We start from the raw sequence: 72,089 nt of genomic DNA on the forward strand, positions 1-72,089 counted from the left end.
AAAAAAAAATTGTTATCAACCAAACAAGGGTTAAGCCAAATATTTCAACAATCTTCGCACTTGTAATAAATTGTGTGATGTCACAAAAACATAATAAAAAATATTAAAAAAATAAAGCATATTCGTAACTAAATATTAATTTCATACACTAAATATTTTTTTAAGTTTAAGATGTCATCTTTTGACTTTTTACTGAAAGACCGAACTACCCTACTATTCGTTGAGCACCTGTACAAAAAAAAAATAGTGACAGTAATTTGACAGCTTTTATAAATCCCATGCAAGCACTCTATTCATATCTCCATCCCCCTTTCTTCATCGGCGAGATTGAATCCTTCGACCAAAACAATGTCAAAAGCAGCTGCAGTTACCCCAATCAGGTATATATACCACAACCTTAATATATATTAATGCATGTTTATCAAATAACTCGATCTATGTCTACTAAGTCTCTGATCTTGATTATTCAGTTCTACTGGAAAGGCAGTGGTCAATTTTCCGGCGTCAGAAGAACTTTCCGGCACAGAATCGGCCAACATTAATCTGACCCTCTCTCTAGGCGGATTATACGGAGAGATTGAAAAAGAGAAACCGTCGACGGACAGGGCAATTGATCAGATGGGAGGCATGAAGTGCACCTCTCTCAAAAGGTTATCTCCATTTCCGCCGGAGGCCAAGAAGATGCTTGCCGGGAAATGGGCATGGCCGGATAATTGGGAGGAAGGCTCTTCTTCCAGGACCACCGCCGTCTGCCGTGCCGTGGACAAGCTCAAATCCAACAGCAGCCAAGGCAGTACTCTCTATTCCTCTCTCTTTATATTTACTTATATTTTGTTAAATTTAGGTCTTGAGATTTAATTTAAAATTTTAGTTTCAATTTATTAATTTCTGGTTTTAGATTTATGTTATAATTACTTTTAAACATAAGATTGATATTGATAGATAAGAGAGCAAAATAAGATGTAATATATTTATTTTTTAAAAAAATAACTCTTTAGTTTGAATATGTATTTACATGATGTATCATTTAGTGGGTGTGATAGGTATACATTTGTCGAAATAAATTGATAATTATTTACATATTCCCCAAATATATATATATATATATATATATATATATATATATATATATATATATATTTTTAAAAACATACAAAAGTGATAGATATCAATAAAATTAAGGTTTTGGGATTTATTTCTCATAAAACTATAAGGAAACAAATTGATTCTAAAATGTTGTTTAGTCTTTGGAAAAGACATGGACAAACAAAAAATTTCTTACATGAAAACCTAATCACAAAATAAATGTAGTCGGATATCGACAAAATTAAGTTTTTTAGGTTTCATAATATATATAGAAAACGACAAGGCTAAAAGAAAATGATTGTCAAATCTTTTTTCTTGTATCTTTTTAAGTAGCATTCACAAAGATAAATGATTGAAAATTTTGATATTTTACAACAGCAAAATATCTCTTATATTTATCTATTCATATTGAAGTTTCTTCTTCTAACTTGATAATAATTAATATATACAAAGTTTTTGTTTTTTATTGTTAAATTATGAATTAATATCTTCATTTTTATATGTTTCTCAGATTCATTACTATTGATTAAGAACAGAATAGAGGCTGAGACACAAACTATCATGGAGAACTCATCAAAGAAAATCGAGGTTGCGAACAATGTCAATACTACTGATGTTACGGCTATTAAGATGATGAGTTTTATGCCTACCGTGACAACCATAGGTGACAACCCCAATGGAAGAAAAATAGAAGGGTTCTTATCCATCTACAACCAGCAGAATATCCAAATAATATGTGTTTGCCATGGAAGGATGATGTCACCATTGGAGTTTGTCCGCCATGCCGGTGGGACAGAGCTCAAGAACCCCATGAGATACATAAATGTGCTGTCACCAACACTCTAAACAATAAAAACAGTGGATACTAAAGCTATAATATATATTATTACATGAAAAACCATAAACTTTGGTCACAAAAGCTTTTGTATCTACCTAATTTCTTTAAGGATATCTATTGGAGATTTGACTTCAATTTTTCTTTTTCAGTTGTAATGTAAACATGGAACCTTTTTTTATTCCTATTTCGTCGAAATTAATCATTTACATGTGTTGGTTTGTTTATTTGCTTGATATGCTATTATATGGAATATTATGTATCATTTGATTTGTTGTTATTCCTGTTAAATTTAGAGTGTATATTATTGATGAAGGAAGGATGCCAATTTTTATTATTCATCTCATAGATTGTGTCATGATCTCATTTTGTTGTTGCTTCTTTCCATCTATCTAAAAATCTAGCATCCACATTAGGAAGTTTGGATCCTTGGTTCAGGTGGTAGTCATCAATCCTTAGTTTTTGGGTACAACTTCTATATATATACTTAAGAATTTTATTAAATTTATGTATTGATATTTGATTAATGGAATAAGGTTTATTTTTTAAATAATATTGATGAATGTGAGAGAACAAAATAAGAAGTAACAGAAAAAAAACACTTTAATTTGAATATAAATTCACATGATTAAATTTACAGAAGGAATAACACCTATATGATTTGATTTCATTCCCCATATCTTTCTAAATTCTTCGGAATGAAAGAATAATGAAAGTTGTTTCAGTTCATCTAAAAATAATAATTTGATATATTTTCATTTGATATTGTTAGAAATAGTCTATGACTTTGATCCAATCAATTACATTAATGAAATTCTGAATTGTATAATTTTTCCTTTAAAAATAAAAATGTGTTGTTTGAGTCATTGTCTATATATAAATACTCTTATTTGAAAACATTTTTAAAAAATTGTGGTCAGCTATAAACAAAATTGAGTTTTTGGTCAACTTACTAATAAACGGAAAAAAAAATATCATGAAATGTAGTTTCTAGACAAGGATTTTATGTTAAAAAGTTGACAAATTAAACTTTTGGACGAACTACTTATGAAACGACAAATTAAATTAATCCTGAAATGTCGGGTTTTATATATATGGAAACATGGTAAAAACAAATTGTGTCGGATATCTGAACAAAAATAAATAATTTTTAGGTTTTGTGACTCAGGAAACGACAAAATTAAGAGAAATTGATTCATATATTTTTATAATAGGTTAAGTAGTTTTTTCATATATTTTTTATCTGAATTTATTTTTAAGAGATTAATGACTCAACTTAAATTAGAGTTATTTTTATTGATAACATTTTTCATTAAATGATTGATCAGATCACTCGCAAGGACATTCAAATTGAAGTATTTTACAATAACAAAGAATAGTGTATATATCTCAATATAATTATAATCCATTAAATATATTTCTAATGAAGTTTCTTTCTTTTTCTTACTTGTCTTTTTTGTCATAGATAATAACTCCATTCTTTCATTTTGTTGGTTTATGATTTTGTTGGGAATAAGATCGAAAATATCCTCAAGAGTGGCTTTCAAAATAGATATCAAGAAATCTTTCGACTCTATTAGATGAGAAGCCATTCGAGACTTTCTAGTTGTATCTGTTTTTCCTATGATTTTTATTGATTGGATTATGCAATGCGTTTTATCATCCTGCTTTGTTGTTAGCGTCAATGGAGTCCACTGAGGCTATTTCAATGGTGAAAACGGGGTAAGGAAAGGGGACCTCCTCTCTTCTTACCTTTTCGTAGCTATCATGGCAATCTTTGAGAGCATCTTCACGATGTTCCGAAAGAATCGTCCATACATCTTTCACCCATTCTGTGAGGTAGAGGAGGTAACTCATTTATGCTTTGCTGACGATTTGTTCATTCTAGCGCACGCATACATTGATTTCATTAAAACTATTAGGGCTGCACTAATGTTCTTTATTGAGGTTACATGTTTAACTATTAAGGAAAGCAAAAGTGTGGCATTTTATAGAGGCGTGACTGACGAAACGAAGCAGGACATCTTCAACATCATGGGCATCAAGGAAGGTAGTTTTCCCGTAAGGTACTTAGGAATTCTGTTAACCGCGAAGCTGATTGAGATCTCACACTACAAGTCATTGATTGAAAAGGTAAAAAACACGATATCTGGTTAGGCAGTGAAAAAACTTTTTTATGCAGGGAGGATCGAACTTATCAAAACCGTGGTCACGGGCATAGTTGGCTATTGGGCCCAGCAAATGGTGATTCCGAAAAAGGTAATGAAGGAGCTGATGGATAAAGTGGAAAGATTGAACAAGGAGCATTACAAGACAAGCATGGAGACTAGATTCAAAGACTTCATGGCTGCCAAAACTACCCTTGATCTTGATCACAAGGTGAAATCATTTTTTAAAATAAATTTTAATTTTCAAAATTAAATTTAATAATTAATTATTATTTTTATCAGGAGGAGAAGAAGGTAACTGACATGACTGGGAGATCACCTTCTTCATCCACCACCTCCCAAAATCCAACATCTTTGAAATCCCAGAACTCTGTTGTATTACTCCTGGCTGTTACAACGTTTACAAATAAATGGAAGATCTGCATTAATGAGGAAAACGGCAGATTTGCAATGATGAAGAAAACAAAATATTTGCAATAATGAGGAAAATATAATATTTTCAATAAATTTCATTAAATTAGAAAATTAAGAGTTTTTTTTATTTTAGTATAAATAAAGTGTATGTTACTCTTATTAGACGAAGAAAAATAAGAGAGAGATAACAACTCTTGTAATCGTTTTTTTAAGATTTTATAGAAATTTCTCAAAGTTTTGTGAGTGATTCTATTTCTGGGCCAACATTTGGTATTAGAGCATCAGGTGAATGCCCAAAATCATCCGGTGGGATCAAATGTCGAAGGGTGCAGGATCATCAGGAGCGCAGCAAAACAATGGCATATTCCACTATCCGCAGCTAACACACACGAACTACATCAGTTGGGTGATTCGTGTACAGGCTATGATGGAGGACCAAGGAGTATGGGAGGCAGTCGAGTCAGTAGAAGGCACAGAGATTGATGTCCGACTTGATAAGAAGGCGAGATCACATCTTCTACAAGCACTTTCGGAGGATATTCTAATGCAGGTGGCAAATAAGAAGACGGCGAAGGAAGTGTGGGATTGTCTCAAGACGAGGTTCGTCGGCGCAGACCGAGTGAAGAATGCACGATTGCAGACATTGAAGAGTGAGTTTGATAGGATGCATATGAACGACAGTGAGTCGCTCGATCAATATGCTGGTCGACTCACATCCATATCAGTCAGGTACTCAAGCCTTGGAGAAACACTAAATGATATTGCGATAGTAAAGAAGCTCTTCGACACCGTGCCAGAAAGGTTTATCAGTGTGGTAGCCGGCATCGAGCAGTTTTACAACCTCGAGACGTTAACATTTGAGGAAGCTGTTGGAAGGCTGGAGGTCTTCGAGGAGCGTACGCGCAAGAAAAACACAAACTTTGGAGGAAACGAAGGACAAGTGCTACTCACTCAGGAGGAGTGGAAGGCACGATTGAAAAAGGACGAGGAAGACTCATTGAACCAGTGGAAAAAAGATTCCACAGATAGTGGGACCCGTGGTCAAGGAGGTAGAACCCGAGGTAGAGGCCAAGGGAGAGGAGGCCGAGGAGCACCATCTCGGAAAGACAAAGAAGGTGGTTCAGGTGGTCGAGGAGCTCCTCGAGACAAGAGTCACATTCGTTGTTTTAATTGCAACGAGATGGGACATTACTCAACACAATGTCGAGCAAAGAAGAACGAGGTATCACACCTTACCCACGCAGACAACGTCGAACCAGCATTACTTATGGCAATCTCGGAGGAGATTCCTCCAATCAATGTTGTCATGCTGAATGAAATGAAGCTGACTCCAGAAATTCTAGAAGCTAAGAACGATGAGACATCAAGAGATGCTTGGTTCTTGGACAATGGCGCTAGCAATCACATGACTGGCGATAAAGAGAAGTTCTTTGAACTAGATGAGGTAGTCACTAGAAAGGTGAAGTTCGGAGATGGTTCCACGGTACAAATTTGTGGTAAAGGTTCTATCATGTTCGAATGCAAAAATGGCGACCAGTGGCTTCTCGAGGGCGTTTTTCATTCCTTCTTTAAAAAGTAATCTAGTGAGTCTCGGGCAACTTACCGAGACAGGTCACAGGGTGGTGATGGATGGAGAAGAGCTTGAAGTCTTCGCTAAGAACCCTTCATGCCTTATCATGAAAGTGAGACGAACGCATAATCGACTATATCAAATTTACTTGAAATTAGCAAACACGGTTTGTCTTTTAGCTAATCTTGAAGATCCAGCATGGTTATGGCACGCACGTCTCGATCATGTTAACTTCCAAGCACTAAAGTTCCTCATAAATAAGGGAATGGCTGCTGGTGTTCCAAAAATTTCTCCTCCAAAACAACTTTGTCGAACATGCCTAGTTGCAAAACAAACGAGACAGCCGTTTGCGTTAGAAGCCAAGTTTCGAGCGAAAAAGCCACTCGAATTGTTGCACATTGACTTATGTGGGCCAATCACGCCATCAACCCCAGGAGGAAATCGATACTTCATGCTGATTGTTGATGATAATTCCAGGTGGACGTGGCTCCATATGTTGAAAACAAAGGACGAAGCATGCTCTTCGTTTAAGAAGACGAAGCAATTGGTCGAGAATGTGACCGGACTTCGAATCAAAGTCCTTCGTTCAGATAGAGGAGGTGAATTCTTCTCGAGGGAATTTAGAGAGATGTGTGAAGAAGTAGGGATAGAGCGACAATTCACAGCACCATACTCTCCTCAACAAAATGGTGTGGTGGAGAGGCGTAACCGAACAGTGATGGCCATGGCTAGGTCGTTGCTCAAAAGCATGGCAGTCCCGAGCAAGTATTGGGGGGAGGCAGTTCGTCATGCAGTCTATCTTCTCAACCGGGTTCCAACCAAAGCTGTTCAAGACAAAACTCCATTTGAGATGTGGACTGGAATGAAGCCACACCTAGCGCACCTTCGTGTTTTTGGGTGTACTGCGCATGCCAAGGTGACCACTCTCCATCTAAAAAAGTTAGACGACAGAAGTCAGTCGTTTGTCTATTTAGGTGTCGAAGAAGGAAGTAAGGCACACAGGTTGCTCGAACCACAAAATGACAAGATCCATGTGAGTCGTGACGTTGTGTTCGAAGAAAGTGCAGCATGGGATTGACAAAATGAAAAGAGTGATCAACCCTTCAAAGTTTACGAAGAGGTTAATCACGAGCATGTTGGAATTCGAACGATCCCATTTGAGAGTGGATCGACAAAAGGACAGTATATTTCAGAAATGTTCCAAGAGGATGTCTCGAATCCTCCACAGCTCGAGCAAGTGACTTAACAAATAGACCAAGGCGATGGTTTACCCACTCCATGGTCAGGTGGACACATTGGGAGTGATGAAGGACCTGTTCGATACAAGAACATGACCGATATCTTGGAAGAAACACCTCGAGTGACACTTGATTTTGAAGACTTGATGTTAGCACAGTCGGAGGAACCTTCTTGCTACAATGAAGCAGTTGGACAACCACAATGGGAAGAAGCAATGACTAAAGAAATTGAAGCCATCGAGAAGAATGAGACGTGGTCTCTCGTCCCATTGCCAGTCGGACACAAGGTAATTGGACTCAAATGGGTATTTAAGCTCAAGAAAAACTCAGATAGTGAGGTGATCCAACACAAAGCTCGTTTAGTTGCAAAGGAATATGTGCAACGACAAGGCATTGACTTCGAAGAAACCTTCGCTCCAGTTGCTCGAATGGACACAATTCGAGTCATTCTTGCCTTGGCAGCCAATTGTGGTTGGAAAATTTATCATCTCGATGTAAAGTCAGCTTTTCTCAATGGAGAACTGGAAGAGGAAGTGTACGTAACTCAACCGGAAGGATTCAAGGCAACAGGGAAGGAGAATATGGTGCTTAAATTAAAAAAGGCATTGTGTGGCCTAAGGCAAGCTCCTCGTGCGTGGAATCTAAAGTTGGACAAAAGTTTGAAGAAAATGGGATTCGAAAAGTGTACACAGGAGCTAGCGGTGTACACAAGAGGCAACGGTAATACCCGAATTATTGTTGGTATTTACGTGGATGATCTTATTTTAACAGGTGGAGATCCAAAGGGTGTCAAACTTTTCAAAAAGCAGATAATTGGGGAGTTCGAGATGAGTGATCTCAGATTGCTTTCATACTACCTTGGAATCGAGGTAGATCAGTTCGAAGGAGGTGTATCGATCAAGCAGACAACATATGCCAAAAAGGTGCTGAACCAATTTGGAATGCTTGATTGTAACTCAACAAAGGCACCAATGGAGCATAGGGCTCAACTCTATAAGGATCCCGAAGGACAACCGATTGATGAACCGAATATCGAAGAGTCATTGATTGTCTGCGATATCTCCTTCATACAAGACCAGATCTTTCTTATGTTGTTGGTGTTGTCAGTAGATTCATGGAGAGGCCAACTGAGATACATCACAAGGCAGTGAAGTAGGTGCTTCGATACCTTCAAGGCACTATACACTTAGGTCTAGTGTTTCGAAAAGGAGGCGGTGACGAGGAAATAGTGGGTTACTCTGATAGTGATCTCGCAGGTGACCTAGATGACCGGAAAAGTACGGGGGGCATGGCGTTCTACATTAACGATAGTCTTGTTTCGTGGAACTCCCAGAAACAGAAAACAGTGGCATTATCCTCATGTGAAGCAGAGTTCATGGCTGCAGCAGCGGCAACGTGTCAAGCACTTTGGTTGAAATCATTGTTGTTTGAACTAAGTGGTTCGAAACCTAAGGCATTGAAGCTCTACGTTGACAACAAGTCTGCACTTGCACTCATGAAAAACCTAGTTTTTCATGGTCGTAGCAAACACATCGACACGAAATATCATTTCATTCGAGAGTGTGTTGAAGGAAGTCAAATCAAAGTAGAATTTGTTCGAACGGATGAACAGAAGGCCGACATACTTACGAAAGCTTTGCCAGCATCAAAACTGGTGATGATGCGACACCTGATTGGTGTTCGTGATCTCGAACCACGCCAGGACTAAGGGGGAGAATGTTGTATTACTCCTGGCTGTTACAACGTTTATAAATAAATGGAAGATCTGCATTAATGAGGAAAACGGCAGATTTGCAATGATGAAGAAAACAAAATATTTGCAATAATGAGGAAAATAGAATATTTTCAATAAATTTCATCAAATTAGAAAATTAAGAGTTTTTTTTATTTTAGTATAAATAAAGTGTATGTTACTCTTATTAGAGGAAGAAAAATAAGAGAGAGATAACAACTCTTGTAATCGTTTTTTTAAGATTTTATAGAAATTTTTCAAAGTTTTGTGAGTGATTCTATTTCTGGGCCAACAAACTCGAGGTTCAATACAGGGAAGTGATGAAGGAATTTGCAGAATACTTAGAGAAGCTCGCAGAGAATCTCTTAGACTTATTTTGTGAGAATTTGGAAATTGAGAAAGGTTATTTTAAAATAGCATTTTCTGGATCAGAAGGACCGAATTTCGGGACCAAGGTAGCTAACTACCCTCCGTGTCCCAAGCCGGAGATGTTCAATGGCCTCCGTGCCCACACCGACGCGGGAGGCATCATCTTGCTCTTCCAAGATGATAAAGTCAGCGGCCTTTCAGCTTCTCAAGGATGATAAGTGGATCGATGTCCCTCCAATGCGCCATTCCATTGTCATTAATCTCGGTGATCAGATTGAGGTAATTTCCGGGCTGTCCCAAGGATTGGGTTGCCTTAGCCCGTTTCTACTATGCTAGGGCAACTCAATCCTCAAGGTTAACCTTGCCCTTGTCTATATGGGCTTGCATGGTTTACCCTGGTTAGGTCTGTCAAGTAGATTCAAACTAACTAGATTACATTGATATTGATTATAGGTGATAACAAATGGAAAATACAAGAGTGTGATCCATCGTGTGGTGGCTCAAACCGAGGGAACAAGGATGTCGATCGCATCTTTCTACAACCCAGGTAATGATGCAGTGATCTTTCCAGCGTCAGCATTGGTGGAAAAAGAGGCGGAGGAGAGAAAGGAAGTGTATCCAAAATTTGTTTTTGATGACTACATGAAGCTTTATTCACCAGTGAAATTTGAAGCCAAGGAGACTAGATTTGAAGCCATGAATGTTGTTAAGGATAGTGTTGTTGTCAAGGGGGGTTTGATAAGTTAATTATTATATGAATAAAGTTATGTTTGTTTAAGTTATTATGTATGCTTAAAATAAAGATGGACTTTCACTTAGAAATATATCTTTTTTTTAAATATGATCAATAATAATTTTAATTATTTGAGTATGTATGTGCAATATTATTGTGAAATAATTTTAATGGGTTATATGTTATTAATGTAATGAAATTAAGTAAACAACAAACGCATCTCAATAAGAGTCCCGTATCTTAAATAGGAAAATTAAAATTCAAATAATTGGCCATTATTGATAATCATTAAAAGAATGTTAAATGATAGGTAATAAATTCATTAAGGTATATACTTGTTAGACTATAAACAAATAAAAGTTCATTTAAAGGTATATATTATTAAAAATTGTCTCATCTAACCTATATTAGTAAACATGGTTAATTATTATTTTAAATCTAATATTTATTAATTAAATATTTATTTTTTTTTCTCTCCTTCTTTTTTTTTTATTAATTAACTGATTAATTTATTTCTTTTTTTTTATTTCTTTTTTTTGTGTGTCTATTCTTATATTTGATTTTGAAAGCCTTGATTGAGATAATTGTACAAATAAATACATCTAAATGAATTATATATTTTTTTTTGTGTCTACTCTTATATTTGATTTTGAAAACCTTGAGTAAGATAATTGTACAAATAAATACGTCTAAATGAATTATTTTTCTAAATTTTGGGAGGTTATGACGGAGTACTACTATTTTTATTTTTTTATTAGCGAGAGGTAGAAGATATATGATTATAGCTTATAAAGAAGCGGCTATTTATTGTGAATATATATTCAATATGTGATTATAATTTTAAGAGTATTAAATTATAGAAAGGTAAGGGATAACTAGATTAGGTAAAGCTTTCTAATAAACTTAGAGGATAAAAGATGAAAAAAACTAAGTGGATTACTCTTTGTTTTTAATTGTACATGTCTTTAATATCCTAATAAGCGAAATAGGGAGGCACATACCATGAGCTTGTTACATAACCTGGTTTTTATTTAATTCAGTCGAACAAAGATTTTTTTTGGAAAAAAAAACAGATAAAACCCAAAAAACCATAAGATCAAACGAGCTCATAACATCTATGTCTCCAACTTAAGAAATCAAGTCAGTACAATGTAAAAAGGTTAACATGAAAAATCATCTCATAGGTGGACCAAGAAAGAAGAAACAACGTAAAAACTCATATGGCCATCATATCTCCAAAGCTACGCATCAAAATAATGGAACCCCCGAAAAGTCCAGCAGCTCGGAGTAATTTCTGCAATGAAAACAAATGCAGTTGATACTTGATCAAATGGCCAAACTGAGAGTGGAAAACAACTTTACCTTATTATCACAATTTATACTTCAGATCATGATCTAGAAAAATTTATACTTGTTATGTTTTCCAAGAATCACAAAGCTTTAAAAACTAATCTGGATTATGATCCAAAAAATAATCTTTATACTAAGTGAAGCAACAAATCACAAAATAATCTAAATAGATCAAAACCCAAAAAATTGTTTTTATACCAGAAAAACTGCAAGAAATTGTTAACATCAAGATGTTCTTAGTGGAAATAACACCAAGTCTAACTAAGACTCTTAAAACTTTAGCTACATTTAGAGGGGTCCTTTTGAATTTTATCAGATTGCTTTGTCTTCATTTGTAATTAACACCTAATTGAAGACATTCATCTAGATCACTTTTACTTTAATTTGTCACACTCCAAATTACATTTGAACTGTTGAAGGAATTGAATACTTCATGGGAAAAAGCAACATACTTATCTATTTAGTATAAAATACTCCATTACTCCACACCAATGTTATTTTGTCCCTTAGCATCAATATCTCAACAAACCGGAATTCAATTTCAAGCACATGTGGAGGAAATATGCCAAAGAAATAGCCAAAAATGTTATCTACATCTATATTCAGATCAGATAGACATAATATCGGAATAAGAATGTAAAAATTAGAAATTGATAGAAAAACAAATGGGCTCATCCAAGTCTTATCCCGTCTAATCGCCTAATGTTGGAGTACAAATTTGAAAACCCTGTCATCTTGCATACTACTTCACATAGTAGCCACATTTGAAAACACAAATAGTTTTTGATGTCGTATCCGGATGTAGATAAGAACAACAAATAGATTTTTCAATCAGTCTCTAACTATGTTTAGTTTTCGAATGTATCTGGATCCAGATGGAAATACAGAAACACAAATAAAAGTGTTTCCAAATGAAGTAACTCATTGAAAGGGATTTTCAGACTGCTTCTATATTCAATCAAGATGTTTAGGGATTCAAAGGTGACATTGTTTCCACATGGATGCACCACCAATACCAGATAAAACATGTTTTCTAGTCATGCCCACAGCATCATCATTACTGCCCAAAAAATTCACCATAACATTGAAATCGTATCTACACCCTAAAACATCAACAGATGATATAACTAGTTAATTGCAAATCCAAAGCACATTAGATGAACTGATGGTTCTCCCCCTCATACTACAAAGAATCATTATCATTATAAAATATCACTTGTGTGAGAAAAATCCAAACAACTATTGCAAACATCAATGTCATTACAAAAACAAATCTGGAAAAATTAACCCCTAAACTGACTTCACCTTATGGAATCATAGAAGATCCTTAAACCAATCAATCAAGTACTAATTTTTTTTTACTTTTCCTTCATAACAAAATCATCAAATACACCTAAATTGGTCAGTAGTTAGTTCATGTAGTTCGGGCGGATGTCTGATGAACACATTAAACCTTCACTCTTAAAGTTATTTCCCAGATAGTTCTTACAAGAAAGTTCATGTTCCAGGGCATACCGGCGAGAAGAAAAGCGACAGAGGAAAGCAAAATTCCTAAAACTAAACATTCCTAACCAATACATTTCCTAATCCTCAAACATTCAAAAACAAAAAGTTCAACAATTATTCGAATTCTATTAAGCAAAATGAAGAAAACAACAGTCTCAAACTAAGCATGCAGATAACGAAGAACAAGGATAGAGAAAACAAAATACCATGTTCACAGCCCACTTCTCTTCGTCGTGAACTTGGGAGTGCCAGAAAGATTTGATTTTCTCGACTGAGATAACTGTTTGCGCCATGATTTAGCTCAGAAAAGTGAGAGAACGCTAAGCTAGGGTTTACGAGACGATGAGAGAAGACAACAGGGGTATAAATTAAGGCCAAACAACTATTATTGTGACCCCTGAATTATCACTATAAATCTAAACCGGTACTCAAATTTGCTCAATATATTTGTTTTTATTTTTTTTACGTTGGAAACTATTATATTATACATACAAATATTAATTTTTTTTAAAATTATTATATATATATATATATAGATAGATAGAAATAAGGGAAAAAAAAGAAAATAATATATAATTTTTATTTTCATATATTTTGTTATATATATATATATAATTAAGGAGAATATATATAATATGCGAGAGTTACATATTTTTTTTGTTTAATTTTGGTGAAAATAACACAGTGATTTATAAAATAAAATATATTATTATATGATATATAATTTTTGTATGTATTATAAAAATAAGTGAAAAAATAAAAAGAGAAAATATATATACATAATCTTTTTATATAATATATGATATTATTTTTTTTATATAAATGAAGAGAAAAGATATAACTCTCTCATTATTTATATATATATATATATATATATATATATATATATATATATATATATATTTATATATATATATTTATGTATATATATATATATATTAATGAAAAAAAGAATTTATTTATTTTTAATTAGATAAAAAGTATAAAATAATTTATAAAGTTTTATAATTATATATAAAAAAGATATAAAAAAATTTGAAAAATTATATATAGAGAGACTTTTATAGTTATATAACTATAAATTGAGTGAATATTTATATATATAAATTTATATTATATAATTGAAGAGTAAATATATTTATATAAATAAATGTCAAATTATTAAATTGGGACTTCTTATCCGGTCAAAATGAGATTCTGGACCTCTTCTTACAAATCAAAGAATTTGAAACTCGTATAATAAAAATTATTATCTAGATTGAGTTTATAAATAAATCAAATTTAATGTCACTAATTTAATTATCGAATTAAAGATTTTGAATAATAATTTTTTAAATTTTGATAATAAAATTTTCAATTCGCTGAAATTTGGTAATTAAATTAGTGAAATAATTTTTTTTTATTTTTTAATAAATCTCACGTAAATATTAAATTAACGAATTTTAAATAATTAAAACAAACTTCGTTTTATATAACTTTAATCAGAATCATAAAATAATTATAAAGGCCAATTCATAATTTTCTGTATCGATTTTGACTGGTTCGTTTGGTGGTTTATATAATGAAAAACTGACATTTTAATCGACCAACCGTATATATAGGTGTTTTTTATATATTTATAAAATATGTCCTTCTAGCTTGAAGGATGAATATAAAAAAAAAAAATTGTTCAGAATTTGAATCATGTTACACATATTTATTATTTTTTTTATATATTTGATGTCTTTTTTCTTTCTTTAATTCAAAATTATTTAATTAATATTCTAATATATTTTTTTTTTTCTTTTATAAAACTCAACTAATTTTTTCATTCTTTAGTTTATTATATTATAAATATTATTTTTTCAACGATTAAACTATAAACCAACAAACTAATTTTATTATCGATCAAACTGAACCGACGGATGACAATTTTGAAAAACATCAACGATTGAGATAATTTTTTCGATAAAAAAACCGACCAAATCGAACTGTTTACCCTCCTAATATTTGGTATGAATAAGTGTAACTGAAAATTATTTTTTATTTTTTATTTTATAATATTTATTTTTTATTTATAAGTTTGGTTGACATGTATAAAGATTTTATATTTATTATATTATTTATATTTTAAAAATTATTTATTTAAAATTAATATATTTAATTATACATTTTTTAAAAATAATCTTTCCTTATATTTGAATTTTATAATACTAATTAATAATAGCTCAATATTCAAAATATTATTATCGTGTTTGTTCAATTGGTCTTCAAATTTTGGATATCAAATAATCTCAAAATACACTTACTTTCTCTCATATATATATATATATAATAATAATGCTTAATTTTCAAAATATCTAAATTGTCGGGTCGAGAGCGATGATTAGTTTGATTATATATGTGAGAGTAAATGGATACTTGAGTCGGATTGTAGGTTGTTCCGTCCATAAATATAAAACGGTTAAAAATAAAATTAAAAATAATATATATATATATATATATATATATATATATATATATATATATATATATATATATATATATATATATATATATATATATATATATTTCGAACTTGCAACCTAACAAAAACAAATACACCTTTTTAACCAACTAGGTCGGATTGTGGGTTGACCCGTTCATAAATTTAAAACAGTTAAAAATAAAATTAAAAATGTTATAGATATGTTTCGAACTTGTAACCTAACAAAAAAAATAAGTACACTTCTTTAACTAGACTAATAAAACTTTATATTTAAAATTCAACATCAAATTTGATCAACGTGAGACATTATTAACCATATAAGTTCAACTTTTTAACTAACTAATATATATATATATATAAATATAATGATGCTTAATTTTCAAAATGTCTAGATTGTCGGGTCGAGAGCGGTGATTAGTTTGAATATATATGTGAGAGCAAATGGATACTTGGGTGGGATTGTAGGTTGTCCCGTTCATAAATATAAAACGATTAAAAATAAAATTAAAAATGATATATATATATATATATATGTTTCGAACTTGCAACCTAACAAAACAAATACACATTTTTAACCAACTAGGTCGGATTGTGGGTTGACCCGTCCATAAATTTAAAATAGTTAAAAATAAAATTAATAATGTTATAGTATGTTTCGAACTTGCAACTTAACAAAAATAAGTACACTTTTTAACTAGACTAATAAAACTTTATATTTAAAATTAACAACAAATTTGATCAACGTGAGACATTATTAACCATATAAGTTCAACTTTTTAACTAATTAATATATTCATATATATATATATATATAATGATGCTTAATTTTCAAAATGTCTAGATTGTCGGGTCGAGAGCGGTGGTTAGTTTGAATATATATGCGAGAGTAAATGGATACTTTAGTCGGATTGTAGGTTGTCCCGTCCATAAATATAAAACGGTTAAAAATAAAATTTAAAATGATATATATATATATATTTCGAACTTGCAACCTAACAAAACAAATGCACATTTTTAACTAACTAGGTCGGATTGTGGGTTGACCCGTCCATAAATTTAAAACAGTTAAAAATAAAATTAAAAATGTTATAGGTATGTTTCGAACTTGCAACCTAACAAAAATAAGTACACTTCTTTAACTAAACTAATAAAACTTTATATTTAAAATTCAACACCAAATTTGATCAACTTAGACATTATTAACCATATAAGTTCAACTTTTTAAATAACTAATATATATATATATAATGCTTAATTTTTTCAAAGTGTCCAGATTGCCGAGTTAAGAGTTGCGGTTAATTTAGATATATATGAGAATAAATGAATATACTTGGATCGGATTGTTGGTTAACACGCAAAAAACTTAAAATTATTAAAAATAAAATAAAAAATGTTAACCGTAATTTTTTTCCCACTATTTCATATTATTACTCGTGCAAAGGGCTCCATGTTATTTACCATTAATATTTGTTACACATTATATTTATCGCATCGTAATAATAAAACTAAATAATTTGTGTAAGACCTTGTTTTGAGTTTTTAAAAAATCAAACCATAATTAAAAAAATTATTTAATCTATTTTATAATTAATCAAATCTCTTAATTTATTAATTAAAATATTCTTTATATTAATAATTAATTTTTTATAGAATACATTAATAACCTTTAATATTTTTTTATAAAACACCAAATTTTTAAAATTATTGTAAACTAATATTTTTTTAAACCACATTTAAACATACTATGATAATATTGGCGTTAAAAAATTAACATCAAGAGAACATACTTTCTAGATATTGAACAGGAGTCCTTAGTTGCTATCACTCCTTCAGTTGGCGTTTCTTTTCGAGTAATCCAATGAGTTTCTTTTCGAGTAATCCAATGAATAAACCGATACCGAATTGAGACCCAAAAATAAACTATTTCTAAATATGCTTTAAAATAAACTATTTCTAAATATGCTTTAGTATCTTCTCAGACCTTGACTTTTTCTAACCCGATTCTGTCCCGAACAACCGACTATTTTAGTGACCCAATTGAACAAACCCATTTTTTTATCCTTTTAAACACTAATTTAATATAATTTTTTATATTTAAAATAATTAAAATTTTCAAATTATATAACTTAAAAAATCACAATCAAAACAAATAACCAATTTTAAATATGATAAAATAAATATAAAAATTATTTTTCATTAAATCACCTGCTGAATTAAGAATTAAACATACTAAAAAGAGAGTAATATATACAAATTAGTTAAAGGTTTAAAATATGCCTTTCAAAACTTACATTTATACTTTAGCGTGACTAAATTGTGGATTAATCTATTTTAATTGTTAACCCCCAAAAAAAAATTACTTGGATCAAATTAGAAAATAAGACAAGAAAATTAATACTCAAATACATTTAGCAAATAATTATATAAATACAAAATAACCAAAATATATAAATTACTTAAAATCTTCATTCTTTCATTCTTCACTCACAAATAATTATATAAATTCAAAATACATTTTCTCCCCCCAAAAAAAAAAAAAAAAAAAATCAAATTCTTAAAATTTTATTTACTGTAAAGAGTAATTATAAAAAAACAAAATAAAAAAAACTTCTGACATTCTAAGTCAAAATCTATATTTACATCTATCAAGAATGTTTGGTTGAGAGGTTCACCTACAAATTATTAATAAATAATGAAAAAAATAATAACCCAATTATTTTTAAAAATATTAATAACAATATTGAATAACCAAGTTTTTGTACACATAATAGCCTCCACATTAAATCTATTCGGGTGAGGTCGTACTAAACGCAGACTCTGAAACAACTGTTAACACTGTAATTATCGACAAATCTTTTGCAACTGATTATAACATGAGATATTTAAAGTTACCATCCTAATAAGCGAGAATATAAATATTCATACTGGTTGGGAACAATTTTTTCTCCAAATACATATCATCTAACTCAAATTTCATTTGTGTGCTCATATATCTGTCACTCTCACAAAAATTGATAAAATTTGTAGAATAGATAATACTCATTAACTAGAGAATAATTGTGTTATTTGTGATCATTGGGGCATTGAAAATATCACTTGTATTCATTCAACAAATTTATAAAAATTTTGACTCACTTCATATAGTTTAATTTTCCATTCACTTGGATAAAAATGTGTAAAGTAATATTGAACCAACTTCAATTTATGAATTCAAAATACAAACAACAACCATAAAAAAATATGTATATCAAACCAATATTTCTCAAACTTTGACATCAATAGATTTGTCATATCTTGGATCTTTTCATTATAAGACTATCTAACTACCAAAAATCAAAAATCAGTTTAATCTAACATATTTTAGCAAAACATATATTAGACGTTGAATATTTTGTTTAAAAAAATAACTTAATCGAATTAAAAAATAGTTGTAGTGTTTCACATATTTCTTGGACACAATCTCACTCATTAACGTTTGGTTCGTGTTTGTAATGATTATCCTAGGAGAACATCGACAAAAATCAACTTATAAAACAGTTTTAACATGATTTTTTTTTAAAAGACAATTTATTACTTATGGGCAAATGTCTTTGCTTGATCTTCAATCCTTCTAAGCAAAATCATATAATACACAACACTATCACACACTTTTTAATTTTAATTGACGTTTTAATGACATTTAACCCGTCTTTCACAATCAAATTCAAAATAAGTTCAAAACATATTCACCGTTAGATAACAAATAACTTTTGTGCAGCATACGCACAACATCTTGAATCATTACATTATTTGTAAAACAATTGTCAACGGTGATGATTGACAATTTGAAGTCTAGATTACATTCTAATAATGTGTTCGTTAACAAATTAGCCAAAATTTTGCTTTTATGTGGACATGGTACGTAGATAAATCTCAACAAAAAAACTTTGCAACACTCATTTATCATCGATAAAATGTGTCGTCACAACCATATACATTTTATGTTAGTATGTGCAAGTACACATGTCGTGGTGATAGCGATTATTTATTAATTTTTTTCTAACAAAAGATTTACTCTAATTTTTTTAGACTCACAAATTTTTAACACATCTTTTTTATGGTGTTTCTCAAAAGAAATCGCATTGATTTTTGACGAACATATTCGAGTAAAACTCTAAATTTTATGTGTTCTACCATTGAAAGTGGATAGTCATGAAAAATGATCTTAATTACATGTTTTTGAAATTTCTCATCATTAAATTATGGTCATTTTTTTCATTTAATGATAAAAAATTTGATAATTTTTTAATAACTATCCACGGTAAAACACTTAAAATTTAAAGCTTTACTTGAAGTATCGTAAAAAAACCGATACGATTTCCTTCAAGAAACACCACAAAAAAAGAAGTGTTAAAAAATTATAAGGCTGAAAAAGATAGAGCTAAACTTTTGTTAGAAAAAAATGAATCGAGAATCGTTATCACAACCGATATTTGTACTTGTCAATACCAATGAAAATTGTATATGGTTGTGATGACACATTTTATCGACGATAAATTGGTGTTACAAATATTTTTGTTGAGATTTATCTACGTAAAATGTCAATATAAGAGCAAAACTTTGGTCAATGTGTTAACAAATACATTGTTAGAATGAAATATGGACTTCAAATTGTCAACCATTACCGTTGACAATTACTCTGCAAATAATGTAATGGTTAAAGATGTGGTGTTTAAGTTGCACAAAAATTATTTGTTATCTAACCGTGAATATGTTAATATGTAATATTATGCACATATTTTGAATTTGATTGTAAAAGATAAGTTATATGTTATTAAGTCGTCAATTGAGAAAATACGTGATAGGTATAATAGTTGACTTCGTTTAGAAGGATCATGCAAATACACTTGAAATGCCCATGAATAATAAATTGTCTTTAAATTGTCCAACTCAATGAAATTCAACTTTTTTTATGCTAAAAACTGTTTTGCATGCTAAGGGTAAAAATAACATTTTAAAAGGTGAAAATAGTTATTAAATTATTAATTGGTAAAATTCAGGTCACTAATGTACCCGATTTTTTGGTGCAGAATTTGGTCCGGTTTGGTCCGGTTCGAAGCCCGACCTTTTGCCATGCCTACTAACATGAGATATGTATTAATGTTTCAAAGCATAGAACAGAGAGAAAGTTCCACACCTTCTAGGGATACTAATCCCCCTTGCGTCATGCTTATTTGATCAATTAGCAATCGCATTGACTTGTACAATGATTTTTAGATTCCACCTGTTATTACGACAAGATCACTCTTAATCAAAAAAAAAAAAATCCTTATAAAAGATGCTGCAAGATAAAGCATCCACAACATATGAAAGCTAATAACTGGCATGGAAATCAATAAAGACAAGTATAAATTTGTTGATTATAGATTGCTTAAATAACACTCCTGAGAATATTACTTGGAATGAACATCCACAACATATGAAAGATTCACCAGAATTAATTGCAGACATAAGTAGATTATTGAGGGTATCACACAATAACAAGATCACATGCATGAAGAGATACTGTCAACATGAAACATTGCAAGAAAAATTATATTGGAGAGAGCCACTATTACTGAATAGTAGTTTGACTATTCAATAAATGAATAACAAAAGATGGTGTTTGATGTACGGGTGAAAAGTCCAACCCTTACTACTCAAAATACATTTGATCCACCAGATGCTGGTTCAGGGTCTAGAGTACAAATTGAATCAATCAGACCACGATCACCCCTAGTTTGAACTAAAAGTTAAATGCGTTCGAGATATATTAATATTTACCATGGACAGATATTTTTTGCACATATAAACGAATTTGAAACTATTGAAGAATTTAAGATTTGATCATATATATTTTTAGCACATTTGATTAGTTAAATATTGACTTTTTAATATTTGTTTGTTTTTTCCGATTTGAATATAAAGAAAATTAGACTTGGTATTGTTCCTCAGTTACTACAGGATGTTTGTTGGAAGACATTATTTGCCTCCCATTAATGAGCATCTATTGATACATTTATTCAATTAGAAAACTTTAATTTCAATAATATCATCTATTACTATTTGAAGTTGTTTTGTTGGTATCTTCAGACTTGATTTCTGTTAATAAATCATTTGTGAAGATAGTCCACAAACATTGATGTATGGGACGGATATACAAAAAAATGACAAACTGACCATATATCGATACCAGGTCTACTTTGTCATGTATTGAACAGGGTATAGGGTTTTGATAAGTAAACAATGATCTATTAAGGCCAAATGATATTTAACCAAATTTTTGAACCAACCTGATCTGCGATCACCTTAATTTGATGTGATTTATCTGTGAAGTATTTTCATTTATAAACCATGACACACAATTTGATCTGAGAATCTAAAATCAAACAACCACACACACCACAACAAACAAGCATTTCACTATAAGCTTTTGAATTCTATCTTGAAACTAATCAATATGAGAGGTGATTTGGGAAAGAGGTGATTTTACTTTCAATAATTAATTACTGTTCTTATTTGAAAATAACAAAGTTTGGAAACGTTCTAAAGGGAGGTTGAGAAGGGAAATGATATTCAGGATTTACATATTAAAGAAGGTAATACCAAGTATGAGAGGAAAATGCAAAGTTTGAGTATTGATAGAAATTGACATAAGGGTTTGCCCTAAATCAGTCTATATGGTGGTTTCTAAAGTTGATAGCAATTCAAATTAAGAACAGTAAATCCAACGCTCGTGATGAATTCAAGTAAGAGTAGCTGATGTTGTATGCGAATTTAAACTAAATAAGCACATAAGACCAGAAGACAGTACCGTAAGAGCAGCAGATTATCTCTGTTTGCTTTGTTCTCGTTTTCAGCGTCGATCTGACCTATAATTCCAACTTCAACCTTGCAGTTGATGAATCATGATCGGTTGTCTTTGTTTACGTTTGCAGATGAGAAACTGAACGCCTTACTGACGGGTGAGGTTGCGGAGATTGTGTTATTGGTTGTTTCGGATCGGAATTTTTTCTAGGTCGGAGGTTAGACTCAGCGGTTATGGCTTCTCTCTGAAATTGCGAAGATTGAGAATAGGGTTGCGGTATGGATATAGGGACTCTGGCTATTGGACGGATACAGGTCCATTGTAGGAGGAGATGTGGCTCGTTGATCTAACAAGTAATCGGAGAAGGAGGAATCGACATCGATCAACACAAGAAGGGAAAAGAATGTTGGACAAAGATAATCTAATTAATGACCTTGAAGTTTGACCTTTTATTAAAATTAAGGACAATACTTAATAATTGAATATTACATGTTCTTTTTTTATTCCTAAGAACAAAATAGTACATTAAACCATCTCCAACCTATAAATTCATTCCTAAATCCAAAATTCAGTAAATATCACTTTAAACAATAATTTATTTTAACCCAAAAACTCATTTTCAAACTCAAAATAATATTCTTATAATATTTCTTTCTTAAACTAACTTTTTAACCTTAATAATATTATCTATATATTTATCAAATTTACGTATTTAATCTTAATCTTTTTTTGTTTTTAATAAAATTAAGATAAAATTAATTATATATCAATAATTCTTACCTAATATATAATTTAATAATATATTTAAATAAATAAACATATTATACTAAAATTTAAGTTATAAAATATAACATAAAAATATATAATAAAATAAATAAATAAATAAAATAAAATTTAAGTATAATAAAATTTAATATTTATTTATAGAGCAAATGAAATGTTTCAAATAATTTAAATAAACAAATTTAATATTTAAATTTAAGAGCGTATATATTTGAAGGGCTTATTTGAAAATTTATAAAAAAAATTAGGAAATGAACTGTAAGGACGTATATATGCGTTTTTTGTTTAGAGAGAGGGTAAATTCTCATTTTGCGTATGCGTTTGGTGGCCGGTTAGAAAAAAAATGATGATGCGTTTGCGTTTGTTGTCCGGTTGAAAATGGCCTTAGGCTTAATAGAAAGAAAAAGTTGAACTGATGGTACAAACAGTTAAATAAAATAAAAAATTTGACTTGAAATTATTTTAATGATAATTAAACTGATATTTCATCCCTACAATTTTTTCTTTACTTGTGTGTTTGGTTACAAATGAGAAAGGTTTGATTATACATGAGAAAAAGTTATTGCGCGTTATGTTTATCACATTATAGTTTCTATTTTAAATTTTATTTTTTAAAAAATATTATTATTTTATATCTTATTTATTTATTCAATAGGCATATATCTAAAAAAAACATGTATCTAATTTTGTATCATTTTTTTTTAAATAATTCGTTTATGTCATTAGTCCTAAATCTAAAAAAAATTGCTAACCCATGAAAACGAAGAGTGAAAATCTAAAAAAAAAACAAATATACCTATAAAAGAGAATGAAAAAAATTAAGTTAAAAAAAAGTAAAATTCAAACAAAATCTTACTTAAAATATTATACGCGTCTTAAAATAATTATTTTACTATTTTTTTTATTATTAACTTATATATACAGTAGAAACTCGATAAATTAATACTCGATTATTTAATAAATTCTCTAAGATAATATTTTTGGCCGGTCCCGATTCGGGAATAATGTGCTAAATTAATAATTCGCTAAAATTATAAGATAATACATTTTTGATAATTTCTTTAGACCCCATATAAAATATAAAATATAAATTAATAATTCCTTATATATAGCATATTACATGAATGATTTATGAAAGTTTCTTGAAAAATGACTCAATTGTTTTTTGTTTTTTGTTGAAATAAAATTTTCCTTGAATGTCGTCTCTAATTTTCCTTAGCATGGTAAGAACTTCTAATGTTGTTTTCTCATAGCTCAACAAGAAATTGTTCAATGTGATTGTTGTTTTAATAACTTCGTTTCGCGAAGGGGGCTCCATTGTAGAATTTTCATCATCTTCTTCATCGATATTATCTTTATTAATTCCAATAACGCTTTCAATAATTTCTTCATCAGTCAACAACTGTGCAACTACATTTTCTTCTGGGTAAGTTAGAACATCTTCGACATCCATTGCATTGCAATAACCCAAATCTTTGATCAAATTCTGGAGTTCTCGAGTGCTTTCACCACCTTCATTTGAGTTCTCAAAAGTCACGTTATCTGTTGATCGAAGTTTACAATGACGAAAGCAGTTCACAATTGTATTTGCACGAACATCCATAGTCCGTGCTGAAATTGCAATATTCATTGCATCTAACACATTTATTTTTGCTGGATTTGGAACCCACAATTCATAACCCTCCAAAAGACTTAAAAGCTCCTATGATCCACGCGTCACAAGGTTGAATTTTTGAAGTTGTGTTTGGTGGCAAAAAAATAATTCAACATTTCGTAATCCTTCAATAATTTTTGGATGAGTAGGGAAATTATCCACAATCAAGAGAATTTTTATTCCAACCATTTTTTTATCAAGTTGGCGAACATATTCTTCAAATAACACACCAGTCATCCAAGCTCGTTTGTTAGCACGGTACTCATAGTTCAGACTGTTCAAGTTACATTCTTCAAGCACCTTGGTTTAACATATTTCCCAATAATCCATAAAGGAAGTTTTTCCGAACCGTCCTCATTACAGCAAATAGCAATAGTTAGTCTTTCCTTGTCTTATAATTTCCCTTCAAGCTGCATTGTTACAAGGGAATGATCCGGTTGAAGTCCAAAAAACAAACCTGTTTAAGATCAAAACATGTAAATAATTACATCACTAAAGTACAAAATATAAAATAAAATATAGGGTTGATTTCGTTAATAAAAAAACAAACATGTTTCATCCATATTAAAGATGTGTTTCATTTCAAACTGATCAACTTTGTCTCTTATGGAATTTAATTTGTCCTCCATGCCCTCCATTTCAACAGATCCACTCTCTCTGAAACGCCGAAATTTTTTAATTCCATATCTTGCTTTGAACTTTCCAAGCCAACCAATAGAAAAAGTAAAGTCTAGAGCATCCACGGGATACATATCTTTCATGAACGTTTTCTCCTTCTCGATGATTAGTTCACCTGTCATATTCACATGTTCTTGATATTGAGGAATCCATTCATAGAGAGATTTTTCTAAGTCAAGAAATTTTGCCGGTTTGTGTCGCTTAACATCGCCTCTTTCGGGAGCAAGTGAGAGATACTCTAAAGACCGCTTAACTGTATTTGATATTGTCGCTTGACTCACCTACAAACCATAGTTACTATGAACCCATTCTTGCAATTGCTTTTGAGTGAGACTTGAATTATCCTTGTTGTGCTTGCATAATGCTCTTCGAATCTCGTCTGTCATTGTTGTTTTTTTTCACACCTTTAAGATGGGAAGTCATGTTGTGTGTATAATTTGTTTGTCTTAATCTACAGTATTTTGATCTTGTTTATATAGAAAATATTTTTAATGTCCATAAAGTGATACATTGAACACAAGAAGCATAATAAGGTGGGAGATTGAAAGTTTCTTTCAAATTGGGCCATTCATTTGATATACAGTACATACATATATACAATAATTAAGTGGAAGTTTAAAGGTGTTTGTAAACTAAGTATTTTACTATAAATTAATAAAATATTAATTAATATATAAATTAATAATTATTAATTTATCGATTAATTAATAACTATTTTAATTAATAAATTTTGGTCGTCTAAAGTGTATTATTTTATAGAGTTTCTACCCTATATATATAGGGACGACAATTGGGCGGTTCGGGTGGGGAATACATCATCTCTACTAGAGCGGTCAGACGGGCCAACCAATGACGGAGCGGGCCTGCATATCAAAACTCATCGTTTGATGGGTCGACGACAGGCCAGCTTACCATCCCGGCGGGTTGAAAATTCTCAAACCAATGTGGGTTATGGGTTAGACGGCCAGCCCGCAGGTTGTTTCACTATAAATAAAAATAAATAAAAATTATTAATAATTCTAGAAAACAAGAGTTTAAGAATATGATCAAATAGTCATAATACACACCAAACAAGAGTCTTGTCTATCGTTACACATTAATTGACCAAATAGTTCAACAAAGTAACTAAAATTTGAAAAATTCATAAAATAGAAATTTTAGTAAAGTCAATACTCTTTAAATATCATTCTTCAAAAAATCTAAGGCTATGCGGCATATGCCTATAAGGCTATTAATCAGATTAGATTTTTTTTTGCCAGCCCGCGGGCCAACCCAAGCCCGACCCGCATATACCCGCGATCCGAGTGGGATGGCCCGTGTAGACCCACTTCCAAATGAGTTTCTAATATTTCAACCCAACCAGTCTAAATTGTTTGGCGGGGCAGGACAACCCAACAGGCCTAACCCAAATTGACGGCTCTAATCTCTGTCCCATTTTTATTTTGGGATTTTTTTTACTACTATCTCCGTCCCATTCGGTTTTGGAAAATCACCACGGGGCACCGTTTATACTATATTCTTAAAAATACATAAATTTTCTATATAATGAAATTATATAAATATATTTTTTAATATAATATAATATATTAAAAAAAATATTATTTTGAAAAATAAATTCAAAACTCTTATAAAATATAATACATAAATAAATATATTGGTGATTTTATATATTTAATTGTGTTTTTAGTATTCGGGGCATAATCGGGGTGAAATCGAGGCAGTTCGGTGTGGAGACATAAATACCATCCTCACTCTATTCCCGGCCAGCTATCAGTCAAATCAGCAAAAACTCGCTCCAAATAAGACAATTCGATTTAATTACCACGGAACGGTTTCAAATTGTCATCCTTACTTAGAAACAATAGTCTTGTGACCCATTATCATTCATTCATATGTGTTATGCAGTTTAATATATATATATATATATATATATATATATATATATATTATTTTAGGAAGTGTTTTAAACATAATATCTAAAATGTTATTTATTTGATAGAAAAAAATTCGAGACATTTTAAAAATATAAGTTCAACTTTATAACTAACAAATATATATATATATATATATATATATATAATGATGTTTAATGTCCGGATTTTCGGGTCGAGAAACCGTGGTTAATTTGGATATATATGTGAGAGTAGATGGATATTTGAGTCGAATTATTATCATATTTTTATCGTAATATTTTTTTTACGATTTTTTTTATCATTATTCGTGTAAATATATAGACTACATGATAGTGACCTTTAATCTCATTATATATTAACAGAGCTAATGCACAACTCTGAATACTCACTCAATTTAAGTGTAAAAACACTACATTTTCTCATCCACTCATAGACAAAGGTAAATATTAAATCTAGAAATGTGCATCTAACAAAGAAGCAAAATATTTTTATGAAATCACTATAGTATTTTTCAAGTAAATCCTTCACTTAATATGATTTTAAAAATCATTATTGTTATATATAACTAATTGAAGTGGAAAGACCCTTGATATATCTTCTATAAATCAATCATTCATAGAATATTCATAATACAGGTCCCTATCATTCTCTACTGATTCAAAAAAAAATTATTATCAAAGAAGTTAATATTATGGAATGAACTTCATCTTTTTCATTTTATTGTAAACATGAAATTATTTATTTTATTCCATCCAACATAAACACACATATGTGAGAAATTTGGGGTTTACCATAAGTGTTGTGATAAGTATATGTCTCAATTCAATAAGTATAATTTGTCTGCAAATTGTCTAACACGACAAAATAACTCTACAAAACAAATGACAACATACAACAAAAAAATGAAAAGAAATTAGAAAATGTTGTTGAAGTAAAAAAAATATATTTTTACCATTCATTAAGTTATTGTTCTCTTCAAAATGTCATTAAATGAATTTCTTATCATTAAATATTTTTTGTTTTGTTTAGTAAAGTTTTTGGTTGCTTAAAATATTTTCCCCTAATTTTTATTCAAGGGACCTCCTTTAATGTTGAAAGCCTATTTCAAATCTTGAATAATTTGATATTGTTCATGATTTAGGGGTTGTACATGTAAAGTATTCTTATAATTGAAGGCACCGAATTAGCATAATTCATATTCTATTTGTTCGAGAATGATTCTTGAGGCGAGGGTGAACTTAACTTAGGGATTACGTTTGAGTTTCTAAAACTCTTTTCACGAAAGAATATATCATACGACAAATATGAATTTCCTTTAAAATCAATTTGAATACAAAAGATAAAATTAATATATTTGTAACAAATTATATGATAAACAAAATAAAAGAAAAACAAATTAAGACTGTTGTAATTGGTTAAGCTCACTTAAAGCATAAGGAAGAGTCTAAACAAGAGCACGAGTTCTATTTGTAGTTTGACCTTCAAGATAAATCATTATGGATCTCTTCAACCAAGTGTAGTACCTTGTTGATACTTCAGGCTCCGAAAATCTTGATGGAACATAAATCACATCATCTAAAAACAGCCTCAAATAATTGTTCCCACCAATCAGAGAAGTTTCAACTCTACTAGCAACGGGGATGTCTTGATCAAGCCCAAACTGCATCGCCACTCGTTGAGGCAGATATTGCTCAATGCAACCATCTTCTAACCCAACAAGTTCACATGTCCTTATACATCGGACATAGTTTTGGAGAGCTTCTGTTTGGTAATAAACAGCTATCTTCCTCACTTGTTTCGACTTGTATAGTTCTGACATGAACCCTTGATTATAATCACAACCAGTGTACGGCCTCCACTTAAAGGTCTTCCCGCTTCTATCATAAACTCGAGCGAGATTTTCAATCTTAGGGCCCTCTGTCTTCGCTTTGTGCCATTTAGTTATTATTGGTACCGTGGTTAGAGTTGTCCTAACGCCTAGTGGCCTCAAGGACTCAAACCTCTCCCATATCCAAACCTGGACCAGCTGAAATGGAGCCCACATTGTGATTTTGTCGGGCAATGTCAACCTGGATCTAGATGGCTTACGAACAGAGATTTGCTCGCGTCTTTTGAGCAAACCAAGATCCCTGTAAAGGCTGGCGAGGACAGCCGGGGCCAAAGCGATTCTAGCTCCCCTAGCGAGATGAATTGCAACTGGAAACACAACCTTTCGAATAGTGTCAATGGCAGGTCCAGGAAAAACAAACCTAGAGAGCCAATGTGATAGAAAGGCTTCATGTTCTATCTCACTCCCACTGCCCATGAATCTGTCCATCCAAAGCTTTTGGCAAGCTCTAGATGCTTTTGTACGTCCGATGACCAGCCTTTCCTCTTTAAGCTGGTTCTCGATGTCTTTCAAAGCAGGGGATTCCAGCGGCTGGAGAACACAATGGCCTCCAAGACTGTAGCCTCCTATAACGGCTACATCTTCGAGTGTAATTGTAGCTTCTCCCCATGGAAAAATGAAGGATTTGGTCTCCGAACACCATCTTTCAGAGAGTTCTAGGACAACGTCCTTGTGTTGAATGATGGTGGAGATGGAGCTATTGATGGCGTCCGAAATTCCTGCACCCTCCCACAGAGACTGATAGCGTGGGCGCATTTGGGAGACCCATTGTTCCCAACGGTCGGTAGGCTTTCTCCAGCCATCGAAGGAGACCTTGAGAGGGAGCTGGGTGCTGGAAATTGATGAGCCAGAGCTCTCATTCATCGAATTCGGGAACAGCCCCATCGATGATGCATCCTCTGCAGTGAGTGCCGGAAGGAGGAAATGGGCTTTCCTTGATATGGGTTTTCCACCCCTAGGCGGCATCACCCACTCCTCTCTTTCTACCATTAGAGTTACAATTGACTGTCTAGCCATTGATGCAAACCTTTATAACAAATAACAGAGAGGACGTGATAGCTAGACGAAGAAGATGAAATTAGAATATATATGTAGAAAATAGAAATCACAAAAACTATATCAAATTAGATTACTTTCTTTATATGATCAAATTAAATTGCTTTCTTTATATGATCAAATTAAATTGAGGATATCTGAAATAGATTACACAATTACTTTTTTACTTAATTTTTCATCTTCTTTTACTAATTATTTAAAAAAGTTATTTGACTTTCAAATATATTTTATCTATTTATTATAATTCTTTTATATAATTAAACTTTTTTTAAATTTAAAAACAATGTCATTTAGTTTTTGAAAATCAAAACTTAAGAATATATAATTCATTTGACATATTATAAAAAATGCAAGTATTAATCTAGTATAAAAAAGGTACAATATTGTTGATACAATTTTTCTTTTGCTTTTGATACAAAAGTAATAATATTATATCTATAAATATTTGCTCAATTCCTTTCATTCGGGTTACAATTGCTAAGAATAATAATCTCTAATAAAAATAATTCAATAAATATAATAAACATATGTTAATTGATGAACAAAAATAATAATTTCTAACATTAATCTTAACATTAACTAACCGTATATTGTTATTATTAGTTATAATATTGCTATTCAAAACAAAAATCTAAAGTATGTCAAAAAATTGATAAGAACATTAAAAATACATTTCATTGAATTTTGAGGAGAACAAACCACTTAATTATAAGCATGTTATTTGACATTGTCGCTTTATTATATTTCGTTTTTAGAAATTTAATGTTTTGTCGTTTATTGTCGTTTTGTTTTTATAATTTATTTGTCGTGTTAGGCGTCTTGGACTTAAATGCTATTTTTTAATGCAAGTTGAATTTTTGTCTTACATTTTTTTATACAGCTCTTGAAATTTGATATAAAATTTTTTTTAAATAAATATTTCATAGTCAATGTAAAACTCAAGGAAAAAAATTAAAGGAAAATGGATAAAAATAAATTAACTTTTGAGATATATAAAAATAAATAATATGACTAAAAACATATTATCTGATTTGAGGGTTAATTATAGGGATAAATTAGTGTGATAACTCATTCAATAATTTCTTAGTTAATTTAAATATTTTTATTTAATTTAAAAAAAGATAATAAAATTTCATACATTGATCTTATTTAGTTGAATTAAACATTTATAAAAAATATAAATAAAAAACATTTGATCATATAAGCGGTGCATGTAATTGATGATATTTGTTTTATAATATAACTAATTTATCACACCCATCTAGTTAAATTTCAAATATACGATTCACTCAGGAAATTTTTGTTGAAAGTTTTTTTTTTTTTAAAAAAAAGTGGTTGATATTTAATAAATAAAAAACAATATTATGTGATTTTTTTTATTAGGATTGCTTAATTATGTTTACTTATACTGTACATTAAACTTGATAAATATTCATAAAATTAAAATTAGAAGTTATATTCAATTTTTTTCTTTCTTTCTGAAATTGTAAATTGATTGAAGAATAGACTAGATTGATTGTACTAGATAAATTAGTTTTTCTTCCACTATTTAATAGTACAATAATAGTATGGTTTAATAAAAGGTTATATTTTCAAAAAAATATCATGCCTATTAATTTTGGAAATAAGGCTATTATTGGTGTTATTTCGTCAAATTTCCCATTTTTTACCCATAAGTAGTACATTAGGCTTAATAGAGAGAAAAAGTCGAACGGATGGTACAAACAGTTAGATAAAAAAAATTGACTTCAATTTTTTTTTAATGATAATTAAACTGATGTTTTGATCCTATAATTTTTTTTCTTCTGGGTGGTGTGTTTGGTTACAAATGATAAAGATTTGATTATACACGAGAAAGAGTTATTGCGTTATGTATTACGTGTTTATCACATTATAATCTCTATTTTAAATTTTATTTTTTAAAAAAATATTATTATTTTGTACCTTATTGATTTATTCAATAGGCATACATCTAAAAAAATCTAAAAAAATATGTGTCTAATTTTGTATCATTCTTTTCTTAAATAATTCGTTTATCTAAAAAAAATGCTAACCCTTGAAAACAAATAGTGAAAATCTAAAAAAAACAAATATATAATGGGAATGAAAAAAGTTAATTAAAAAAAAAAAATTAAAATTCAAACAAAATCTTACTTAAAATATTATACGCGTTTTAAAATAATTATTTTATTATTTTTGTTTTCTTATTATCAAAATTATATATATATATATAATTGATAATCATATATTATATATATATATATATATATATAATTGATAATCATATATTATATTATTCATATACTTTATAAATAAATAAATATATATAAATTATAAAGTTCCTTAAAAATAGGGATGAAAATGAGACGGTTCGAGTGGGGAGTACATTTATCATCTTTACTAAAGCGGTCAGACGGGCCAATCCATGGTGGGGGCAGGCCTACCCATCAAAACCCATCGTTTGACAGGTCGACGACAGGCTGAAAATCCCCAACCCACGGACTGTCTCACTACAAATAAAAAAAATAAAAATCATTAATAATTCTAAAAAATAAGAGTTCAAGAACATGATCAAATAGTCATAATACACACCAAATAAAAGTCTTGTCTATCGTTACACATTAATTGACAAAATACTTCAATAAACTAACTAAAATTTGAAAATTTTCATAAAATAAAATTTTTAGTAAAGTCAACATTCTTTAAAAAAAATCTAGGGCTATGCAGCATATGCCTATAAGGCTATAAATCAGATTAGATTTTTTTTGCCAACCTGCGGGCCAACCCAAGCCCGACTTGCCTAGGCCCGCGACCTGAGCGGGCTGACCCGTGTAGACCCACTTCTAAATGGGTTTCTAATATTTCAACCCAATCCGTTTAAATTGTTTGGCGGGGCGAGCCAACCCAATGGGCCTAACCCAAATTGACGGCTCTAATCTCTGCTCCATTTTTATTTCGCGATTTTTTTACTACAACCTCCGCCCCATTCGGTTTTGGGAAATCACCATGGGACACCGTTTATACCATATTCTCAAAAATACATAATTTTTTTATACAATGAAATTATATAAAAATATTATTTAATATAATATAATATATTAAAAAATATATTATTATGAAAAATAAATTTAAAACTCTTATAAAATATAATATATAAATAGATATGTTGGTGATTTTATATATTTAATTGTGTTTTTAGTATTCGGGGCATAATTAGAGGGGAATCGAGGCGGTTCGGGGTGGAGACACAAATACCATCCCCGCTCCATTCCCGATCAACTACCAGTCAAACCAGGAAAAACCTATTCCAAACGGGACAATTCGATTCAATTACCGCGGGACAGTTTTAAATTGTCATCCTACTTAGAAATAATAGTCTTGTGATCTATTATCATTCATTCATATGTGTTATGTAGTTGAATATATATATATATATATATATATATATATATATATATATATATATATATATATATTAATATTAATATTAGGAAGTGTTTTAAACCTAGTATCTAAAATGTTTTTCATTTGATAGAAAAAAACTCCGTGTGGAAGTGAAAGTAGGGCTTAAAACAAATGGGTGCCCCGATTTGATTCCTTCAAATGTCATTAATTTTAATGCAAAAAGAAACAAACATTTTGACATTCAACTTCACAAGCAGTCTCATTTTTTTAGTCATTGTATACTAAGGACACCAACTAACCAAATTTTAGCAAGCACTTTTTTTTTTCTTTTGCCTACCCCAAATCAAACATGTTTGAATCTAAGACAAATACATAACACCAAGTACAGTCTCTTAAACCTAAACTAAACATTATCATAACACTCAACATTAAAAATCATATTTTTATAGTAAACAAAAACATGATTTTCTGAAACATCTTCTCACATTGTGCATATTTTCAAACACTATTTATAACATATCCAACACTTATCACAAAAACCAACAACAATACAGATTAGAAAACGTAACTTGCACGGCCAAATTCTAAACCAAAATCAAAATTCATTTTCCCTTTTTCAGTTACTCTCAAACACTTAACCAATATAGAATCATCTTATAGAGCATTTGGAAATAAGTAGTATTATAAAATCAAACTTTGAATGACCCGAACATCAAATGATATTCTTTACAATTGGATTTTTGAAAGATCGACAAATTATATAACAAATTAAATTAGTGTTGGATCTTACACCGTTTATAAATGGAGCAAAATCATTCGATCCTAATACAAACAGAGGTATCTCGCTTCAAACTCTATAAAATCAAAAATAAACTCAAGTCTCCCCAAATATTATCCTCATTGTTTTTCGAAATCTTTTCTCTATCTCCACCTCTTCCCCTAATCCTTTTCCTCGACCTCCTTTTTCTAGCAATTTCTTCGCGGACCTCGTGATCCTTATGGCTCAAGCGATTTGATTAAGGAGATCAACATCTTTGTTTTTTTTTTCTTCTGAAAGGTTTATGTGCCTAATTGGTTTTATTACGTTTTATCTTATCAATTATTTTTCAGGTCCTAGACTACAACATGTTTTTCTTGCATTGTAAAATAATATTTAAATGCTGGTACTTAAGGCTGATGTCGATGAGTGATAAGGAAAATAACTGAAAATTTTCATTTGAAGGTAGTAGGATTTAAAAATAAATCCCAAACAGACCATTATATTTTTTTATGAAAATATTCTAAAAATATTTTCATTTTTTTTTTCAGTTTTTTAGAAAATGTTTGGAGTTCCAAAATTATAAAAATAATTTTAAAACTTATATAATTTAAACTAAATTGGCCCCTAGGACTAGGGATGACAACGGGTACCCTACCCACCGGGTAGTGAAGTACCCGTCCGTGAACCCGATTTCCATTTCACTACCCGACCCTGAACCCAACGAGTATCGCTATTTCTATCCACATCTCCGATTTTTTGGGTACTTGATTCACGACGGGCACCCCATTGCCCGATCAAATATTTATATGATTGTAGTGATTTAAAAAAATATAACTTTAAAAATGTTGATAAAAACAAAAAGACATAACATACATGATTACTTACCTATTTAGTAATTAATCTTGAAGAGATAACAACTTTGTTGTTACTATAACTGAAAAAAACTTTAGAATTTAGGTTAAAGAGTTTTTTTTAGATAAGAAATGAGAAGAATAAACAAGTTTTTTGATGATAAAGATGAGAAAGAGAAATTATAATTTTTTATTAAGAAAAGTTGAAGATTAAGAGTACTTAGGAGAGATAAAGAATTTTATTGGAAATATTAAAAAAGTAAAGTTGAGTGGAGTGTGTATAAGAGAAAAATAAATGATGTATTTATTATGATATTGTCATGATTGGGCATGTGAAAAGTCACCTTATTCCTTAATTAAAATAATATTTTTTTAATAACAATATAAACGGGTATAGAGTTTGGGTTTCACATACTTCCCATCCCCGAACCCACACCCGATCGGGTACATTGTCTCCCTTCCCATGCCCGACCCAAACCCGATTTAAAATACTTGAACCCGACCATCGTATACCTAAGGGTATCGGGTATACGGGTACCTATTGACATCACTACCTAGGACTGTCTCTCTTGGTCTTAGGTGTGATTTTCCTTAGTCTTGGGCTAAAACCCTCGGTCCTGAGTTGAGGTCCCTCGATCGAGGTGTGTGTTTCTTTTGGTCGGCCGCGGGAGGCTCTCGGTCCTGGGCTAGGAATCCTCGGTCGGGTGTAAGATTCATTTGGTCGGGGTGCAGAAGGTTTCTCGGTCCTAGGTTAGGAACTCTCGATCGGGTTGTGAAAGACTTCTCGGTCCTAGGCTAAGAATTATCGGTTTGGTGCAAGATTCCTCGGTCGAAATGCAAAAAGCTTCTTAATCCTGAGCTAAGAATTCTCATTCCTAGGTCGAAACTTTGTTGAGGCCTCAGTTGGACGTAAAAAACATCAAATTGCAGCAGGTTTGATGTTTTTGACTAGGGACCTAATCCATTGATCCAAGGGCATAGGAAGCTTCGCCTAGACCCAAGGATTATTTATAATATTATCACGATGCATCATTCGATTGAGATGATGTTCCATTTAACTCAAACAGTTTTGAAATAAAAAACAGGGTTTTGATTTTTAAGCTTTAATGAAACGTAAGGAACTTGTCAATAGCTTCAATATGTTTTATAGTTGTTCGTTTTAACCATTTAAAAAAACTAAAATTTTAGTTTTTAATCAAACATGATCGGGATGGCTTAGAATTTGTTTAAATATATTCCCAACATCCTTAAAACTATGTTGGGAAGCGTTCTGGAATGTTGTTCTTGAGAAATAACCCAAGAATAAAATCCCAATTTTGAAAATTTTCAAAATCAAATTTGAGTATTTCTGATATAGGTTGATTGTTCGTTTTGTTTCAATATAAAACATATAAATGATCTTAGAATCGTTTACAATCAAGAAATAAGACAATCAAGTAGTATATGAAAATAATTAAATTTAAATGTAAATTTCAATTCAAACTTGTAATTTGAATTGAAGTGTCATTGGAATCTTATTGTAAGTTGGAGAACACTCCTTAACTCTTTTAAAAAGCTTCATGAATGCCTGAATCTGAGCTTTATAGCCTTACACAAAATTTTCAAATTTTCAAAAAACCTTGAAGATCTTCATTGGCAAATTTTTATTCTTGATTGATTGAGGGCTTGATGGATCTCTTCCCTTCAGTTTTCCTAGAGGAGACTACAAAGGTCAGTTCATCGACCAAGTTGATCAAATTTAGCCAAAAAGACCATTAATGATTTTTTATTTGATCTTCGGTTAGTTTCCTGTATATGCAATGATGTTGCCTCAAAGTGTAAAGGAAATAATCATTGAAGTAGGGTGATCATTTCATTTTTTGAACGGAGTCGAATGGTGGAGAAACGACAAAGTTCCATCTTTGAAAAATCAAAGATGACAGCTTATTCTTTGTCGCGAGAAAAAAGACAAACTAGAATAAACGACGTCATTTTAGGCCAAAAATCAAACGCGGGATGCTCCGTCCGCATTTTGTTGGCGATGGGCGATCCAAGTGTGTCTGGGTTGACGTCGTTGGAGGCGTCTGTCTGCTGATCTGCTGCTGCACGGAAGCGTCCCACTTTTGTTGCAGCGGGCTACGCTGTCGAGTACTAGGCGTTGGATGGATGATCCAATGCTCATCCGATGGCTGTGATGTCTCTTGCACCGATTTCTTCAAATTTCGACTGCAAGAGATTCAGATCATTTTCCAACTTGGAGCTTGTTTGAAATTGATTTTTTTCCAATCATTTATTGGTATATTTTATAACTAAAAAATATACAAAATATTTTTAATAAATATGACATTTATTTTGTCAATTTATTATTATTTTTTTTTATATTTTTTAGGTTTATTAAATAATTTATTTGGGATAACATAGATACAACATTTATCCTAAATTTTTTATTTTAAACTCTTTAATTTTCTTTAAATTACTTTGAGATAAAATAAGTATAACATGTATCCCAAATTATTTTATTTATTTTCATTGGCCAGTATCTTAATTAATTGAAGATTAATTATAATAATAGTTAGTCCAATTAGTTATATGTTGGCCTTAATTTTAATTATTTTGATTTAATTTAATCAAAATAATTTATAAAATAGGTAAGTGAAATTTTAGTGCTTACAATAATATAATTTTTGTCTTTGTTAATTTTTTATCTCGAAAATTTCAAAATAAATAGAATATTTTGAAAAAAGAAGAAATTGTTTCTCCATATGAAGGTGTTTGCAAAATAAACACAATATGAGAACAAGATGGTCTCTCTTTTGAGATTGAGATTCATCTAGTGTTTTGTCTCTTTTATTTAGTTGAATACTTTGTTGAGTATAACAAAATAGTAGAGTGTTTTTGTTGAATATTTTCAATTGAATTCAATCCAGACATACCAATGTTCTTGAGAGGTTATGGTCGTTTTATTGTCAAGTGCATTTGAGTAATTGAATGCACTTATTGCAATCCAATTGCATTGGATTATACGTTTGTAGTTTATTTTGTATTTTATAACGTGGATTTTAAAATCATTATATGCATTAGATCAAATTAATTGTGAAGATGAATCATTTTTCAGCAATTCCAAATAGATAGATACTCCATAATTATAAGAATACTCTATCTCTCAAATTCTTTTTTTTTTCTTGTGCTTTTATACAAGTAAGTTTTTTCATTTCGATTTATCCAATATTTTAACGCGAGTTGTTCTTTTAAACCCAATGATTGTGAATCAAGTGTTATTGTGAAGTTTGTTGCGTAGTGATTTTAACACTAAATCACTAATAAATTTGCTGTACCCTATGAGATATTCACACGTTACCGCACAAGAGGGAGATAGTGAAATTATTTTAAGAAAAATATGTCAAACACATGTCTCAAATCGATATTATATTTCGTATATTATACTTTATTAGATTTTTTGTGACATCGTAATAATATATATTTTATGTAGTTTGAAAATAAGATACCTAACATTCTTTACATTGATTTGTTTATTTCGTACATTATAGCATCCTTCGACTTAGGGATGACAACGGGTACCTTACTCGCCGGGTAATGAAGTTCCCATCCCTGTACCCAATTTTCATTTTACTACTTGACTATAATCCTACGGGTATCTCTATTTATATCCCAATCCCCGATTCATCGGGTACCCTATTACCCAATTAAATTGTGAAATTTTTATTTTTTTTAAAACATACTAAATATTAAATTTTAATTAACACATCTAAACTAAAATTATATAAATTAAATATAATATTTTAACTAATATGTTACTACAAAATATAATTGGCCTAAAAATATTATTAAATATTTTATCCTTAAACAATAGACGGTTAATCATTCAGACAACAAAATATAAATTCATTCACACTACAAAAATACAAATAAACATAAAAATGATAATACATGATTCTTAATTAAACTTCAAATATTCAAAAATCATCAAATTCGTTTTCTCCGATAAAAAAAATATCCTTCTTGAATACACTTCTTCAACACATATAAATTATAACCTACAAAATCAATAAAAAAAACCAACTTTAACAATACAAAAAATAGAATTAAGATTAAAGCATTTAACTAATATCATATCTCAAATCTTTGACAAATAATTAATTACTTAAAAAGTAAATCCTTCGTCATGATAACATATAGTAAATGTGCAAGAACAAATCTATATTAAGTATAAATATAAATATTTTTATCTGAATTATCATCAAAATTCAATCTTTAGTGCACATTGATGCTTTCAATATCCTAGGAAGAAGTCGATTGTGATGAGGACTTACGATCCTACCTCTCAAATTGCAGATTCTAATGCAACGGTAGATATAGGTATTACAAGGATATCTCGGACAATCATTTGTAAAGTAGGATATTTTGTTCTAAAAGTACTCCACCAATATAATATATCAAAATTACCGATATATATATGATGACCAATTCCTCTAAATAAAAAATCCAACTCTTATTTAGAAGTATCCGTTGACAAATTTAATTGAACAATAAACTCATTATATCCAATCAAAATATTCCAATCATTTGAAGTTTCACCACTATTCATTGTCATGGTATGAGAAGTAGAACCACAATCATTGTTACAATTTTGAAACACATTATTAATTTTAATCAAAGTCTGGTATTCAACAAATAAATTAGCACAAACGCTTCGAATCCTATTTATTTCAAAAACTTCACCAATCCCATAGATTTAGAAGCAATAACGTAACAATGTCAACTTAAATCTATAATATAAAAGTGTAGAAACTCCCATAAGCCCATGAATCTCTGACCAAAATTTATCAAATTTACTTTCATTTCTTCTGCCATGCCCCTAATTAATGGATATATATCACATTTCCAATTGGATAAAGCAAATATAATCTCACAAAGTTTTGAAAATATATATTAGTAGTGTGATATTTATTTCATGAGAATAAGTTTATGATATTATAGAACAATTCCAACTTTAAGCAAACGATACTCACAAATTCTCAATCCATTTGTGTAGGAAGAAAGGTATAAGAGGAATCACTAAACATCAACCACTAAAACATATCTTTATAAATAAGAAAAGTAGAGTTCATCGAGTTTTACAATAAATGGCTAACTTTATTAAATATGAAATTTGTAGATGACCACAAATTTCAATGAACTTCTCCTCTTTTTTTTTTCACGTGTTCTCCAAAAGTCAACATTATCCCGATTTTTTTTCAATACCGACTCAATAATATCTAACCCATTTTTGAAAATTAGATTAAGGATGTGAGCAAAACATCGCATCTGGAAATATTTTTCACGCAATAATAATGTAGATGCATTAAGTTTTTTGTAGACAAGATCTTTAACAATTGCATCATTTTCACTACAATTATCAACCGTCAAAGTAGTGATCTTCTTATCAATAACCCAACTCATCAAAATGTCTCTTAAAATGTCAGAAAAAACATCTCATGTATGTGTGGGTAGACACATATACAAAGTTGATAAGTCTCTTTTGCAAGTTTCGTTATTCATTATTATCTAGGGAGCAATAATAACCATATACCACTATCTTTGATTTTGGGAAGTCCACATATTAGTGGTGATAACTATTCTACTTTGACTCGACTTAATTTGTTTAAATCGCTTTGTCTTTCAATGTGTCATATTCACTCAAAATGTTGACTTGAAAGGTATTTTTAGATATCATAGTGAACAACGATGGTATGCTATTCACAAATTCTCTAAAACCTTCGTGATCAACTATCGAAAGAGGATAGTCATGTATAATAATCATTATTATTAATTTTTTTCGTGACACTTCTTGGTCAAAAGTATATTAACAATCTTTTTTATTTCATTCTCACCGTTTAGATATTTTTTATTCATCTGATTAGTATATTTCATCTTCAATTATGGGCAAGTCCAAAGATGTTTTGTCATATTTTTTGAATCACCTTCTAGTTGTTTCTTACCATGGTATTAATTACAATGGTTGCATATTGCCTTAACTTTTCCATTTATAATTTTTTTGTGAAAATCATTTCAAACGTTTTAAAATAACTATCTTTTCTTCCCAACAATGGTATCATCAACACTTGTTGCAATTACGATATGACTTGAATTTGATTGAACATTTTCAATGCATGAAATACTTGAACATTAATATTATTAGTTGAAACCTGGGTAGTATAACATTGAAACCTAGGTAGTTTCTATGTTGGTGGCGTTAAATCCATTCTTTTTGTAAATTCTAAAAACTCAAATAAAAAAAAGTAAAAATTAATATGATTCTTTAACTTATAGTCTTATATATTATACATTAATATTTATAAAATTAATATATAAATAATATATTGAACTTATATTCTCTAAACATAGTAAATTTTTATATATTTAACATGTTTCTAAGGAGTTTATTGATTTAAAAAGTGATTAAGAATTATTAATGACTTATAATATCCAAAATTCTTCAAAAGAATTAGGTGCCTTAAAACACTTACCCTATATTTTTGTCCTTAAGAAAAATAAATTTATTTATTGTATTACTTTATTAAATTATATATTATTTCAAAAATAATATTTGATAATATTAATATTCTATTACAACCCTAGTTTGTAAGTTGTGAATATAACTAATGCATGCCTATATATATAATAGGAAAAAGTCTAGCAATCACACTCAAACGCAAACATAGTTATACAAAATCAAAATAGTCACAAAACTCTATTAAATTTAAATATAATTTTATATTTTATCTCAAATGTAAACAATACAAAAATATAACTTACTAAATAATAAATAATTTAAAAAATAGAAATATCAAAATTTGAAAAAAAATATATAATGAAAATATTACTTACCTACATATGTACGTTTTAATCTTGTAAAAGTTACAAAAGAAGTTAACTTTGTTGATGTTAAAACGAAAGAAAAAACTACGAAATAAAGATTAAATATTAAGTTAATAAATAAGTATAAGATTGTAAAAGTTGAAGAACAATCATAACTTTATTAAATAATATTAAAACTAGTATTATCAAAATTTTAAAAACACAAACAAAAACATTACTTATTTGCATAGTTATGTTGAAGAGGTTGAAAAATATAACAAACATTGTTATTGTTGGAGACTTGGAATACTAGAGAGAATGTTAAAGGATAGAAGTTGAAGTAAGGTTAAATGAAAATAAAAATTGAAAAGTGAATAGTGAAGATTAAAAGTCATTACTAATGAGACACTTATTACAAATGGTGGGTGATGATAAAATAAATTATATATTTATTGTAAGGATGGTTATGATGTGTAATTTGAAAATTCATTTAAATTTTAATAATATATATTAATATTAATATATTTGGGTATCGGGTATCAAATTTGGGTTTCCAACACTCCCCATTTCCGACCCCGATTTAAAATACCTGAACCCGACCATCAGGTACTTACGGGTATCGGGTATACGGGTTCCAATTGTCAATCCCTACTTTGACTATTGTGTTTGAGAAAAACCGGTATCAAATAGTCGTTACACCTACAACAATAACAAAGTAAGTAATTCAGTGCATATTCAACAATACTCTAATTTAATAAAAAGCAATTAGTAACATATACTAAATACTACTTGTATAACATTAATTATCAATAATACATTTGACCGAAACATCGAAACATAATGTTGTAATTATTGTGTTTTCTAACTTAAATATATATTACTTTTTGAAAAAAAGAGAATATAATATTATGAACTTAATAAACATATTTTTAAGGGTTTGAAAAAGAACTCAAACTCTTAATTTCTTAAGAATATGATTGAAAATCAATATTTTGGAAAATTCAATTTATACCAATTAAATGATATTTTTTGTTATTTATAATATATAAGTGTTAAAAATATGTAATATATGAAATTAAACTAAGAGCTTATCTTTATTGGTCTTTGTATTATAGATAAGTGCTCATATCCAATCTAATCTCTTGAGACTCCGATTCTCTTCATCGCTGTCTCATTTATTATCCTCAAATTATTTCTTCTATTTTCTCCAAGCCCAAGTGGCTGTGAATCGTTTTTTATTTCTTAATTGGATTGGAGAGGACCATCAATGACCACTTGGGTTACTCTTACGAAGTACAACGGAAGGAAATACTTCAAAGCTCATCATAATAAAGGGCTTGGTGTGGATATAGACAACTTCAAAGTCTTTCTTTAATTCTCTAATTTCGTGAAAACCCAACAAGAGAAGTCTACTAATCAAGTGGACCTAGGTATATATGCTCATTCTTCTAATTTCAATTTCTCTTCAAACTAATGGATGGTTGATTACAACGTCACTGATCACATGACTAAAAATAAAGAATTTTTTAAAAAATTAAATTTGGAAAAACTCAATCTAAATGTTAAAGTAGCTAATGATTCTAGTATTCCCATTCATGGAATTGAATCATTTAAAATATTCTCAAAACAAATTGATAATGTCTTATATGTTCCTAAATTATCACAAAATCTAATCTCGGTTTGTAAAATCCCAAAGGACTTTAAATGCTTAGTTATTTTTTCTGACGTTGATGTTGTTTTTTAGGAAAGGTCGACCAGGATTACGATTGGTAAAGGAATACCTGAAAATAACCTTTACATTATTAAACTTTCTAGTTATCCTTTACATTCCCAAAATAATTCTCATTTTCTATGGCATCGTCGTTTAGGAAATCCATCAAAGCATGTGCTCTGAAAATTATTTCAATCGAAGTTTGATATTTTAGATTACGATGTATGTCAATTTTCTAAACAAGCTAGACTTCCGTTACACAATTCAAATAGTTTATCTAAATCTTATTTTGAATTAATTCATTTTGATGTTTGGGGTCCAACACCTACTACTTCATATAATAATTTTAAATATTATGTTTCATTCATCAATAATTTTTCAAGAGCCACCTAGATTTTTTTACTCCACGATAAATCAGAAGTATTTTCAAAAAATTTAGAGTTCGTTTCCTTTATTGAAAACCAATTTCAAACTTCAATAAAATTATTTAGAACTAACAACGGGACTGAATATGTCAATCAAAAAATTCTTCCATTCTAAAAAACAGGTATAATGCATCAAACCTTTTGTGTCCATACCCCGGTCCAGAATGATACGGTGGAAAGAAAAAAAATTCATCTTCTTGAGATTTCTCTCTCTCTTTTATTTCAATCTAACGTTCCAAAAAGATTTTGGTCCGATGCTTTTACTTACTGTTACTCATCTCATTAATCGTATTCCTAGCAGCGTTCTTAATAATTTGAGTCCTTTAGAAAAAAACTAAAAAATAAGAAAAGTGATCTAAATCATCTTTGCGTCTTTAGTTGTGTATGTTATGTGCATATAAACCATACTGATAAATTAAGTCCTCAATCACTTAAATCTATTTTCTTAGTTATTATCCTACCCAAAAGGGATATAAATGTTATGATCCTATTTAAAAAAACTCTATTTTCTCGTAATGTCATCTTTAATGAAGATGAATTTTACTACAAAAAATAAGGAGGATAATAGTGATGCTCTCAATGAGTCTGGTTGGCAAGATCATGTATTGCCCTTAAATATGAATTGTTCTATCAGTAATATTCCTTTTGATAGTGATTCAAATACTGCTCCGAATAAAGAAGTAGAAAAATAGACACCATGTAATATCCCATAACAAGAAAGTCACAATTATTCGGTCACAAATAATGACTATGAAATTCAAAGTGAAATTCCAGACACTAAGTACACCTTCAAGGGGAGAATATAACAATGGATCTATCCCCAAAGATATTTCAGAAACAACTACAAGGGGATCCTACAAGGAATGACAATGTTCGAAGGTTCTCAAGGGTTGTTCAACTATCGAAAAAGCTTAAAGATTATTATCTTTATTCGGTAAAGTATTCTATTCAAAATTACTTATTTTATGAAAATGTCTCTAATGAATATCATAATTTTATCACATTTCTTGATCAAATAGATCCAAAAATATTTCAAGAAGCCAAGTCCAACCCTACTTGGTGTGTTTCCATGAATAAAAAATTAAAGGCTCTAGAAAAGAATAATACATAGAAACTTGTCCCTCTTCCTAAAGGTAAGAAAGTGGTTAGTTGTAAATGGATATACAAAATCAAGTATGATAACTTAAGAAAAATTGAAAGATATAAAACCCGACTTGCTGCCAGAGGATATACCCAAACTTATGGATTAGACTATGAGAAAACATTTGCACTCGTAGCAAAAATGAACACTGTGAGGATATTATTAAAATTGGTATTTAGATCAAATTGATTTAAAACATGTTTTTCTTCAAGGCGGTCTGCAAGAAGAAGTATATATGTCTATCCCACAAGGCTATAAGCAAAATCTTAACTCAAAATCTGTTTGTAGACTGAATAAAGTTATTTACGGATTCAAACAATCTCCAAGGACATGGTATACTAAACTTAGTAGCGCCCTTGTTCATCAAAAAAGCTCTGCTGATTCTTTTTATTATTATTAAAACTACTCTCAATACTATTACTATTGTACTTGTGTATGTGGATTATATTATAGTAACAGGTAATAGCTCAAATGATATCCTCAGGGTTAAAAAGTATCTGCAGGAACAGTTTGACATTAAAGACCTTGGCACTCTCAAATATTTCATTGGGATAGAAATTATTCATTCTAAGAAAGGTTTATTTCTTTCTCAAAGAAAATATGTCTTGGACTTATTAAATCCACAAAGACTTCCACTGAAACAACTGCTAAATTAAACAATGAAGAAGGTACACTTCTTCATGATATTGGTATGTATCAAAGACTTGTAGGTAAACTTATGTACCTAACAGTTACTCGTTCCGATATAACCTTTGCAGTTAGTAGTGTAAGTCAATTCATGAATGCTCCAAGAATTTCACACATTTCTATTGTTTAAATGATTCTACATTATCTTAAAGTTACTCTTGGAGTAGGAATATGGATGAAGCGAAACAACTGCATGGACGTCATTGGTTATACTGATGTTGATTGGGTAGTCATCTTTGACAGAAAGTTGACTACCGGATTTTGTACATTCGTTGGAGGAAATCTAGTGTCGTAGAGAAGTAAGAAGCAAAATATTGTCGTTCGTTCAAGTGCCAAAGTGAATAAGGTGCTATGGCGGCTACTACCATAGAACTCATTTGGATTAAATATATTTTTAAAGACTTGGGAGTTGAGCTCAAAACTATAAAAATGTATTGCGATAACAATATTGCTAGATGTATCGCATCAAATCGAGTATTCCATGAGCGCACCATGCACATTGAAGTTGATTGTCACTTTGTTCGTGAAAAGGTTCAATCTGGTGAGATTGAAACCCCTTTTGTGCCTAGTAAAGATCAACTTGCTGATATCTTCTCGGAGGCTCTAGATCAAAGAAAATTTGATAGCATCATCGACAAGTTAAGAGTAATCAATCTCTTTACTCCTAACTTGAGGGAGAGTGTTAAAAATATGTAATATATAAAATTAAACTAAGAGTTTATCTTCATTGGTCTTTGTATTATAGATAATTGTCATAGATAAGATCAAAAATTAGAAAGCTCAAAGGTTTGTGTGTAAAAGGCATATCAAATGATATTTTTCAAAATTTGAAAAAATAATATTTTCAACCATTACAGTTGGCATCGATCAGCTTTGCGATGCGGCCTATAAATAGGCTCCACAAATAAAGCTACTAATTCTCTTTCCTATGTGTAAATTCAATATAACATCTCTTACTATAATAATACAAATATATTTATGTATTCTCTTTTCTACATTAGGTAAAAGAAATAAATATTTCAGAGAAATTGTTAGGATCGGGGACGTCCTTGGAGGACCGGGGTGTTCCGGTTTCGAAAGGGTAGCCGCTTACACAACACAACACACAATTTGGTGATAGTCCGGTTAGAGACTAAAACCGTTCTTAACACTACGCAAACTGTTACAGACTCTTGAATCGGGTTCAAGGACGGAAATGTCTATTTCAGCTTGAAGCAACGCACACGACTTAGTTTTGATGAGATTAACAAGGAATCGGTTAGATGGAATATATGGACCGGTTTGGTTAAGGATTATGTTTAGGTTGGTAATAGTTCGGTTTTTAGAGTGAGTAAGCCGAAAATAAAAGAAATGACACGAGACAAGATTTTTTATGGATGTTCGGAGCAAACCCTCCTACGTCACCCCTTCTTCTCAGATTATGAGAAGGATCTCCACTAACTTGAATGTTACAACACTCACACAATGCCGAACGAGCCTTAATCGCTACTCGTCGGTTACACCACTCACTATGATGTAATACAATAACTTTTTACACTTGGTAAAATACACACACAATACACAAACACTTTCGGAATTTCAATCACTTATGCGTAAGATCTTTTGTTTTATGTTTCTTCTCTCTTGAATAAGCTTTTTCGTAGAAATCTCACGCGTATTTGCGTGTTTGCACGAGAGCTTTAATGTTTCTTGAAATGATCCAGCTTCCTTTTATAGTGAAAAGATGACCAATGTCATATTTTCTCTCTCTATGAGATTGGTCACTAGAAGCCGTGCCGGTTGACACATGGAAGACATGCATAAGCCGGTTTGGACAAATGGCAGACATGCATAAGTCGGTTTGGACTAGTGGCAGACATGCATAAACCGGTTTGCATTTTGGACACATGGCAGACATGCACTTAGTCGGTTTGCATTTTGGACACATGTCAGACATGCATTTAGTCGGTTTGCATTTTGGACACATAGCAGCTCTTATATATTCCCAAGGAATATTGTAATAATTATCTTGCTCCATGCTTAATTTCTTCTCTTACATATTTCCAAGGAATATTTTGTTTGTCTTAACACGTCTTCAAGATATTCATATCTTTTGAATAATTTGCCCAGGTCTTCAAAATATTCATATCTTTTGAATAATTTGCCCGTTGCAACTCAGCTGGTCCTGAACTTGAACCGTTCCGGATTTCTGCACAAAGATTTCATCTCAAACCTGAGAGTATTTATTAGCCGGAGCTGAGGGCAATTAATGATCGGAGCGGCTGCATTTAATCAACCGGAGCATTTAATAAACCGGAACTCATTTATGACCGAGCAGCTGCATTACCAAGGCCGAACCGGTTGACCGAGCTTTTACTTCAAACCGAAGTCAAACAACCAAAGGATATATATATTTCCAACCGAATGCTCAATTTCCCTGAAATAGCAAAACTTTAAATATTATTTGCAACTAGTGAGATTTGATCCCTGGTCACCTATGTGACAAGTAGAGGTGTTTACCACTATGCTACGGAAGACTCTTGTTATATTTAAACCAATTAATATACTTGATATGACTTAGCAGTTTAACATATTTATTTGAACTTAATTTATCTATTCATTAAACCTTTCATAAGTTCTAACAATTTCTCCCTTTTTTATTATTTAGAATAAATATTCAAAAATTGTAATGTGTGTCCGGTTTAAAATTAACTTACTTAATTTTTCTAACAATTTCTCCCTTTTTGATTATTTAGAATAAATATTCAAAAATTGTAATGTGTGGCCGGTTTTTAAAATTAATCTACTTAATTTTTCTAACAGAAATTGTTGGAGTGGCGAAAACTAGAATGTTAGGTATGAATGTTAAGAATGCGACATATGTCCAATATGAAAGGAATACCTGACGAGAAAGGAAACGTTGAAAATGCGACGAAAAAATGTCAAAATTATGGAATATCAAATGAAATGTGTTGTTTAGACTTACATCCCTAGGTCTAAGGATCTTTTAATTCCTTAAAAAATATGCATGGATAAAAGACAAATGCGAAAAAATAAAAATATTACACATAAAGGTTTGTCTTGGAATCTCAGTCCACAATCGTCAAGGCCCAATGAGTTGAGTTTTAGTGTGTGAAAGTAAAATGTATAATTTAGTTTGAGTCACCTACCCCTATCATTATGCCTACCGGTAAAGATTAATTACCCAATGAAAAAATTCAATAAAAGACATTACGAAAAAATCTTTAAGGACATGTTTGGATAGGTGGAATTGGAATTGACATTAAATTCTAATTTCAATTTCATGAGAATTGACATTGAATTACAATTCAATTTCTATGTTTGAGAAAACTATAGAATTGTAATTCAATCTTAATTCTTATTCCTATGTTTGAAAAAAATATATAATAAAAATAATTTTAATATATATTATATATTTTATTAAAATATTGATTTGACATAACCAATTATGATAACTCAAGTATTAAAAAAAAATTAAGTTTCAATTTTTATTAAAAAGAATATCGGTTTCACATGTTAACTTTATAGATTTTGAAAAACAAAATATATAGGTTCGACATATTTACTTTCTAAATTTAAAAATAAAATATCGGTTCAACATGTTAGTTTCTTAAATAAATAAATATATATATATGTATATTTAAATATGTTAACTTACTGTAAAAAAAAGACATCGATTCGATATTCTAATATCCAAAATTAAAAAAAAAATTATCGATTGAAAATTTTGATCGTGTTTTAAATGAAAAAATAATAAGTTATTTTGTTTAAAAAACATAAAAAAAATTAAAATTTAGAATTAAAATTTCGACCTAAAAATAATGAAATGAGAACTATAAAATTACACTATATTGAATTTTATTAAAATTCTAAATTCAATTTCAATTTTTAATATCAAAGAGTTTACTAAACTTAGGAATTAAAATTGTATCCTCTAACTCCAATGCTAATTCCAGACTTACCAATGTTAAATGTGTCAAAAATGTGAAAACGTGTTAAACGTGTCAAAAACGTGTTAAAAATATGTTAAACGTGCCAAATATGTGAAAAACTTGTTAAACCTGCCAAAATGTGCAAAATGTGTCAAAGTGTCAAAAACGTGTTAAACGTGTTAAAAACGTAAAAATCGTATTAAACGTGTCAAAAATGTGTTAAACGTGTCAAAAACGTATTAAATGTGTCAAAAACGTGAAAACATGTTAAACGTGTGAAAAACGTGTTAAACGTGTTTAATGTGTGAAAAATGTGTTAAACATATCAAAAACGTAAAAAACGTGTTAATTTGGAATTATAATTCCGACCTAAAAAGATTGGAATTGAGAACTCTCAAATTATACTATATTGAATTCCATTGATATTCTAATTCTAATTCTTAATACTAGAGGGTCTAACAAACATAAGAATTGGAATTGGACCCTCCAATTCCAATTTCAATACCAATTCCAAAGTTATCAAACACATCCTAAGAGTTCTTAGACACCCGAGTCGTCGATATTTTTTAATGTTGATATTAAATTACAGACATTTAAGAATATAGGCATATTGTCACCATAAAATACTGAGTTTTAAGAATTTTAAGATGTAATTGAAAGACGTGGGTAGCTCCCTCACACGTGGATGCTTAATTATTTTCTTTCAGGGTGAACATCACGCGCTCATCTAAATGATCACCTAAATGAATGGGTAGAAACTCTAAAAGAAAGAAACGGTACTCCCACCTTTTAACCTAGCCATTAACATATTCTCTCTGCGACCTTTCAAAATTTCCGTTTCAAAAAGAGATCGAGCAAGCTCGCCATGGCAGACGCTCGCAATGAAGTAATCTCTGTTCTATTACAACCAGGTGAGTTCTGCTTCTTCGTCGGTCACTGATTTTCCTTTCGATCTGATCGATTGTTAAATGATATCCCCGAACACCGCCTGTTTTACCTGACGAATTGCGACTCTTCATCATGCAATGAAGTAATCTCTGTTCTATTACAACCAGGTGAGTTCTGCTTCTTCGTCGGTCACTGATTTTCCTTTTGATCTGATCGATTGTTAAACGATATCCTCTCTGCGATGTGCTTCTATTTTATTACAACCAGGTGAGTTCTGCTTCTTTGTCGGTCACTAATTTTCCTTTCGATCTGATCGATTGTTAAACGATATCCTCTCTGCGATGTGCTTCTTCGTCGGTCATCTATTTGTGTTTTTATTATTTTACCATTTTTGTTGCAGTTATACGGTCGTTGGAAGGTCCTTCTTTTCCCCAAGCCTTGGTCTAGAGTATTGGCTAGTAAAGATCAACTTGCTGATATCTTCTCGGAGGCTCTAGATCAAAGAAAATTTGATAGCATCATCGACAAGTTAAGAGTAATCAATCTCTTTACTCCTAACTTGAGGGAGAGTGTTAAAAATATGTAATATATAAAATTAAACTAAGAGTTTATCTTCATTCATTGGTCTTTGTATTATAGATAATTGTCATAGATAAGATCAAAAATTAGAAAGCTCAAAGGTTTGTGTGTAAAAGGCATATCAAATGATATTTCTCAAAATTTGAAAAAAATAATATTTTCAACCATTACAGTTGGCATCGATCAGCTTTGCGATGCGGCCTATAAATAGGCTCCACAAATAGAGCTGCTGATTCTATTTCCTATGTGTAAATTCAATATAACATCTCTTACTATAATAATACAAATATATTTATGTATTCTCTTTTCTACATTAGGTAAAAGAAATAAAGATTTCAGAGAAATTGTTGGAGTGGCGAAAACTAGAATGTTAGGTATGAATGTTAAGAATGCGACATATGTCCAATATGAAAGGAATACCCGACGAGAAAGGAAACGTTGAAAATGCGACGAAAAAATGTCAAAATTATGGAATATCAAATGAAATGTGTTGTTTAGACTTACATCCCTAGGTCTAAGGATCTTTTAATTCCTTAAAAAATATGCATGGCAGACATAAGTAGATTATTGAGGGTATCACACAATAACAGGATCACATGCATGAAGAGATACTGTCAGCATGAAACATTGCAAGAAAAATTATATTGGAGAGAGCCACTATTACTGAATAGTAATTTGACTATTCAATAAAAGAATAACAAAAGATGGTGTTTGATGTTCGGGTGAAAAGTCCAACCCTTACTACTCAAAATACATTTGATCTGCCAGATGCTGGTTCAGGGTCTAGAGTACAAATTGAATCAATCAGACCACGATCACCCCTAGTTTGAACTAAAAGTTAAATGCGTTCGAAATATATTAATATTTACCATGGACAGATATTTTTTGCACATATAAACGAATTTGAAACTATTGAAGAATTTAAGATTTGATCATATATATTTTTAGCACATTTGATTAGTTAAATATTGACTTTTTAATACTTGTTTGTTTTTTCCGATTTGAATATAAAGAAAACTAGACTTGGTATTGTTCCTCAGTTACTACAGGATGTTTGTTGGAAGACATTATTTGCCTCCCATTAATGAGCATCTATTGATACATTTATTCAATTAGAAAACTTTAATTTCAATAATATCATCTATTACTATTTGAAGTTGTTTTGTTGGTATCTTCAGACTTGATTTATCATTTGAGAAGATAGTCCACAAACATTGATGTATCTTCAGACTTGATTTATCATTTGAGAAGATAGTCCACAAACATTGATGTATGGGTCAGATATAAAAAAAAAATGACAAACTGACCATATATAGATACCACATCTACTTTGTCATGTATTGAACAGGGTATAGGGTTTTGATAAGTAAACAATGATCTATTAAGGCCAAATGATATTTAACCAAAATTTTGAAGCAACCTGATCTGCGATCACCTTAATTTGATGTGATTTATCTGTGAAGTATTTTCATTTATAAACCATGACACACAATTTGATCTGAGAATCTAAAATCAAACAACCACACACCACAACAAACAAGCATTTCACTATAAGCTTTTGAATTTTATCGTGAAACTAATCAACATATTAACTAACAAAAAGCCTTCACATAATGACATGTGTCAATATATTAACTAACAAAAAGCCTTCACATAATGACATGTGTATTTAAGCTAAAGATAATGGAAGGCTTACAAAGTTGAGAGGAAAATGGTTATATATAAAGTATTAGCAAGTCTATCAGCGAATTCTGATTGTGTGGCAAAAAGCCACATCTCAATAAAACATTTAGTCTAAAGCGCCAGGTATAATAAAAAATGTAAAAGCAATTGAATGTTGGTCATGATACTGAAGAGAACATTAGATAGACAATTGAAAGTTCGAAGGGATGGAATATGAGATACTTGAGGATTTAACAGCTCTTTTCTATTGCGATTCGCCTAAAATTGTAACCTTATGAATGCAAAAGAATGATGTCTGAAAACCCGAGGTCTCACGAGTTGTTATTATTGATAATGTGGCTACTCATAGAGTATTTTGCTAAAGAGGTGATTTCACTTTCAATAAAAAAAAAAAAAGCTAATTACTGTTCTTATTTGAAAATAACAAAGTTTGGAAACGTTCTAAAGGGAGGTTGAGAAGGGAAATGATATTCAGGATTTACAGATTAAAGAAGGTAATACCAAGTATGAGAGGAAAATGCAAAGTTTGAGTATTGATAGAAATTGACATAAGGGTTTGCCCTAAATCAGTCTATATGGTGGTTTATAAAGTTGATACCAATTCAAATTAAGAACAGTAAATCCAACGTTCGTGATGAATTCAAGTAAGAGTAGCTGATGTTGTATGCGAATTTAAACTAAATAAGCACATAAGACCAGAAGACAGTACCGTAAGAACAGCAGATTATCTCTGTTTGCTTTGTTTTCGTTTTCAGATTCGATCTGACCTATAGTGGCAACTTCAGCCTTGCAGTTGATGAATCATGATCTGTTGTCTTTGTTTACGTTTGCAGATGAGGTTGCGGAGATTGTGTTATTGGTTGTTTCGGATCGGAATTTTTTCAATGTCGGAGGTTAGACTCAGCGGTTATGGCTTCTCTCTGAAATTGCGAAGATTGAGAATAGGGTTGTGGTATGGATATAGGGACTCTGGCTATTGGACGGATACAGCTCCATTGTAGGAGGAGATGTGGCTCGTTGATCTAACAAGTAATCGGAGAAGGAGGAATCGACATCGATCAACACAAGAATGTTGGACAAAGATAATCTAATTAATGACCTTGAAGTTTGACCTTTTATTAAAATTAAGGACAATACTTAATAATTGAATATTACAGGTTTATTTTTTACTCATAAGTACATAATAGTACATTAGACCATTTCCCATCCACGAATCCATTTTTAAACCCAAAATGCAGTAATTGTCACTTCAAACATAATTCATCTTCAACCTAAAAAATTATTTTCAAACTCAAAAGAATATTTTAAAATATTCTTTTCTTACACTAATTTTTTTAACCTTAATAATATTATCTATATATTTATCAATTTTACATATTTAATCTTAATTTTTTTTATTTTTAATAAAATTAAGATAAAATTAATTATATATCAATAATTCATACCTAACATAAATAAATATATTATACTAAAATTTAAGTTATAAAATATAATATAAAATAAAAAATAAATTAAATAAAATTTAAGTATAATAAAATTTAATATTTAATTATAGAGTAAATGAAATGTTTCAAATAATTTATATAAACAAGTTTAATATTTAAATTTAAGAGTGTATATATTTGAAGGGCTTATTTGAAAATTTATAAAAAAATTTGGGAAATGAATCGTGAGAACGCATATATGCGTTTTTTTAGAGAGAGTAAATTCTCATTTGGTGGCCGGTTAGAGAAAAATGGTAATGCGTTTGCGTTTGTTGTCTTTTTGTAGATGACCTTAGGCTTAATAGAAAGAAAAATCCGAACTGATGGTACAAACATTTAAATAAAATAAAAAAAATTGACTTGAAATTATTTTAATGATAATTAAACTGATGTTTCATCCTACAATTTTTTCTTTACTTGGTTGTGTGTTACAATGAGAAAGAGTTTTGATTATACATGAAAAAGAGTTATTGCGTATGTCTCACTTTAGTGTTTATCATATTAAAGTTTCTATTTTAATTTCTATTTTAAATTTTATTTTTTTAAAAATATTATTATTTTATACCTTATTTATTTATTTATTCAATAAACATATATCTAAAAAAACATGTGTCTAATTTTGTATCATTCTTTTCTTAAATAATTCGTTTATGTCATTAGTCTTAAATCTAAAAAAAATGTTAACCCTTGAAAACGAATAGTGAAAATTTAAAAAAAAAATATACCTATGAAAGAGAATGAAAAAAGTTAAGTTAAAAAAAAGTAAAATTCATAAAATAATTATTTTACTATTTTTGTTATATATATATATATATATATAAATTGGGTAGTTCGAGTGGAGAATACATCATTTCTATTAGAGCGGTCAGACGGGCCAACTCATGACGGAGCGGGCCTATTCATCAAACCCCATTGTTTGACGGGTCGACGGCGAGTCAGCCTACCATCCCGGCAGACTGAAAATTCTCAAATCAAGGTGGGTTGCGGGTTAGACGGGTCAGCCCGCAGGTTATTTCATTACAAATAAAAATAAATAAAAATCATTAATAATTCTAGAAAACAAGAGTTTAAAAATATGATCAAATAGTCATAATACACACCAAATAAGAATCTTGTCTATCGTTACACATTAATTGACCAAATAATTCAACAAAGTAACTAAAATTTGAAAAATTCATAAAATATAAATTTCAGTAAAGTCAATACTCTTTAAATATCATTCTTCAAAAAATTTAAGGCTATGCGGCATATGCCTATAAAGACTATAAATCAGATTAGATATTTTTTTGCCAGCCCGCGGGCCAATCCAAGCCCGACCCGCCTAGACCCGCGACCCGAGTGGGCTGACCCGTGTAGACCCACTTCCAAATGGGTTTCTAATATTTCAACCAAATCTGTCTAAATTGTTTGGCGGGGCAGGACAACCCAACGGGCCTAACCTAAATTGACGGCTCTAATCTCTGTCCCATTTTTATTTTGGGCTTTTTTTTACTATTATCTCCGCCCCATTCGGTTTTGGAAAATCACCACGGGACACCGTTTATACTATATTCTCAAAAATACATAATTTTTTTATATAATAAAATTATATAAATATATTTTTTAATATAATATAATATTAAAAAAATATATTATTTTGAAAAATAAATTCAAAACTCTTATAAAATATAATACATAAAAAAAATATATTAGTGATTTTATATATTTAATTATGTTTTTAGTATTCGGGGCATAATCAGGGTGAAATCGAGGCGGTTTGGAGTGGAGACACAAATACCATCTTCGCTCCATTTCCAATCAGCTATCAGTTAAACCAGCAAAAAACCGTTCCAAATGAGACAATTCGATTCAATTACCACGGGGCGGTTTTAAATTGTCATCCTTACTTAGAAACAATAATCTCGTGACCCAAGTATTATGCAGTTTAATATATATATATATATATATATATATATATATATATATATATATTATTTTAGGGTTCAACTTTATAACTATATATATATATATATATAATAATAATAATAATAATAATAATAATAATAATACTTAATTTTCAAAGTGTCCGGATTGTCGGGTCGAGAACCGTAGTTTTGGATATATATTTGAAAGTAAATGGATATTTGGGTCGGATTATTATCATATTTTTCCGTAATATTTTTTTTCACGATTTTTTTTATCATTACTCGTACAAATCCATGGGCTACATGTTAATGACCTTTAATTTCATTATATATTAACAGAGTCAATACACAACTCTGAATACTCACTCATTTTAAGTGTAAAAACACTACATTTTCTCATCCACTTGTAGACAAAGGTAATACTACACCAACTTTTATATTGCTTATATTGCATCGGTAAATATTAAATCTAGAAATGTGCGTCTAACAAAGAAGCAAAATATTTTTATGAAATTACTATAGTATTTTTCAAGTAAATCCTTCACTTAATATGATTTTAAAAATCATTATTGTTAGATCTAACTAATTGAAGTGGAAAGACCCTTGATATATCTTCTATAAATCAATAATTCATAGAATATTCATAATACAGGTCCCTATCATTCTCTATTGATTAAAAAAAAATTATTATCAAAGAAGTTAATATTATGGAATGACCAACCCGGGAACGGACCGGAGGGAACCTCAGCATGGGGAATGTCCGCGTCTCGTCGCAAGGCTCATTGTTAGTTGTGGGTCATAGGGCGGGCTTCGAGCGGGCAGCTTTATCTGAGAAAAGGCCGGGGCACAAAGGGTCCTGGTACTATCCAGGTGCGAAGGACCCCAGAGGTGACTGCAATGAGCAGAAATTTGACTCACCGGCCTAAACGACGAGTCAGGTTCGAATTCACTTCTAAGCGGACGAAGGGTCCAAAGGACACGTAGCCTACGCGCGCCGGATTTAGAATAGAATAAAAAAAAGTGAAAGAAAGAATAAGCCAACAAACAATTTGGAGCACTCCTGCACTATACGGCTTTTTGGCATCGCCCTATCTTGCTTCAGGCATATTTTTAAAATAAAGCAGTGGATTACTCGGATTGGTTCTCGCGTCCTTGTGCCCAAAAGTAAGGGCGAGTTCAATTCAAGTCTTCATCGATCAGGTCTATCTATATGCTCCAGTGAGACGAGGTGTAGCGCAGTCTGGTCAGCGCATCTGTTTTGGGTACAGAGGGCCATACCTTCATCTTTTTCATTTTATTGTAAACATGAAATTATTGATTTTATTCCATCCAACATAGACACATATCTAGTGAGAAATTTGGGGTTTACTAATAATATTTTGATAAATATATGTCTCAATTCAATAAGTATAATTTATGTGCAAATTGTCTAACACGACAAAATAACTCTACAAAACAAATGACAACATACGACAAAAAAATGGAAAGGAATTAGAATATATTGTTGAAGTAAAAAAAAATATTTTTACCATGCATTAAGCTCATTGTTCTCTTCAAAATGTCATTAAATGAATTTCTTGTCATTAAATATTTTTGTTTTGTTTAGTAAAGTTTTTGGTTGCTTAAAATATTTTTCCATAAATTTTATTGAAGGATCTCTTTTAACTTAATGTTGAAAGCCTATTTCAAACCTTGAATAACTTGACATTGTTACATGTAAAGTATTCTATTATAATTGAAGGCACCTAACATATATAATTTATATTCTATTTGTTCGAGAATGATTTGTGAGGCGAGAGTGAACTTAGCTTAAGGATTACGGTTGAGTTTCAAAAACTCTTTTCACTAAAGAATATATCATGGGACAAATCTGAAAGATGAAATTAAACAAAATAAAAGAAAAACAAATTAAGACTATTGTAATTGGTTAAGCTCATTTCAAGCATAAGGAAGAGTCTAAACAAGAGCACGAGTTCTATTTGTAGTTTGGCCTTCAAGATAAATCATTATGGATCTCTTCAACCAAGTGTAGTACCTTGTTGATACTTCAGGCTCCGAAAATCTTGATGGAACATAAATCACATCATCTAAAAACGGCCTCAAATAATTGTTCCCACCAATCAGAGAAGTTTCAACTCTACTAGCAACGGGGATGTCTTGATCAAGCCCAAACTGCATCGCCACTCGTTGAGGCATATATTGCTCAATGCAACCATCTTCTAACCCAACAAGTTCAGATGTCCTTATACATCGGACATAGTTTTGGAGAGCTTCTGTTAGGTAATAAACAGCTATCTTCCTCACTTGTTTCGACTTGTATAGTTCTGACATGAACCCTTGATAATAATCACAACCAGTGAACGGCCTCCACTTAAAGGTCTTCCCGCTTCTATCATAAACTCGAGCGAGATTTTCAATCTTAGGGCCCTCTGTCTTCGCTTTGTGCCATTTAGTTATTATTGGTACCGTGGTTAGAGTTGTCCTAACGCCTAGTGGCCTCAAGGACTCAAACCTCTCCCATATCCAAACCTGGACCAGCTGAAATGGAGCCCACATTGTGATTTTGTCGGGCAATGTCAACCTGGATCTAGATGGCTTACGAACAGAGATTTGCTCGCGTCTTTTGAGCAAACCAAGATCCCTGTAAAGGCTGGCGAGGACAGCCGGGGCCAAAGCGATTCTAGCTCCCCTAGCGAGATGAATTGCAACTGGAAACACAACCTTTCGAATAGTGTCAATGGCAGGTCCAGGAAAAACAAACCTAGAGAGCCAATGTGATAGAAAGGCTTCATGTTCTATCTCACTCCCACTGCCCATGAATCTGTCCATCCAAAGCTTTTGGCAAGCTCTAGATGCTTTTGTACGTCCGATGACCAGCCTTTCCTCTTTAAGCTGGTTCTCGATGTCTTTCAAAGCAGGGGATTCCAGCGGCTGGAGAACACAATGGCCTCCAAGACTGTAGCCTCCTATAACGGCTACATCTTCGAGTGTAATTGTAGCTTCTCCCCATGGAAAAATGAAGGATTTGGTCTCCGAACACCATCTTTCAGAGAGTTCTAGGACAACGTCCTTGTGTTGAATGATGGTGGAGATGGAGCTATTGATGGCGTCCGAAATTCCTGCACCCTCCCACAGAGACTGATAGCGTGGGCGCATTTGGGAGACCCATTGTTCCCAACGGTCGGTAGGCTTTCTCCAGCCATCGAAGGAGACCTTGAGAGGGAGCTGGGTGCTGGAAATTGATGAGCCAGAGCTCTCATTCATGGAGTTCGGGAACAGCCCCATCGATGATGATGCATCATCCTCTGCAGTGAGTGCCGGAAGGAGGAAATGGGCTTTCCTTGATATGGGTTTTCCACCCCTAGGCGGCATCACCCACTCCTCTCTTTCTACCATTACAGTTACAATTGACTGTCTAGCCATTGATGCAAATCTTTAGAACAGATAACAGAGAGGACGTGATAGCTAGACGAAGAAGATGAAATTAGAATATATATGTAGAAAATAGAAATCACAAAAACTATATCAAATTAGATTACTTTCTTTATATGATCAAATTAATTTACTTTCTTTATATGATCAAATTAAATTGAGGATATCTGAAATAGATTACACAATTACTTTTTTACTTAATTTTTCCATCTTCTTTTACTAATTATTTAAAAAAGTTATTTGACTTTCAAATATATTTTTATCTATTTATTATAATTCATTTATATAATTAAACTTTTTTTTTTAAATTTAAAAACAATATCATTTAGTTTTTGAAAATCAAAACTTAAGAATATAGAATTCATTTGACATATTATAAAAAATGCATGTATTAATCTAGTATAAAAAAGGTACAATATTGTTGATACAATTTTTCTTTTGCTTTTGATACAAAAGTAATAATATTATATCTATAAATATTTGCTCATTTCCATTCATTCGGGTTACAATTGCTAAAAATAATAACCTCTAATAAAAATAATCCAATAAATGTGATAAATATGTGTTAATTGATGAACAAAAATAATAATTTCTAACATTAATCTTAACAATAACTAACCATATATTGTTATTATTAGTTATAACATCGCTGTTCAAAACAAAAATCTAAAGTATGTCAAAAAATTGATAAGAACATTAAAAATACATTTCATTGAATTTTGAGGAGAACAAACCACTTAATGATAAGCATGTTATTTGACATTGTCGCTTTATTATATTTCGTTTTTAGAAATTTAATGTTTTGTCGTTTATTATCGTTTTGTTTTTATAATTTATTTGTCGTGTTAGGCGTCTTGGACTTAAATGCTATTTTTTAATGCAAGTTGAATTTTTGTCTTACATTTTTTTATACAGCTTTTGAAATTTGATATAAATTTTTTTTTAAATAAATATTTCATAGTCAATGTAAAACTCAAGGAAAAAAATTAAAGGAAAATGGATAAAAATAAATTAACTTTTGAGATATATAAAAATAAATAATATGACTAAAAACATATTATCTGATTTGAGGGTTAATTATAGGGATAAATTAGTGTGATAACTCATTCAATAATTTCTTAGTTAATTTAAATATTTTTATTTAATTTAAAAAAAGATAATAAAATTTCATACATTGATCTTATTTAGTTGAATTAAACATTTATAAAAAATATAAATAAAAAACATTTGATCATATAAGCGGTGCATGTAATTGATGATATTTGTTTTATAATATAACTAATTTATCACACCCATCTAGTTAAATTTCAAATATACGACTCACTCAGGAAATTTTTGTTGAAAGTTTTTTTTTTTTTTTTTTTTTTTTTAAAAAAAAAGTGGTTAATATTTAATAAATAAAAAACAATATTATGTGAATTTTTTTTTATTAGGATTGCTTAATTATGTTTACTTATACTGTACATTAAACTTGATAAATATTCATAAAATTAAAATTAGAAGTTATATTCAATTTTTTTTCTTTCTTTCTTTCTTTCTGAAATTATAAATTGATTGAAGAATAGACTAGATTGATTGTACTAGACAAATTAGTTTTTCTTCCACTATTTAATAGTACAATAATAGTATGGTTCAATAAAAGGTTATATTTTCAAAAAAATATCATGCCTATTAATTTTGGAAATAAAGCTATTATTGGTGTTATTTCGTTAAATTTCCCATTTTTTACCCATAAGTAGTACATTAGGCTTAATAGAGAGAAAAAGTCGAACTGATGGTACAAACAGTTAGATAAAAAAAATTGACTTAAATTTTTTTTAATTTTTTTTTAATGATAATTAAACTGATGTTTTGATCCTACCATTTTTTTCTGGGTGGTGTGTTTGGCTGTCTCACGTGTTTATCACATTATAATCTCTATTTTAAATTTTATTTTTAAAAAAAATATTATTATTTTGTACCTTATTGATTTATTCAATAGGCATACATCTAAACAAATCTAAAAAAATATATGTCAAATTTTGTATCATTCTTATCTTAAATAATTCATTTATGTCATTAATCCTAAATTTTAAAAAAATGCTAACCCTTGAAAACAAATAGTGAAAATCTAAAAAAAAACTAATATATAAAGAAAATGAAAAAAGTTAATTAAAAAAATAAAAAGTAAAATTCAAACAAAATTTTACTTAAAATATTATACGCGTTTTAAAATAATTATTTTATTATTTTTGTTTTTTTATTATCAACTTTATATTTATATTTATATATATATATATATATATATATATATATATATATATAATTGATAATCATATATTATATATTCATATATATATATATAATTAATTGATAATCATATATTGTATATTCATATACTTTATAAATAAATAAATGCATATATATATATATATTATAAAGTTCCTTAAAAATAGGGATGAAAATAAGACTATTCGGGTGGGAAGTACATTTATCATCTTTACTAAAGCGGTCAGACGGACCAATCCATAGTGGGGCGGGCCTACCCATTAAAACCCATCGTTTGACGGGTCGACGGTAGGCTGAAAATCCCCAACCCAAGGTGGTTGCGGGTTAGGCGGGCCAACCCACGGACTGTCTCACTACAAATAAAAAAAATAAAAATCATTAATAATTTTAGAAAATAAGAGTTCAAGAATATGATCAAATAATCATAATACACACCAAATAAGAGTCTTGTCTATCGTTACACATTAATTGACAAAATATTTCAACAAACTAACTAAAATTTGAAAATTTTCATAAAATAGAAATTTTAGTAAAGTCAACATTCTTTAAAAAAAAAATATAGGGCTATGTAGCATATGTCTATAAGGCTATAAATCAGATAAGATTTTTTTTGCCAGCCTGCGGGCCAACCCAAGCCCGACCTGTCTAGGCCCGCGACCTGAGCGGGCTGACCCGTGTAGACCCACTTCTAAATGGGTTTCTAATATTTCAACCCAATCCGTTTAAATTGTTTGGCAGGGCGAGCCAACCCCAATGGGCCTAATCCAAATTGACGGCTCTAATCTCTGCTCCATTATTATTTCACGATTTTTTTACTACCATCTCCGCCCCATTCGGTTTTGGGAAATCACCATGAGACACCGTTTATACCATATTCTAAAAAATACATAATTTTTTTATACAATGAAATTATATAAAAATATTATTTAATATAATATATTAAAAAAAATATATTATTATGAAAAATAAATTTAAAACTCTTATAAAATATAATATATAAATAAATACGTTGGTGATTTTATATATTTAATTGTGTTTTTAGTATTCGAAGCATAATAGAGTGGAATCGAGGCGGTTTGGGGTGGAGACACAAATACCATCCCCGCTCCATCCCCGGTCAACTACCAGTCAAATCAGAAAAAAAAACCTGCTCCAAACGGGACAATTCAGTTCGATTACCGCGGGACAGTTTTAAATTGTCATCCTACTTAGAAACAATAGTCTCGTGATCCATTATCATTCATTCATATGTGTTATGTAGTTGAATATATATATATATATATATATATATATTAGGAAGTGTTTTAAACATAATATCTAAAATGTTATTCATTTGATAGAAAAAAAACTCCGTGTGGAAGTGAAAGTAGGGCTTAAAACAAATGGGTGCCCTGGTTCGATTCCTTCAAATGTCATTAATTTTACTGCAAAAACAAACAAACATTTTGACATCCAACTTCACAAGCAGTCTCATTTTTTTAGTCATTGTATACTAAGGACACCAACTAACCAAATTTTAGCAAGCACTTTTTTTCTTTTGCCCACCCCAAATCAAACATGTTTGAATCTAAGACAAATACATAACACCAAGTACAGTCTCTTAAACCTGAACTAAAAATTATCATAGCACTCAACATTAAAAATCATATTTTTATAGTAAACAAAAACATGATTTTCTGAAACATCTTCTCACATTGTGCATATTTTCAAACACTATTTATAACATATCCAACACTTATCACAAAAACCAACAACAATACAGATTAGAAAACGTAACTTGCACGACCAAATTCTAAACCAAAATCAAAATTCATTTTCCCTTTTTCAGTTCCTCTCAAACACTTAACCAATATAGAATCATCCTATAGAGCATTTGGAAATAAGTAGTATTATAAAATCAAACTTTGAATGACCCGAACATCAAATGATATTCTTTACAATCGGATATTTGAAAGATCGTCAAATTATATAACAAATTAAATTAGTGTAGGATCTTACACCGTTTATAAATGGAGCAAAATCAGTCGATCCTAATACAAACAGAGGTATCTCGCTTCAAACTCTCTAAAATCAAAAATAAACTCAAGTCTCCCCAAATATTATCCTCATTCTTTTTCGAAATCTTTTCTCTATCTCCACCTCTTCCCCTAATCCTTTTCCTCGACCTCCTTTTTTAGCAGTTTCCTCGTGGACCTCGTGATCCTCATGGCTCAAGCGATTTCATACCGGAGATCAACATCTTTATTTTTTTTTCTTCTGAAAGGTTTATGTGCCTAATTGGTTTTATTAGGTTTTATCTTATCAATTATTCTTCAGGTCCTAGACATGTACATGTTTTTCTTGCATTGTAAAATAATATTTAAATACTGGTACCTAAGGCTGATGTCGATGAATGATGAGGAAAATAGCTGAAAATTTTCATTTGAAGCCTTGAAGGTAGTAGGATTTAAAAAATAAATCCCAAACAGACCATTATATTTTTTTTATGAAAATATTCTAAAAATATTTTCATTTTTTTTTTCAGTTTTTTAAAAAATGTTTGGAGTTTCAAAATTATAAAAATAATTTTAAAATTTATATAATTTAAACTAAATTGGCCCCTAAGACTATAACCGATAAAAACTTTAGAATTTAGGTTAAAGAAAAGTTAAAGAGTTGAGAAAGAGAAATTATAATTTTTTATTAAGAAAAGTTGAATATTAAGAGTACTTATGAGAGATAAAGATTTTTTATTGCAAATATTTAAAAAGTAAAGTTGAGTGGAGTGTGTATAAGAACAAAATAAATGATGTATTTATTATGATATTTATCATGATTGGGCATGTGAAAAGTCACCTTATTCCTTAATTAAAATAATATTTTTTAATAACAATATAAACGGGTATAGGGCTTGGGTTTCACATACTCTCCATCCCCGAATCCAAACCCGATCAGGCACTTTGTCTCCCTTCCCATGCCCGACCCGAACCCGATTTAAAATACTTGAACCCGACCATCGGATACCTAAGGGTATTGGGTATACGGGTACCCATTGACATCACTACCTAGGACCGTCTCTCTCGGTCTTAGGTGTGAAATTCCTTGGTCTTGGGCTAAAACCCTCGGTCCTGAGTTGAGGTCCCTCGGTCGAGGTGTGTGTTTCTTTCGGTCGGCCACGGGAGGCTCTCGATCCTGGGTTAGGAATCCTCAGTCGGGTGCAAGATTCATTGGTCGGGGTGCGAAAGGTTTCTCGGTCCTGGGTTAGGAACTCTCGATCGGGGTGTGAAAGTCTTCTCGGTCCTGGGCTAGGAATTATCGGTTTGGTGCAAGATTCCTCGGTCGGAGTGCAGAAAGCTTCTTAATCCTGAGCTAAGAATTCTCATTCCTAGGTCGAAACTTTGTTGAGAGCTCAGTTGGACGTAAAGAACATTAAATTGCAGCAGGTTTGATGTTTTTGACTAGGTACCTAATCCATTGATCCAAGGGCATAGGAAGCTTCGCTTAAACCCAATGATCATTTATAATATTACCACGATGCATCATTCGATTGGGATGATGTTCCATTTAACTCAAAAGATTTTGAAATAAAAAACAGGGTTTTGATTTTTAAGCTTTAATGAAACGTAAGGAACTTGTCAATAGCTTCAATATGTTTCATATGGTTGAATGAAATCAAAACATGAACACTAGCTGTTCGTTTTAACAATTTAAAAAAACTAAAATTTTTTTTTTATAAAAAATTTAGTTTTTAATCAAACATGATCGGGATGACTTAGAATTTGTTTAAATATATTCCCAACATCCTTAAAACTATGTTGGGAAGCGTTCTAGAATGTTGTTCTTGAGCAATAACCCAAGAATAAATCCCAATTTTGAAAATTTCCAAAATCAAAATTGGGTATTTCTGATATAGGTTGATTGTTCGTTTTGTTTCAATATGAAACATATAAATGATCTTAGAATCGTTTTCCAATCAAGAAATCAGACAATCAAATAGTATATAAAAATAATTAAATTGAAATGTAAATTTCAATTCAAACTTGTAATTTGAATTGAAGTGTGATTGGAATCTTATTGTAAGTTGGAGAACACTCCTTAACTCTTTTAAAAAGCTTCATGAATACGTGAATCTGAGCTTTACAGCCTTACACAAAATTTTCAAAATTTCAAAAAACCTTGAAGATCTTTAATGGAAAATTTTTATTCTTGATTGATTGAGGGCTTGATGGATCTCTTCCCTTCAGTTTTCCTAGAGGAGGCTATAAAGGTTGGTTCATCGACCAAGTTGATCAAATTTAGCCAAAAGACCATTAATGATTTTTTATTTGATCTCCGGTTAGTTGCCTGTATATACAATGATATTGCCTCAAAGTGTAAAGGAAATAATCATTGAAGTAGGGCGATCATTTCATTTTTTGAACGGAGTCGAATGGTGGAGAAACGACAAAGTTCCATCTTTGAAAAATCAAAGATGAAAGCTTATTCTTTGTCGCGAGAAAAAAGACAAACCATAATAAACGACGTCGTTTTAGGCCAAAAATCAAACGCGGGATGCTTCGTCCGCATTTTGTTGGCGATGGGCGATCCGCGTGCGTCTGGGTTGATGTCGTTGGAGGCGTCTGTCTACTGATCTGCTGCTGCAGGGAAGCATCCCACTTTTGTTGTAGCGGGCTACGCTGTCGAGTATTGGGCGTTGGATGGATGATCCAACGCTCATCCGATGGCTGTGATGTCTCTTGCACCGATTTCTTCAAATTTCGGCTACAAGAGATTCAAACCATTTTCCAACCTTGGAGCTTGTTTGAAATTGATTTTTTTCCAATCCTTTATTGGTATATTTTCTAACTAAAAAATATACAAAATATTTTTAATAAATATGACATTTGTTTTGCCAATTTATTATTATTTTTTCTTTTATTTTTTAGGTTGATTAAATAATTTATTTGGGATAAAATAGATACAACATTTATCCTAAATTTTTTATTTTAAACTCTTTCATTTTATTGAAATTATTTTGAGATAAAATAAGTATAATATGTATCCCAAATTATTTTATTTATTTTTATTGGACAGTATCTTAATTAATTGAGGATTAATTATAATAATAGTTAGTCCAATTAGTCATGTGTTGGCCTTAATTTTAATTATTTTGATTTGATTTAATCAAAATAATTTATAAATTGGGTAACTGAATTTTTAGTGCTTACAATAATATAATTTTTGTATTTGTTTTTTGTCCCGAAAATTTCAAAATAAATATAAAATTTTGAAAAAAGAATAAATTTTTTCTCCATATGAAGGTGTGCAAAATAAAACGCAATATGAGAACAAGATGGTCTCTCTTTTGAGATTGAGATTCATCTAGTGTTTTTTATCTCTTTTATTTCGTTGAATACTTTTTTGAGTATAATAAAATAATAGAGTGTTTTTGTTGAATATTTTCAATTGAATTCAATCCAGATCAAGGCTGTCAAAATCGAGAGTTTACGTAAAATCGTTAGACATTTGTAAACTCGTAAAATCTAGATTTTACTTGAAATCGTAAGAGTTTAATTTTAAAATATAATAGATATATATTATTATTATTATTTATATATAATTAATTATTTTATACTTAACTAATTTTAAAATTTTATATATTTAAATATAAAATTATTTAAAAAATTATAATAAAAATAATACTACTAAAAAAATACACTTAAAAAATTAATTATATTTATTTAAATAAAAAATAACTTAATTTTTTAATTTTTAAATATAAATTTGTTTTTTTAAACGTAAAATCGTATAGAATCATAAAATCGAAATTATTTATAAACTCGTAAAATCGTAAAATTTTATTATCGTAAATTTAAAATCGTAAAAGTTTACCTATTTAAGAGTTTACTTAAAACCAGACTTGTTAACCTATTTGAAATCGTAAAATTGTAAAATTTTAAGAGTTAACTCGAAGTTTTAACAGCCTTGATCCAGACATACCAATGGTCCTGAGAGGTTATGCTCGTTTTATTGTCAAGTGCATTTGTGTAATTGAATGCGCTTATTGCAATCCAATTGCATTGGATTATACGTTTGTAGTTTATTTTGTATTTTATTAAGTGGATTTTAAAATCATTATATGCATTAGATCAAATTAATTGTGAAGATGAATCATTTTTCAGCAATTCCAAATTGACAAATACTCCATAATTGTAAGAATACTTTATCTCTCAAATTTTCTTTTTTTTTTCTTGTGCTTTTATACAAGTAAATTTTTTCATTTTAATTTATCCAATATTTTAACACGAGTTGTTCTTTTAAACCCAATGATTGTGAATCAAGTGTTATTGTGAAGTTGGCTGCGTAGTAATTTTAACACCAAATCACTAATAAATTTGCTGTACCCTATGAGATATTCATAAGTTACCGCACAAGAGGGAGATAGTGAAATTATTTTAAGAAAAATATGTCAAACACATATCTCAAATCAACATTATATTTCATATACTTTATTAGATTTTTTGTGACATCGTAATAATATATATTTTTATGTAGTTTGAAAATAAGATACCTAACATTCTTTACATTGATTTGTTTATTTCGTACATTATAGCATCCTTCGACTTAGGGATGACAACGGGTACTTTACTCGCCGGGTAATGAAGTTCCCATCCCTGTACCCAATTTTCATTTTACTACTTGACTATAATCCTACGAGTATCTCTATTTATATCCCAATCCCCGATTCATCGGGTACCCTATTACCCAATTAAATTGTGAAATTTTTTATATTTTTTAAACATACTAAATATTAAAAAAAATATTAAATTTTAATTAACACATCTAAACTAAAATTATATAAATTAAATATAATATTTTAACTAATATGTTACTACAAAATATAATTGGCGTAAAAATATTAATAAATATTTTATCCTTAAACAATAGACAGTTAATCATTCAGACTACAAAATATAAATTCATTCATACTACAAAAATACAAATAAACATAAAACTGATAATACATGATTCTTAATTAAACTTGAAATATTCAAAAATCATCAAATTCGTTTTCTTTGAAAAAAAATATCCTTCTTGAATACACTTCTTCAAAACATATAAATTATAACCTACAAAATCAAAATCAACTTTAACAATACAAAAAATAAAATTAAGATTAAATCATTTAACTAATATCATACCTCAAATGTTTGACAAATAATTAATTACTTAAAAAGTAAATCCTTCGTCATGATCACATATAGTAAATGTGCAAGAACAAATCTATATTAAGTATAAATATAAATATTTTTATCTGAATTATCATCATAAATCCAATCTTTAGTGCACATTAATGCTTTCAATATCCTGGGAAGAAGTCGATTGCGATGAGGACTTACGATCCTACCTCTCAAATTGTAGATTCTAATGCAACGGTAGATATAAGTATTACAAGGATATTTCGGACAATCATTTGTAAAGTAGGATATTTTGTTCTAAAAGTACTCCACCAATATAATATATCAAAATTACCGATATATATGATGACCAATTCCTCTAAATAAAAAATCCAACTCTTATTTAGAAGTATCCGTTGACAAACTTAATTGAACAATAAACTCATTATATCCAATCAAAATATTCCAATTATTTGAACTTTCACCACTATTCATTATCATGGTATGAGAAGTAGAACCACAATCATTGTTACAATTTTGAAACACATTTTTAATTTTAATCAAAGTCTGATATTCAACAAATAAATTAGCATAAATGCTTCGAATCCTATTTATTTCAAAAACTTCACCAATCCCATAGATTTAGAAGCAATAACGTAACAATGTCAACTTAAATCTATGATCTAAATGTGTAGAAACTCCAATAAGCCCATGAATCTCATACCAAAATTTATCAAATTTACTTTCATTTCTTCTGCCATGTCCCTAATTAATGGATATATATCACATTTCCAATTGGATAAAGCAAACATAATCTCATAAAGTTTTGAAAATATATATTAGTAGTGTGATATTTATTTCATGAGAATAAGTTTATGATATTATAGAACAATTCCAACTTTAAGCAAACAATACTCACAAATTCTCAATCCATTAGTGTAGGAAGAAAGGTATAAGAGGAATCACTAAACATCAACCACTAAAAAATATCTTTATAAATAAGAAAAGTAGAGTTCATCGAGTTTTACAATAAATGGCTAACTTTATTAAATATGAAATTTGTAGATGACCACAAATTTCAATGAACTTCTCCTCTCATTTTTGCATGTGTTCTCCAAAAATCAACATTATTCCAATTTTTTTCAATACCGACTCCAATAACATCTAACCTATTTTTGAAAATTAGATTAAGGATGTGAGCACAACATCGCATTTGAAAATATTTTTCACGCAATAATAATGTAGATGCATTAAGTTTTTTTTGTAGACAAGATCTTTAACAATTGCATCATTTTCACTACAATTATCAACCGTCAAAGTAGTGATCTTCTTATCAATAACCCAACTCATCAAAGTGTCTCTTAAAATGTCAGAAAGAACATCTCATGTATGTGTGGGTAGACACATATACAAAGTTGATAAGTCTCTTTTGCAAGTTTCGTTATTCGTTATTATCTAGTGAGCAATAATAACCATATACCATTGTCTTTGATTTTGGGAAGTCCACATATTAGTGGTGATAACTATTCTACTTTGACTCGACTTAATTTGTTTAATCACTTTGTCTTTCAATGTGTCATATTCACTCAAAATGTTGACTCGAAAGGTATTTTTAGAAATCATAGTGAACAACGATGGTATGCTATTCACAAAATCTCTAAAACCTTCGTGATCAACTATCGAAAGAGGATAGTCATGTATAATAATCATTATTATTAATTTTTTTCGTGACACTTCTGGTCAAAAGTATATTAACAATCTTTGTTATTTCATTCTCACCCTTTAGATATTTTTTATTCATCTGATTAGTATATTTCATCTTCAATTATGGACAAGTCCGAAGTTGTTTTTTCCATTTTTTGAATCACCTTCTAGTTGCTTCTTACAATGATTGCATATTGCATTAACTTTTCCATTTATAATTTTTTTGTGAAAATCATTTCAAACGTTTGAAAATAACTATCTTTTCTTCCCAACAATGGTATCATTAACACTTGTTGCAATTAGGATATGACTTGAATTTGATTGAACAGTTTTGGCATGAGATACTTGAACATTAATGTTATCAGTTGAAACCTGGGTAGTTTCTATGTTTTGTGGCGTTAAATCCATTCTTTTTGTAAATTCTAAAAACTCAAATAAAAAAAAAGTAAAGATTAATATGATTCTTTAACTTATAGTCTTATAGTCTTATATATTAATATTTATAAAATTAATATATAAATAATATATTGAACTTATATTCTCTAAATATTGTAAATTTTTATATATTTAACATGTTTCTAAGAAGTTTATTGATTTAAAAAGTGATTAAGAATTATTAATGACTTATAATATCCAAAACTCTTCAAACGAATTAGGTGCATTAAAACACTTACCCTTTATTTTTGTCCTTAAGAAAAATAAATTTATTTATTGTATTACTTTATTAAATTATATATTATTTCAAAAATAATATTTGATAATATTAATATTCTATTATAACCCTAGTTTGTGAGTTGTGAATATAACTGATGCATGCCTATATATATAATAGGAAAAAGTCTAGCAATCTCACTCAAATGCAAACATAGTTATACAAAATCAAAATAGTCACAAAACTCCAATAAATTTAAATATAATTGTATATTTTATCTCAAATGTAAACAATACAAAAATATAACTTACTAAATAATAAATAATTTAAAAAATAGAAATATC

The 72,089-nt window shown here is 30.1% G+C and overlaps 5 protein-coding genes and 1 pseudogene across 5 annotated transcripts; 2 read left to right on the forward strand and 4 right to left on the reverse strand.

The window, feature by feature from the left end:
* The first annotated feature begins 348 nt into the window (after window positions 1–348).
* On the forward strand, window positions 349–1,932 carry LOC124943641 (ninja-family protein AFP3-like). Its single transcript, XM_047484119.1, has 3 exons — window positions 349–380; window positions 471–793; window positions 1,598–1,932. The coding sequence occupies exons 1-3, from the start codon at window positions 349–351 to the stop codon at window positions 1,930–1,932; spliced, it is 690 nt and encodes a 229-aa protein (XP_047340075.1).
* A 7,606-nt stretch (window positions 1,933–9,538) lies between these two features.
* Window positions 9,539–10,159, forward strand: LOC124943642 (1-aminocyclopropane-1-carboxylate oxidase-like). The gene is made up of 2 exons (XM_047484120.1): window positions 9,539–9,691; window positions 9,866–10,159. Exons 1-2 carry the CDS (start codon window positions 9,539–9,541, stop codon window positions 10,157–10,159), a joined length of 447 nt encoding a protein of 148 aa, XP_047340076.1.
* A 1,089-nt stretch (window positions 10,160–11,248) lies between these two features.
* Window positions 11,249–13,367, reverse strand: LOC124942483 (mitochondrial import receptor subunit TOM5 homolog). The gene is made up of 2 exons (XM_047483002.1): window positions 13,208–13,367; window positions 11,249–11,439 (listed from the first exon to the last, which is right to left on the reverse strand). Exons 1-2 carry the CDS (start codon window positions 13,292–13,294, stop codon window positions 11,362–11,364), a joined length of 165 nt encoding a protein of 54 aa, XP_047338958.1. The 5' UTR covers window positions 13,295–13,367; the 3' UTR covers window positions 11,249–11,361.
* Window positions 13,368–24,218: 10,851 nt separating this feature from the next.
* Window positions 24,219–25,832, reverse strand: LOC124941121 (annotated as a pseudogene).
* A 2,934-nt stretch (window positions 25,833–28,766) lies between these two features.
* On the reverse strand, window positions 28,767–30,227 carry LOC124943643 (protein MAIN-LIKE 2-like). Its single transcript, XM_047484121.1, has one exon. The coding sequence runs from the start codon at window positions 30,225–30,227 to the stop codon at window positions 28,767–28,769; it is 1,461 nt and encodes a 486-aa protein (XP_047340077.1).
* A 28,282-nt stretch (window positions 30,228–58,509) lies between these two features.
* LOC124943644 (protein MAIN-LIKE 2-like) lies at window positions 58,510–59,976 on the reverse strand. Its single transcript, XM_047484122.1, has one exon. It carries the CDS (start codon window positions 59,974–59,976, stop codon window positions 58,510–58,512), a length of 1,467 nt encoding a protein of 488 aa, XP_047340078.1.
* Window positions 59,977–72,089: the final 12,113 nt, after the last annotated feature.

This window comes from Impatiens glandulifera, chromosome 6, assembly GCF_907164915.1.
Source record: "Impatiens glandulifera chromosome 6, dImpGla2.1, whole genome shotgun sequence".
Taxonomy (NCBI): Eukaryota; Viridiplantae; Streptophyta; class Magnoliopsida; order Ericales; family Balsaminaceae; genus Impatiens; species Impatiens glandulifera.

Bases quoted from the DNA above. Each gene is read 5' to 3' on its own strand.
- LOC124943643 (XM_047484121.1), bottom strand. From the start codon at position 30,227: ATGGCTAGACAGTCAATTGTAACTCTAATGGTAGAAAGAGAGGAGTGG.
- LOC124943644 (XM_047484122.1), bottom strand. From the start codon at position 59,976: ATGGCTAGACAGTCAATTGTAACTGTAATGGTAGAAAGAGAGGAGTGG.
- LOC124943641 (XM_047484119.1), top strand. From the start codon at position 349: ATGTCAAAAGCAGCTGCAGTTACCCCAATCAG. The intron at 381-470 runs GTATATATACCA...TTGATTATTCAG, and splicing joins GCTGCAGTTACCCCAATCAG to TTCTACTGGAAAGGCAGTGG. The intron at 794-1,597 runs GTACTCTCTATT...TATGTTTCTCAG, and splicing joins ATCCAACAGCAGCCAAGGCA to ATTCATTACTATTGATTAAG.
- LOC124942483 (XM_047483002.1), bottom strand. From the start codon at position 13,294: ATGGCGCAAACAGTTATCTCAGTCGAGAAAATCAAATCTTTCTGGCAC. The intron at 11,440-13,207 runs GTATTTTGTTTT...TTTTCATTGCAG, and splicing joins AGAAGTGGGCTGTGAACATG to AAATTACTCCGAGCTGCTGG.
- LOC124943642 (XM_047484120.1), top strand. From the start codon at position 9,539: ATGGCCTCCGTGCCCACACCGACGCGGGAGGCATCATCTTGCTCTTCC. The intron at 9,692-9,865 runs GTAATTTCCGGG...TATTGATTATAG, and splicing joins ATCTCGGTGATCAGATTGAG to GTGATAACAAATGGAAAATA.